The 60,652-nt window shown below is 31.3% G+C and overlaps 3 protein-coding genes across 3 annotated transcripts; 1 reads left to right on the forward strand and 2 right to left on the reverse strand.

The window, feature by feature from the left end:
• Positions 1-246: 246 nt before the first annotated feature.
• LOC126734333 (NKAP family protein CG6066) lies at positions 247-4,249 on the reverse strand. Its single transcript, XM_050437906.1, has 3 exons — positions 3,832-4,249; positions 3,614-3,781; positions 247-1,150 (listed from the first exon to the last, which is right to left on the reverse strand). Exons 1-3 carry the CDS (start codon positions 3,975-3,977, stop codon positions 511-513), a joined length of 954 nt encoding a protein of 317 aa, XP_050293863.1. The 5' UTR covers positions 3,978-4,249; the 3' UTR covers positions 247-510.
• Positions 4,250-4,817: 568 nt separating this feature from the next.
• Positions 4,818-11,277, forward strand: LOC126734334 (transmembrane protein 230). The gene is made up of 3 exons (XM_050437907.1): positions 4,818-4,970; positions 5,029-5,178; positions 10,780-11,277. Exons 1-3 carry the CDS (start codon positions 4,949-4,951, stop codon positions 10,977-10,979), a joined length of 372 nt encoding a protein of 123 aa, XP_050293864.1. The 5' UTR covers positions 4,818-4,948; the 3' UTR covers positions 10,980-11,277.
• A 5,051-nt stretch (positions 11,278-16,328) lies between these two features.
• Positions 16,329-52,700, reverse strand: LOC126733945 (negative elongation factor A). Its single transcript, XM_050437435.1, has 10 exons — positions 52,463-52,700; positions 46,315-46,438; positions 46,121-46,251; positions 45,885-46,062; positions 45,640-45,831; positions 45,401-45,571; positions 39,524-39,711; positions 39,316-39,445; positions 39,092-39,258; positions 16,329-23,087 (listed from the first exon to the last, which is right to left on the reverse strand). The coding sequence occupies exons 1-10, from the start codon at positions 52,670-52,672 to the stop codon at positions 22,767-22,769; spliced, it is 1,812 nt and encodes a 603-aa protein (XP_050293392.1). The 5' UTR covers positions 52,673-52,700; the 3' UTR covers positions 16,329-22,766.
• Positions 52,701-60,652: the final 7,952 nt, after the last annotated feature.

Consider the following 60,652-nt stretch of genomic DNA (forward strand, 5'->3'; position numbering starts at 1 on the left):
TTTATTCCAGGCGTTTGACGTCACTTTCCACCCATTTTCAAATTATTTTTTCATCTTATTCTAGTTATTTGACTAAATTATAGTTACATTTTTAGGTTTTATTTTAATTATCTTATGATTATTTTCCTTTTTGAGTTTAGAACTTTTTAAATAAGTAATGATTTCAAAAATAATATTTTATTTAGCAAATTAGGTTTAAAAAACATTTTTCTTTTTAAATAATTTAATAAAAGCAAAAAACAACAATTGTAAACTAAGATTTATTTACAAACCTTATATATGTATATATAAAGAATTTCATATGCATATTAAGTTTCATGAATCAAATATATACAAATGTGTAGGATGCTTTAAAAAAAATCCTGTAGAACTAGCACCATTCCAAAATACAATGATCAAAATATTCAAAATTTGTCCTCAAGCAACCCCCTTGAGCCCCCTCAACTTCCGATTAAAAATTACACACGAAAAGATTACTTTAAACTTCAAAGTAATCCAACTTACATGCACTTAATTATTTTTATCAGCTAATTTCTGCTTAATCATATCCTTAAACTGTCCCAAAATAAGATTTTCTCTCTTCTGTCTCTCTTCCTTACTAAACATAGCCAAAGCCCGCTTTTCATCGGCGGAATAAATTTGATTTTCCTTCCTAATACGGACGGCCTCCATTCTCCTGTGCCTCGATCCAGACATGACAAAACCGACACTTTCAAACGTGGCGATTTCGTCGGAAGTTAAACCGATTTCACCTCTTCTGGGAATCCTTTTGCCTTCAGCTACGTAGGCGGCCATCGCCGCCCCTTCACCTGGTAATAGGGCCTTGCCCATCTCTTTATGGGTCAATGTTGTGTGCGGCTTAAGGGTTGGACCTACAGCAGACTCATCTTCATCCGATGAATCTGAAGAGTTTCTTTTGCGTGTTTTAGAGGAGGCTGCTGGTTTTTCTATCCATTGTTCTTCTTCTTCTTCTCCTGATGATGAGGATGAGCTTTCTGAACTTGATGATACCTTCTTTTTCTTTTTCCTCTTGGACTTTTTGTGTTTCTTGTCTTTCTTATGTTTCTTTTCTTTCTTGTGCTTCTTTTTCTTTACTTTTTTCTGAATTTTTTTTGTGTCGTCTTTTGTTGATTCATTGCCTGACGATAGCCTAAAACATAAGTAATTTAATTTTGTTAATACACTATTACACTTCACATATAATTGCTAAAGTTTTTTTTTGTTTGATTTGAATTGCTGAGGCTTTTATTATGTGGCCATTGAGGCACATTGTTCATTAACAAATTATATTAAATCTGTGACAACTCACACTAAAAATATGCATTTCTATATATTTTTTAGCTTGTACTTAAACATTAAAAAAATCCTTGCTTTTGTTGATCCAAGTTTAAAAAAGGGTGACTTCCTTTAAAAAACTATCAAATCCAAAAAGTCTATGACAAAAAACGATTTTTATAGCAAAGAAAATGCACAGGGTTCTCACACCGCTTTATTTTGGCGAGACCTTACACTAGAAAAACGCAATTTATTTAAAAGTGCAAAAAGACTTTAAGATATGGGATACAATGATGTTTCGGTAAAAAACGGAAATATTTTGTGAGACTCTTTGATACTACTTCTATTATAAAAATAAAGAGTGAAATAGATATTGATAAACTTGATGATGAATAGATTAGAATTTTTAATTTGTTATTGCTAATTAAAATTTAAGCATGAGTCTGAATTCTATTCTGCATGATTATCAGGTTATTGATACAATAGATTATAGCAATTTCGATGATCTTATTTTCTTAAATGTTCCAATTGAAGTAAAAATTGTATACACTTTAATATACGTCATATTAGGAAAAACTATGACAATTTGGTAGCATTTCTTGATGCATGTCTTCTTAGTTTTGGAGTCATAATTTTATTTGAAACTACTATTGTAGGTTCCTTTTGTGTTGATGGATGTGACACATTTTACAATTGTACTTATTGATTGTACTGATTAAGTCTGAATGGCATCCAAAGTCTGACATAATTTATGTAAGAAATTCTACATGTTTTTAAGATTGTTTTTAGTGTAGATATTCAAGTTAATATGATTGCTATTTATAGATTGCCCTCATTAAGTGCTATAGAGTTTGTGGAGGACTTGCATGCTTTATTTGAAATATGATTTTTAAGATATCCACTGGAAAAATTGATGATATTAATGTGGATTTATATCAAAAGTTTAGTGATGTGACTTGTAGTTACCTAAATTGTTTCAATGGAATGGGATGTGTTAGTTTTCTAATGGAATTACTGGACATGTCCATAATAAACCAAAAATTAGCAGCATACATCAGTTATTTTAAATTCAGATCAGTATGACTGATCATAAAACTGAAATTGAGACAAATGAACACACTCACTTGAGAGATTTGAACATGAGAGTACAAAATGAAATAAAAAACATTAATTGGAATTTTATTTATAGTCAAGATCAACAGAATGTCAAAAAAATGTATAAAGGAACCAAAGTTCAAAAAATTCTGTATCTATATTATTCTAGTATTCTTCCTATAAGAAAGAGAAAAACTTAAATCACAAGAGAAATTATTACTTCAATTAAACAAATAGATAAACTTAAAAAATATCCTGATAAAAATATAAATTATATTGAAGATCATGAAAAATTTCATAGGTATAAAAATATTCTATCAAATTTAATAAGAAAATATAAATATGTTTATTTGGGGAAAAAATTAATAAAATTTAAGAATGAGATAAAAACATAAGTCATTCATTCAAGTCAACTTGTGACCAAACTGAAATTGCCAACACATTTATGGATTATGGAGGGGATCTGGCTGCAAAAAATAGTAGTAATAAATACCATTTTTCTAGTATATTTACTTCACAATCTCTATTTTTAAATTTATTATTACTAAATTCTTTACCAATAGCAACCTACTTGTGATCCAATGTTCAATATACAAGTATGTGTAATAAATTATCTAAAGAATAACTTGTCAGCTAGTGAAGACAACATCTCAGCCAAGAGCCAAGATATTAAAAAAACCTTTACTAAAGCCATTACAATACTTGTATTACAATACTTATACGATGCAATAATATATGTTACAGATTATATAGTAAGGAACTTCAACAATAAATCCAAAACCTGGAGTATTTTATGATTTTATTTATTGATTTGCCTGTGCACTTGACTCTTCATACCCCATTTTATTAAAAAAACTAGAAAAAATGTTGGAATCAGAGGTATTGTATCTGACCTGAGCAACAAAACCAATGTACCTTTGCAAGATATTAGGATTTACAAATATTTATGTTTTACCAAACAGAAGGAATATCAATGCATGAACATGATAGATGGAGTAGACTCTGTCAAATATCTAGGAGTCATTTTTGACAGGAATTTGTGATATGAATCGAGAAATCTATGGGGAATAAAATGATCAGTCATTGGAATCTGTTTTGATCTACGGATTGAGTGTCCAGGGTAGAGCATGTGCAAGTGTCATCAAGCCTCCTAGTATCACACAAGAATATATGATTAAGGTTGGATTAGTTGGATTGCAATAAAAGATGTACAATATTAATACTCATTATTAGACCAACTTACTCTTCTCTTAAAGGCGACTGGCCCCAAACTGTACTATCTCTCGTACCCAAAACTTCCCTTTCTTGCCTCCGATGTTCCATAAAATCCTCTTGTGGAACATTCTTTTTATTTCTATAATCCCCATTTCTCTTGTTTAGGTATCTGTCTTCTGAATGACTGTGGTGAGACCTAGAAATACTTTTTAATAAACAAATATTGGTCAGTAAAATTTTATATACCTGGAATGATTTCTATGACCAGAAGTTTCTGCATCATATTTAGGTACTCTTGAGCGAGATCTACTCCTTGACCTGTGAGATCTCGATGGTTTTCGAGAAACACTTCGGTAATGTGGTGATCTGGACCTGTTTCTGTGGGAGGTCATAATTTAAGTCATATGGTATATACAAATATCAGCAAAAAAGACAAATTGTTTAATTTTCTTATATTTAGTTACAATCAAAATCTTCAAAGAAGCCAAACATGAAGAAGTAAATAGTAAACAGCTGATTTTGAAAGATGGGCATTGACATTTGACAATAATGACGGTGACAGAATTTTAGTAAAGGGCCCTTTTCAGAATTCACCATTACTTCACCGGTTCAATTAACCGGTTAATCAAAAAAAAATTCACTAGATCTCAGGTTGCCGTTCGGTTCTTTACAAATTCGGTAACGCTTCTGTTGATTAACGATTTTTGTTGGCAGATTTAGTAATATAGATTTCTATTTAAGTTTATATTTTTTAATTTTTCAAAGCACACCAAACAAACTATGCTAGCATATTTTTCATGAGAAGATTGAAAGGTTGTCACTGTTTTGATGTTTAAGAAACTAAAAACCAAACAAAAACGAACCGACGTTTGTGGCTTTTATAGTCGGTAACTAAAAACAAACAAAATTTTAAAAAATTGAATTTAGTTTTATGTTATCATTCTATTCTCACTCGACCATCAAAATTAACTTAAAATATCCACAAAAAATAAAAATAAAAATTGAGCAACAACAAATTTACAAAAACTAAGGCGCAAAAAATACAAAACTAGGTTAGGAATCTTAAAAATCTATTTGACCGAGTTTCCACCTTAAAATCCCGGTTAATCCGATACCTGGTCGGTCGCAACCAGCTGATTTCACCGGTTAATTTTGAAACGCCTCGGTTACTGCCGGTGCAACCCGGTGTATCCACCGGTAAATTCTGAAAAGCGCCCTTTTCTTTCTATCATCAGGCAAAAGACAAGGATAACCTTATTATTGACACAAACGTTATAATCAGCTGATCCATATTGTGAGGTTATGTTTTTTATTTGTGTTTTCTGGTGTATATGAATTGGATATAGGCTCTTTACCAGTAAAAATGAGTTCAGATTCAATTTCTGGTAATATATTATGTTCCTCCTTAACCGCGCCCCTTTATTAAAAACACAAATCTTTTAGAATTTTTTGCCGAAATATCTCGCAGACGAGCCAAACAGCAGGAATACTGTAATCTTCCCTCATCAGATTGTGGGTTTGTGGGGGCTCAATTTCAGGTACCGGCTCAAAAAATACCTTGGAAGGCCATTGTCTTAGCGACAATGCTTTTAGGTATTTATACAAGTTTTGTAAATATATTTATTTACTTATTCAACATCTTACAACCACCTGAGGGTACTTCATGTAGGGATATCATCTAATTTTAAATCTACTTAATAACATAACACCTATAAATTATACAAGTCAACCAACTTTAGATAATTATTGTCTTTGAACAGATGACAGTTTACCACCAAAAATATCCAAACCATGCTGCAATGTTTAAGTATTACATGTTTTTTACATTAAAGTAAAGGTAAAATAATGCACAAGATAACACAAAAATCTCCCTGTATTCTTATTCTTAGATTAATATTATGAACTCTTATATTTATCATATTTATACCATTCTATGAAATAACAGTTGTCGGAGGCTCTAATTCCTTTCCCAACATAATAGATAGAGGTTTTAATAATTATATGTATTTCCAAAGGGACTGATTCTGTTTTTATTTTAATTTATCCGGTGATTTAAAGGATGGGGAAGAAATCACAACACACAATTTGTTCTGATAAATTCGACCCGTTTGATGAAATAATAATATCCGAAAAAAAAACACAGCTCTTACTTCGGCGGACACTCGGGCAAATACTTCTTAAACTAAATAAATTCTTAAAGTTTACATCCATAAACGTTTTAGGTCACTACTTATTTAATTTAGTGAAATAGGGCTTTAGAGATCGATAGGGATTATTTTACTTAAAGAGAGATTCTTTCACAAAAAGGGGAGATTTAGAGGCATACTTGTGCCAATTTAGCTGGTGAGACAGACCCAATCTTATTTTCGGTGTTTTTTTTTCTAAGACTTGCGGATCAAGTGGTGGAGTGGTCTCGAAACCGACCAATAGGATTAAACGTATGTCGTTTGTGAAGAGCCGCCAGGCCATACATATTAAATTCTAAGTATTATAATTTAGAGGAAAGGAGTAGTAATTTGTACAGGGTGATAGAATTTAAACAACAGTCATTATATCCACTATTATTAATGTTGAAGTAAATAAGAGACACACCCTGATTTAATCTTAATATTATACCTACTAGTTAACATTGCATTATAAGACATTAAGGAATAGACTTTATTTTCTTTCAATATCTTCTCAATATAATTTATATAAAATTTGCTTGAGGTGACCAAATTATAGAAGCACATTACTCATGATTAGATCTTATTAAAAAGTAGTATTGAGTTTGTATCAGATTTTATAAAAATGTTGTGTACCTTATAATAAATTTGCTTCATGCCTTGTTAAACAATATGAGTAAAATGTAAGTTAAACTTGAAATTACATTACAGATGTATCCCAAGACCCTTGACACTGTCACTACATTTAAGAATCTTACCATTCAAGCTATAATCATAAGAACCAGGATATAATTTATCTGTTATCACCCATAAAAATCTTGAAATTATCTGCAAAAAGAAGGCATTTTGAATGATTAACAGCATTAGGCAAATCATAAAGAAAAGGCTAAACAAGACACAGCCCAAATTAATTCCCTGCATAACACCGGAATGTTGCTACAAGTTCTTTTGAATATCAGCCTCCAATTTTAGCTACTTGCATTTGGTCTGATCGATAGATAGACTGGACTAATACTTTTGCATGGTTAGAGAATCATATAGAAGAAGTTTAATTTTTGCAACAACAACCTATGATCCCCATTATTGAAACCTTTGGTACAATTTGTGAAAATATGTCTTACTGTTACTAATTATCAATTGCTTGTGAAATTGGTATGTATATAGACACATAGATTGATAACTGTTAACTTATTACTAACAAAACCATGTTGCTTCTTACATAACATAGGTATAATATGGGTTTTTATTTTGTTACAAAGCAAAATTTTGAAGATTTTAGCCAATGAATTAGGAACACTTATAGACCTATAATTTTTTTCATCATCAATGGAACCAAGGGTTTAACCCATTTAATACCAAGGACGGAAATAAGAAAAAAAAGACAACTTTTTGCAAAAAGTATTGATTGATGTGAATAAAAGAACATATTTTTATAAAAAAAAATTGTTTTTTGTTAATTTTAGGAAAAAAAAGGTGGTGCATGAACGAACCACTGGTAGGTACAATTAAGTTATTTTTGGTGATATTTCACAAAACAACCTGTATGCAAATGAACATTACACTTTGTACCGATATATATTGTATGACTATGACATATTCTACATCTACGACGCAACTTCTGAGCATGAGAGACCATAAGGTGGCCTTGGTTATCGAAGCGCAATTCATCGATATTAGCACCAACGTTCCTTACAACTCTATTAGCGTCCGTTCTTAGAAAACGTAGAGCTATATATGACTTGAAATCTACTTGTGATATTTCATTTTCATTTACCAAGTTGTATATCTTCCATGCATTTACTACCAAACTATCCAATGCATTGCAAAATTTTGTCCACCACCATTTCTTTCCCAAAATTTGGAATCGGTAGTTTGCAATGCCATTGTCGTTTAGATCTACCCCACCTATAAACTTATTATATTGAGATATTGCATAAGGCTGTTGAATGAATGTTTCTATTCGTTGTTTTTTATTATAACGCTTTACTCTGGTGAGCGGTTCTATTTTATCAATATTACTTCTTACTGTAACAACTGAATTATCGTTCCAACGAATAAAAGAAATTTTTGAATTAGCATCGTAAGCAGCATCAAATTCGCCCCGCTCAGTTTTTTCCATTTTTTTATTATCCAATAAAGGACAACGACTTTTTCGATTGTAACGGATGGTGCCTGTTGCAAAAAAACCATTTTGTTTTAAGTAACCAAAAAGTTTGAAATCGAAAAAAAGTTGTCAAAAAAGATTCGATGTTTTTGTGGTTTTTCTACTACAGACAGTAAGCTCATAATAACATCACCACCCAAACCAAGCTCTGAGTGTTTTTTATTTTGAGCTCCAGCATACTTAAGGGAATAAAAAAGGTATCCATTAGATTAACAAAGGCACCATAATTTGAACCCAAAACGCACTGGCTTTCCTTTTATAAACATTTTGCAAAGATGTCGGCCAAAATATGGCACCATTTGTTCATCTATTGAAAGATTGAAAGCAACAATTCCAAACTGTAAATTTTTCTTATTGAGTAAATCTAAAAAAGGCCTAACTTTGGAAAATTTATCTTTCTTGTCCAATAAAGAATTATCTGATAAATGCAAATTTTGCTTTATTTGTTGAAATCTATTCCTGCTCATGCATTTTTTTATTAGATCAATTCCTTTATCCTCATCCATTGTCCAATAATATTGAATTCCAGGTAAAGAATGATATCCCGAAAATAAAAGAATGCCTATGAAATTTAAAAGTTCAGGTTTTGTTAAAATCATGGCGATTGTTATCATGAGCATACTTTACAGAAAAATTTAACAAAAGTTCTACGACATCGTCATCAAAAACAAATAAAATATCTCAAGGGGAGACTTTCCAAAAAGAAGGTTTTGTAAATTTTCCCTGCTGAAACTGAAATTCTGTAGATATAGGTTCATGGGTATACGTTATCTGACCTTTTTTCCACTTCGGTAAAATGGCTTTTATACTTGCAGAAGCGAGCAACTTTCTTCTTTTTGAAGCCAATGTTTCTTCATCCGAGAGATCCCACTCTTGTTCGTTTCTCATGCGTTTGCCCTCATTTTAGGTATCATTCCCATTCAACTCTGGCTGCTCTGAAACATGTAGCTCAAAAGTTCCAACTATGTCATTAGGCCTTTGACTATCTACCATGTTATTATCATCATCAATCTCCTCTTCGTCTGTCAATATATCACATCAGGTGGAACATAAACAGCATCAATAGTGTCTAAAAGTAAAAATAATATTTTTTGTAATGCTGATGTAACAATAATCGAGCTATTATATTTTTATTATAGGAAATAAAATAATTTATAATGTACCATACATCAAAGTTCCTAACAAACTTACCATTTTCCTGATTTTCTAAGCTCAGCACCACTTCGTTCGCCGAAGACGCCTTCTTCTAATTCACTTTGAGTTAAACATTTTCAGAAAGACATTTTTTTTAGCACAGTTATCACAAAAGATGTAAACTCTTGCACACTATAACGAATAATGATGAAACACATTTTTCATTTAGATATTGAAATTGGTCTAGGTAGGCGAAATTTAATAGTTTATTACACCAATAAAACCAGTGGTGCATTGATGAACCATTGAATACATTCCAAGAATTTTATAAAAACCCATTTTTGGTATTTCCATAAGTACACATTACGTTTTTATTATAAACGATATAATATTCGTAAAACACACAATAATTATTTTAAAAATGGCGATACAAAGTTATCAAAAAAATAACGATTTTTTATCAATATTTAAACATCTATATTTCTATGCTTTATCGACGTAAAACGTATTCCTCCGTATTCCAAATTTTTATTTCATTTTATATCGAACTCATACGTAACAAAAAACCTAAAAAAAAAAAATTGGGAATGTTTTACTAGTCCTAAAGTTAGTGGTTCACGAACGCACCACTGGTACAAAATGGGTTAACCAGAAAATCCACACATCCCTTAAAGATTTAGCAAGGAACATTGTCCCTACCAACACTTTTCTTTGGTTTTACTCTCTTCATTGAAAGGCCTTTCAATGTTCTAAGGTTTTACTTGTTGTCAGTAATCGTACCTAATTTAAACAACACCCTAACAATACCACCTCTTTACTGTGTCCTTAGAAGCAAGCAAAAACATACTTTTGATAGTTCAAGAGAACCTTGGTGTATTATAGTATTAAAATTGATATATTTTTCTTATTTTGGGGTAGCAATAATTTGTTGGCAAAAAATTTGTGTCACTTGCTTCAGTCTGAACTCAATAACAACCTCTTTAAGTACCTTAGAACACTTAGTCACAGATTTTTTTTTTTAAATTTGATGTTATTATTTTTATTAAACTGTGTTTTGAGATAGAAATATATAGTATGCCACCAAGAACTCCTTTTTTCTTAAAGTGTTTTAAAAATAACAGTTAGCATGAGTTATTTTAGACACACAAGTTATGATTCTTCAATGAATAAAAATAAAAATATTCATTAATGTCGCAGTTTATTGTGTACAGCTCTCTAAAATTGTCCTACATGAATCCCTGATTGTAGGCTTTATAGTGGAATACGATGTCATAAATGCTGCTTTACTGAATTAAATATTTTAGTCACTAAAACAGAAAAACGCTGGTATATATGTATATATGTAAACCTACATACCAGTATAGGAAACTCTCTCAAAAAAACTTCCCATTATAGTAAATAAGCCCTTACTTGAGTTCAGATTGTGAATGGCATTATAGCTTGGGGAAGAATGTAAAGTAGTTTAAGATACCTACACACTATACCAGAATTATACACTTAAAATATTCTATAAAAAAATTACCTGTGTCCAACACTCAACACAGAACCAATGTAGTTACCCTGATTCATCAAAAGGCCTAAAAATCTTTGACTTACCTAGCAACTAAATTCTTTAATTTGTTGTCGTCAATTAGCCCTTTAATGTTAAGTTTTTTTTGGATTTTCTTATATTAATCATTATCTTAAGTTTTTAATTAGATCTCAAAAATTGTAAAAACAATTTTTTTTTAGTTGGTGGAACCACCTTACTGGTCTTTGGCTCTCTCGCTATTGGAGGCAGAATTGAACTAGAATATCCAAACAGGATGTGGCCAATGATTATTTTAGGCATTATCATGTTTATACCCGGAGCTTACCATGTAAGGATTGCCTATTATGCTTATAAGGAGGTGCCTGGATTTTCCTTCGATGATATTCCAGAATTTGATTGAATACCTGTGAAAAGAAGCTTATGTGTAAATTTGTTACTGTGCCATTGTTATTGTGAAGACCAATTTAGGAATAATGCACTAGTTTAATCTGTGATAAGTCTATTACATGTATACTTTAAGAGTTAAAAAGCAAAATTGTTGATTGTTTTACTTTTGTGCCTAAATCTAGCAGCATTCCACTAGAGTGTAGTTTTTTATAGAAAATTCACTCTATTTCAGAGATTTATATAAAGTAGAACTTGTTTTAATGGAAAAAACCAGCTTGTTATGTGTGCCTTATAAAATATAACGTTTCCATCATAAACACCGTTGTATAATTTTCTAGTGAAAAAAACCTCTAATTAAAAAAATTAATAAACTATTGTGATATCAATACTTTTGTAATTTGTCTATAGTGTTTAGCTACTTTAATAGAAAAAAAAGTAAGCTCCAAGTAGCTATCTATGATTGTTCTTTCTTACCTCTAAATTGGCGATTTCTTTAGTATATCAAGAAAAAGGATCTTGCATTTGTTATTGATGTTTTGCTTACAACTAATAAATGGAGTATGACTGTTCACGAAGGTGTACTCAATATTATATCAATGTTGGTTCTACTAGCAGTTTATATACATACAAGGTGTCTACAATAAAAACCGCCAAACTTTAAGAGGTGATTAAACAAGTCATTTGCAACAAAAAAGTCGTATAACATTTTTTTGAAAAGTTGTTAGTTTTTCATGTATTTAACATTTTTTTATTTTATCAAATTTCTTTGTTTTTTTTTCATATAAACAAGAATATCTCCGTTATTCTTACCACCACATAAAATTTAGATATACCATCTGAAAGAAAATTAAATTTGCTATAAGATGGGTATACTTAAGATTTTGATTATTTTTTTATACCGGGTGTTATTAGGAGTTAAATGTAACATTAGGAAAATGTGCAAAATTAGTGGTATCTTCTTCGTTGTCGTTTTTTTTAAAATTTGGTAAATAGGGACATGTTTTTTTTCATCAAAAACTACTGCATTTAATATGCTTTCCAATGATATACTTACTTTTGGGTAGCTATTTGTTTTCACAGCAATATCATGGGCAAAAGAAAGAAAACTACAAAAATTGAAAATTTTCAAAGTTTATATTTCTTGATTAAAAGATCTTCTCTCTTGATTGATCCAAAATTAAAAAATCAAAATTTCATTAAACAAACCTAAAATTATAACAATTGTTCAAAATGTCTTCCCTCTTGTTCAATACATTTGATGAATCTTCTTCTGACACTATCAACAACCCGTTTTTGTCGCATTTCATTGTAACACACACTAATTCGATTAATTAGTTCGTCTCGAGTATTAATGTTAATACTATAAACATTAGATTTTAATGTGCCCCAGACATAAAAGTCAAGGGGCGTAAGGTCAGGGCTTCTGGGCGGCCATCTTACCGGACCGTATCTTCCGATCCATTTCTCCCCAAAGCATTGATTCATGGAATTTTGCACAATTCTGCTATTATGCCTGGGCATCCGTCCATTTGAAACCAAAGTTCCTGTCTAGCGGCTAAGGGGATTTCTTCTAGAAAGTCAACAAGGTCATTATTTAATAAATTTGAATACTCATTGAAATTGAGGCGATCAGGAAGTATTACAGGCCCGAAAAGGCGACCTCTCATTAACCCTATCCATACGTTGACCCCTTATCTCATGCTGAAAAAGTTAAATAACAGTCGCATGAGGGTTTTCTGTATGCCATATATGGTTATTTCTTAAATTCATTATTCCGGCTCTTATAAATGTTGCTTCATCTGTCCAAAATATTTGATCTCTTCCCCACTCTTGCAACTTATTCAAGTACCACCTACAGAATTGAAGCCGCACCTCACTATCCACTGGCAATAAATCCTGGACTTTTTTCAAATGAAACAGATACAAATTATTTTTTTAAGAAATCTATGTACAGTGGAATGGTGAATCCTTAATGCAGCACCATTGCTATTTAACTACTTTAAGTCAAAGTGAAAACTTAATGACAGTTCTTGTCAAATTGTAAATATCTATGCTTTTGTTTTAAAATCAAGTAATACATGGTTTGTGAATTTCCTTCTTTTGCGGAATCATTGCCATTTACAAAAAAAGGAAAACCTGCCTTTTTTCTTAAAGAATGAATATCGCGATATGTTATTAGTTTACGGCTTCTCTAATAGAAATTTGTGGAGTTGTTGTGTTAGGGAAGATAGATCTACAAGTACTCGCCGCATTGGTGCTCAAAAGATCAAGATATATAAAATTTGAAAATTTTCAATTTTTGTGGTTTTCTTTCTTTTTCCCATGATATTGCTGTGAAAACAAATAGCTATCACAAAAGTAAGTATATCATTGGAAAGCATATTAAATGCAGCAGTTTTTGCTGAAAAAAAATGTCCCTATTTACCAAATTTTAGAAAAACGACAACGAAGAAGATACCACTAATTTGACACATTTCCCAAATGTTACATTTAACTTCTGATAACACCCGGTATAAAAAAGTACTAAAAAACTTAAATATACCCATCTTACAGCAAATTTAATTCCTTTTCAGATGGTATATATAAATTTTATGTGGTGGTAAGAATAACGGAGATATTCTTGTTTATAATGAAAAAAACAAAGAAATTTGATAAAATCAAAAAATGTTAAATACCAGAAGAACTAACAACTTTTCGAACAAATGTTATACGACTTTTTTGTTGCAAATGACTTTTATAATCACCTCTTAAGTTTGGCGATTTTTATAGTAGACACCCTGTATAGAAAAAATAAAAAGCTAGATCCATGTCGATAAGTTATTGTGATATGGATGATGAAAGGTGGGTCACACTGTCATGAAGGAAATATATAATAATGTTTTTAGAATTTTTAATTTTATTGATCTTAAATTAATGAAAAGATTTTGCTAAGTTACGACTGCAGGTAGTGTTTCTTAAACCGATGAAAGTAAACAATTAAATTAAAAGTATTTCTTAATCTGATTTCTAACAGATCTGGCCACAATCGAAATCCTTCTTGTCTTTTTCACTCTTGCTATTAAAAATTGTGCTCTAATTTGTATCTGTGATAAGGTTATATCATAGAATAACCAGACAAACTTCTCTCGTTAGCCTATGGTTATATACAGATTTAGAACTTGAAATTCAATTATTCATAATTATCTTTTGTGTTTAAATCTAGCAGCATCTATTCCGCAGCTATAGTAAGCTTTCTTTACTGCAAGCATAAAAAATTCATTTCTCCTCACAAATTCCTCATCTGAAATGTGAAGTGGGATATGCTGAATTCTACTTCGTTTCTCTTATATTTCAACCTTTGCTCCTTACCACTGCGTTGGCAAATGGTGCAATTTGCTGATAAGTTATACTATTATTCTACCAAACTAGCATTTTTGGCAACAGCTACGTAATCGCGACTATAAAGAATACTTTAAAGTTGTGGTTACTAGTCGCGGAAACCGTTTAGGCACCGTTCTGTTACCACTTTTTTACCAAAATTGGGAATGATTTTGCTGTAGCAAATACGTAATTCTATCCTCCCGGGAACTTCTTTTTAACGTCCCATAGTGGTTTTCGGGATGTCATAAAATAGTAATTGTGCAGTGCTAGTTACTAAGAAGTTACTGAGACAATATTATGCAAACATTTTGATTCTCTTTCTTTGTCAACACAAATAATTTTATATGTCCGTCTTTATTCTAAGTGATGGCGTTGTATCGGGGTTAATCTACTTCATATTGTATTTAATATAGCTGATATTATCGCTTACCGGAGTGGAAAAATGTAAACGAAGCAAATTTTACTGTTAAACATAGGCAATATAGGACGAAAATAAAGAACGCCTCATTAAAATAATGACTTCTAGCAAAAAAATATACCAAGTCTAAATATTTAAATTTAATTTTTTAAAGAAGGTAGATAATTTTTTTCATTCCTCTTTACTCCTATGAATATAAGAAGTCTATTTAGACAATTTAATAAAAATTGCATAAAATGTAAAAGTATTCCGATTTTAGCAAATTCATAAAATCGTGCAATACCTTTTCACAAAATGGAATCAAATAATTTAAAAAAATATGGCGAATTGTTGTTAGAGTTACCAAGAAGTTTCTTTTGTTACTTCAAAGTAAAAATGACTTAGGAATAAGTAAATTATTTAAAAAAAATGCTACTATAAAGTATATTTTACTGCATAGTAGAAATAATTACTTAAAGGTAATTTGCTTTAATAGCCAAGGTGGTAAATATTACTTTAAAGAAGAAATAAGGGTAACTATTTCGGTCTTGTTACTGATAATATTACTTCAAAGTGTATTACTGCGTGGTAATATTTTGATGTTCCTATGTAGTCGCAAGAACTTGAAATTTAACTTTATAATCGCGCTTACTTAAAAGTTCCCATTTAATCGTCCCACCGACCAATATTTTCTACTTTATAGTAACGACGTTGTAAAGGTAATTAGGTCAGGTCGCTAAGCGGTATCAGCTACCATCAGAGTTACCGCAAAGTAATAATTACTATATAGTCAAGTATTAAGTTAATATTACGTATTTCTTACTACTATTTTTTACTTGGCCGTTATTTAAACTTATAAGATATTTTTTTTGTACCAGTTACCGATTTATTACTCGAATAAAGTAATATAGTCAAACAATGTTGTAGCCGTAACTAAAATTGCTAGTTGGGTATGGCATAATAAAGACCAAAAAATAATTATATCCATATGTAATGAATTGGTCTTTAATGTTAATAACACCGTCATTTTGGGTTTAAAGTTGCAAACCATATAGTAGGAATTGTCGATTTCTGAGCCTGTTTGGGGTTTATGCTCAAAAGGAAGGCTTAAAATCACTTTTATGAGTCAGAGAAAAACCTAATATCCCTGTGGTGTTGATCTGAGTTTCTTATAAACCTTCTTTTGTAATTCCCGTCAAATAAACAACCTACCTCTTCCAACTCCCACCTTTTAACTTACAAGAATCTTTGATACTTATTACAAACCCTCAAAAGTTTAGGAAGAAACTGAAAGAACTAATTACCAAGAGTTATTATGGCATTGCAGAATATGTTGATCTACTATAATTATTATCTGTTTTTAACTTTCTTTACACTTTGCTGCGAATTTTATTGTTTTGATTTTATATCTGTATAATCAAAAATGGATCCTTTTATGAGGAATCTCACAACATAAGTTTTTAAACTTAGCTACAAATGTATTTTTCTCAAGACATATAATTAAAATGCAACAATTTAAACAAAAAAAAACCCAAAAGCTTGGTGTGCCTCATAAAATTCCACCCTAAGCTTCATTTTATAAATTGCTAAAATAAAAACCCTTAATTAAAAATATTAAATATTTTTTATTTATATACATTAACAAATATACGAAAGTTCGATAACAACATCTTGCCGAAAATAAAAACGTTTGTACAAAAAAAAAAACTAATTAATTTCTGCTTATATATATATACATATAAATTCATGAGGCCTTAATTAAAATTAACTAAATCTCAATATACAATACGTGCTAGGCACGAAAAAACTATTACACACTCAAAAAGCATACTTTTGTATTTTTTTTTGTCAAAAGTTAGTCATCATTAATTTGTCTAAAATAAAAACTGCAAAATATTTACAAAAATCATCTAAAAATATAAATTGCTGTATCGGTATCAGTTGGACAATTCTGAACTGAAAGATTACTAGGGCGTTCATTGAGAGTTCAGAGTATTGGACCAACATGTCTTACTACCGATATTAACGTAATATTACTACATTTCTGAAACTCAATTACTGTATTATAAGAAAATTAAAATGTAACTGGATCAGTCTTATAAATATTTTAATGTTTAAACCTGACTTGAGTTTGAAGGATCATTTTTTTCCTATACATATTATATAGTAAACATACAGTAAACAATAGTCCTTACTGATTTTCTGACCATTGTTCATATCTATCGCAAACCAACAATCAGGAAAGTTACCTATGCAATATCCTTACCAGTGGTTTGAAGTAAATCCTAACAGGAAGCCTAACCTGTCTTTGACCCTGTTTATTGAGGATTTGTGATTGGCTAGGGGGTTTTACGACACTCAATTGGAAACAATTATACAAAGATAGAGGTTGCTAAAACATTTTTATACATTAGTCAACAGAGGATTGGCCGTCTTAGGGAGTTTCGATAGTTTCCAAAGATGAAGAGATGACCCTTATGAATAATGTCACTATAACAAAATTCGAATGTCCTGATGTGGAGGATGAGTGTGTGCTTTAAATTTATCATCTAATCCGAACTCGGAATATAAAACACAAATAACTAGGAGAATGTCGGAGCAACGCAAAAAGAATGTTATGGAAGTACCGACGATATCAAGGCAGAAAGGCACAAATGCCAAAAATCGGTTCTTAATATCAGGTTAAAGACACTTTTATGCCGCACCGAATGATCTTTTGATCCTGAACAAAAAATCCGTTTTGCTGTAATATCCGATTAAGTATTGGACAAGCGCCAAAGTTAAAATTAAAAATAAACGCCAATGGTCCTTAAGCCATACATACGCGGGTTCGTTTGTACTTCGTTTATCGACGATTTCTTTTGATTAGAGGTAAGTTTAAATTATTTTTTTTTAAAAAAAGCTTCACAGACTTGCAGACAGAACTGTAATATTAAATATTACTGCTTAATAATTCAAAACCCGTTTTGAAATTATGCCAATTTATATGTCATAAAGTAAATGTACCAACGTGACCTAGTATTCGGACAGATATCAATGTTTTCCTCATTGATAAGATATTTTGATGTTTTGCAAAAAAAAAAATTTACAGCAATGTCTATGTAAGTTATACCTCCAGCAGCGAAATTATAATAGAATAACGCATATAATTAGTAAACAGTTTTCGGCAAAGAGTGTAGAGCCCTTGGTGAAGGTATTATGGTACACTAAAAATTTTATTGTAAAATGTTTCTTTACATATATTTTAGTACTTATTTTAGTTTTATTTGTGCTATAAACTTCTTTTCTCATTTTAAAATGAGTTGTTCAGGCATTGGGGCAAGAAAAATCTCACAACTTCAAAAAATCGGACTCGTCCGAATATTGGTTAATAACATCCTGTGTTTATAATTCATTGCTTTTATAATTTTATAATATAATTGCACAAAAGTCTAGGAAAAAATTTGATTAGTTTTTGGACTAGAATCCGGACAGCGTTTTTTTATGATATACTGAATCCTCCGACAGTTATTGTCCGAGGATTCGGTCCTTTCAGTTCGAATTATTTTTAAAGCAATTTTGTTAAATTTTGAAGCTAACATTTTAAATAGCTTGGGTATTTTAATCAATTATTTATAGAAAAGATTTTGTTTTCAATACAAATTTAATTTTTGTAAAATTAAAAAAAAAATTATACTGACCATAAGTTCAGCGGTCCGGGGATTCGGTACCCTCTGTAGAATAAGTACATATATTTTCAGTATCTACTTACTCAGAATTGTTATAGTAATAGATCACTTTTTTCCAGATTTTTTTGATCCCCGCATACAGGGTTTTACATAATAACATGCTGATCCTTAAGAGTGTTAATCCCTAGGTTGTTTTTAAAAAGAAAAGTTTAAATAAAGCTATGCCCTAAACCCCTTAAATTTTGTTACAGGGTATTAACATTTTAAGAAAAAAAATCGTTTCTTCATCATAACTTTCATAATTTCCTAGATATGTTTATGAAATTTAGCAGACACCCTCTGAGTCTCAACACCCATTTTTTGATGTAGGAGATTTTGTTAAAAACTTTAATCAGTGGCGTCCGTACAAGAACAGTCCGTACGTAAAATAAAAACTATTTTTATAATTCCCATTCATTTTAGCGCAAATTAGATTTCTTGATTTTTTCGTTCGACATGCGATTACCGCGGAAAAATAATAAAAACATTTTTATGCGCGGTCAATTTATTAGTAAAAAAAATTTAATTTATTTATTTTATAAAAATATGTACATACATTATTTTACAATTAAGTTAAAAGAATAATAGGAGAACAAAAATAAAAATAGTTTTTTATTAGCTGTTGAAAGTGGCCACCACAACACTCATATAGTTTTTTGAACACTCTGTAGCTCCAAAGTTAAGGAGTTTAGACATAGCTTGATTTGAACTTTTCTTCTTAAAATCACCTAAGGATTAACACCCTTAAGGATCAGCATCTTATTCTGTAACACCCTGTATACATACAAGTATGTCCAAATACCAATCTTATTAAAGGCATGGTCTAATTAATGTTCTGGAAACCATTCAAAATAGAGTGTCAAATGGCAAGTAAAACATTTAATGTACCAAAATCCACTTTAAGTGACAAAAAGGCTGGTAAAACTTTAATAAATGTAAAGTTGGGACCAGATACGTACTTGACCAGGGAGGAAGAAAATCATTTAGTCAACTGGGTCCTTTATCCTTTATGTGGATTTCCTATTTCTAAATCATAATTAGCAAATAGTATCCAAAAATAAAATAATTCCTGTAAGTCTGCACCATAACTACACTAATATATTACAACCGTTAGACGTTGCGGTATTTCATTAAAAATTGAAAAGGAAAAGAACCAGTGAAGGATGGAACAAAATGATGCTAAACTGACAGATGTTTGAGATGTTTAGAAAGAAATCTTAAGAATCTTAATGATCGGCTTTCATATATCATAAGAAATGGATTTAGAAGTCGTGGACCTATAAAAATAAATCCTAAATTAATCAACTAAATAAAAGGTGATTTTAATTCTCTGTTATAGTTTGAACAATTTAATAAAGAAAAAATTGGTAAGTTTCAATCATCCGGAGTTCTGTGGCAAGGAAATCCTTAAGACAAAGCCGTATTTACCTTTTGGCAAAAGCTAAAAGAAGATGCAAATATTACTGGGGTTAATAATAATAATATTACACAAAAGTTGCAAGATATTGTTGAAAATAATATTCAAAGTATACATATCAACATCAATGATAATTTAAAAATTACAGAACAACTTCAGGAAATGTCTATTATCTCCAGTTCACGCATTACTGATTTCTCAATTTCTCCAAAATTAGATATGATTGCAGAAAATAATGAAGCAAAAAAAGAAGTATTAATTTATCGAATTCTGATAAAAGTAGAAATAGTACTCTGACAAATTTTAATACAATACTAATATGAATTGATATTACATAATAAGATGATATTGATATTACAATTTTTTCAAATAATAGCTTTTATGAAGAAAATCAAACAATAAATAAAGTTAAGAACAATGTAATTATAGAAACAGACATAAATATAACTCCTGGCTAAATTGATCACGAGAATAAGGGTTGCCGTATTTTATATACATGCATTGGAAAAGTTTCCTAATAAAATAAAAGATACCTAACTCGCCCAGTACCATTTTAACTATATTTAAAAACCTTATTCTGGAAAATGTCACCAGATGAAAAAGAAAATAAAACTAAAAAGAACAAAGAAAAAGTGCATTTAGTTGTACTATCAGATGATAAAGCTTTGAGAGACGAAAATGCGAAAAAAAAATTATCGAAAAAACAAAGGATTGACAAACAGGATAGAAATAAAGTTACTCAAGAAGTTATAAAAACATCCAATAGAAACAAATAAACAAAATCCAGATGTCAACAGCATATTTTCCAGACTCTGTCTTGAGATCAAACAAAAAGAAAATGAATACAAAGTCAAGGCAATTGAAGCCAGTTCTGCCAATTGGAAGTGGCCAGTCAAGGAATGTTTTGTATTACCAAAGAGAAGATGTAATTACAGTAAGAGTCAAAGATTTTAAACAAAAGAGGATTATATTTTATTTCAGAAGTAAAAGAATAGGTTTTAGCTATGATGCATATTAATATTTATTTTATCTGTGCTGCAATGAGCGCCTAAACATATTTTTTTTTAGTAGAATTTGATTTAGGTTTATAGATAGTAATAAATAGTAGATACATTTCTTTTAACCTTTAAATTTACTTGTTCTTTAATGCAGGCTGTTTTTTTAATATTGCGACAAAATTCAGAAGCGTGTTCCTAGGATAAAATCAGGGATAAAGATTCCTATGAGCATGTGTTCTACACGTCTTAGATTTTACACTACAGAGTGAAAAGTTGAAAGAAAAAAACTTACCTTTTTCGATAAATTTGGTTCATGTATACATGTATGTATTAGTATTATAAAGAATGTTTTACCGGAAAAACTTCAAAAAATGAAAATAGAGTTATAAAAGTCGAGTATTACTTTAGAATTAGAATAATCAGATTTAGGCGTTATGGCTATCCACAATAATGATTTTTATTTTTGTATGCGAAAACCGTGAATCCGGCGAAATTAGAGACGCTCTAAAAGAAATTAAGAATTTAAAAATATTTTTTGTTACAAGAAAAAATAATGACGTGCCCTTTTATTTAAAAAAAAATGTTCAGTTCAAAGCCCGCATGAACGCTATTGGCGAATATAAAAATTTAAATTGTGTATAGGAAAAACGCTATGGATGCTTTGAACCGGGTATCACTTTTCAAAAAAATATCTACTATCTAGTGTTTCTTTCAACTCTACCACCTGAGGAAACACCATAGCAAGTTTTTTGCTTGATTTCGTCCAAGGAATACGCCACTGAATTTTGTGGCAATATTAAAAAAACACCCTGTATAATAAAAGTGCAGTTAACTAAACTAAGGCCGTCGTCCCACCAAAGATACACGACAGCGACGCCACATCTCCGCGATGTCGCCAGCGTGTATCTTTCGTGTCGAACCCATGTTTTAAAATTATTTTGTTCCCACCAACGCTGCGCCGAAGACACATCCAAAAGCGTGTCGCCTTCGTGTTGCCGGGAGACTGGACCTGTCAGTTGCGAAGCAACATTCAAGCTGTGTGTGTTGGCGTTTTTTTTTTTTCATTTATCGAAGTTTTGTTTATTATGGCACAGCAAAATGCTGAACTGGATTTTAATGAATGTCTGTGCAGCTCCTTAGCAGCAACAAACATTTTTTTTTTAAATTTTTCTCAATAAAAGGATGCACACACCATTTTCTTTTTTTTGCCATTTTATTTTTTTTTCTATTCCGCAAATACCAATACATTGCAACCACATCCTCGTCTTCACTCAATGACATTTTGAACTAAACTGAACAACTAAACGTAGGAAACACGAAACGCGTATCTTTGGTGGGGCCACTGCATGTCGTCTGAATGTGTCCAGGCGAAATCGTATCGCCTTCGCGTCGCCGTCGCGTATCTTTGGTGGGACGACGGCCTAAATAAAAAATATATTACGTCCCTCTATTGGGTCAATTCGTATCCTATTAATGAGGTCCCGACATTTCTAGATATCCGACAGCTGGGACATTCGTGTGTTTTCAATATACTATTTTTTTTGCTTTCTGTTCAAAGCACTAAATTTTACTTCTATCAAGTTTTCGTAATCTTAAAGTTGCCCTCTCTTGACATCTGCAGAGAATGCTAAAGCTAAAATTTTTCCTTAACTGTCCGAAGATGGCTACATTTACCTTAATCATTGATATATTTCTTTGAATGGCAGCATGTCCCAAAGTTGACTTTTTATTATTTTCTTAAATATTTTTATTTACGAAAGGCAATTTTTATAAATATGTTAGAGAATCCAACATAAAGTGGCCAAATAAAACCCCAATCACGATCTTTTTTTTCTTCTTTACAATCGATCATATACTCACTCAGCGATCCTCACGCCTTACTCACATCCAAAACCACCGGCGGCACATTATTTAACTTTAATCATACGAGCGCGGTGGCCGCTTGCGTTTGTTGTAAATGTTCGATTTCCGTATTTATCTGTCGGTACTTCTTGATCCGTTTCCATTCGCCGTTATTGTAGTTCATCTGGAAGTGGGTTTCCACTAACATAGTGACGCAACTCTCGTCCGGTTGCATCACCGTTTCTTGGTCCTCTGACAGTTTGATTGTTACGATGTTGCCGAGATGTGGGCACGGATTATCACGTGAACCGGCCATAAAGCCGAGTATAAGGGCTTTTTCTGGTCGGGTGACTTTGTTTGCTGTGCGGAACATGTCTTGCGCTTCGAGCATTTGTTCACGCTGAAAAAAAAATTTGAAAAAGTTTATTAAAAGTAAATTTCCCAAGCGATCGGTTTTGAGAAGAACGCAAAACGTAAAGGATAATTGACTAAAATTTAACAAGGAAAATTCATTTATACCCTATAATTTTTTTAACTTATACCTTATACCCTATAATGTACCCCTACCATATATGGATCCTTACTATAGAGGCGTGCGTTAACAGTAGTCCATCAGATTAGTAAAAAAAATCTATCATCAGAAAAACCAGAGCGCGTTTTTATTTTGAAGGAAATCCTTTAAGAATTACGGGAAAAATATTATCTGACGATTTTATAATAATTATAATAATAATAACAAAGTTTATGTCATCAGTTTCAATGGAAACATCACAATTTTACGCAGAAGTTTAAAATATATCATATAATACTATTACAACTACCCATTTACATAAGTTATTCAGATAAATACACAAGAAACACAATACATACAAAGAATCATAACAATGATTAACTCCAAACAGCTAATTTAAAACAGGCGTGAGTTTAGTGTCTACGATATGTGGTTATAAAATTCATCAAGTGAATAAAAGGGATTTTCACACAATAATTGTTTAAGTCTAGATTAAAATACTTTGTCACTTAATAAATTGTTAAAAAAACTATCAGGTAAAGCATTATACACCCTATGGCAATTATAGTAGGGACATTTTTTAAACATTGCCGTTCAGTGTGAGGAAATTCTAAGACTATTGCATTGCCTTGTCGTCATTACATTATAGACATTTGAATTTTTTTGAAAGGACGTGAAATGATTTCTTGCTATCATATATATCAAATATTCAAAATGTACAAGCATGGCACTGTCAATATTTTAAGTCTTTAAAAGTGTGATCAACAAGATTCGGTATTTTTCAGTCCTAGCATGCATCTTATTACCCTTTTTTGGGCTAATATGACTTTATCTGAACCAGCTGAATTGTACCAAAATATTAAACTGTACTGAATAATTGATTGTACAGGGTGTCCCATTAAGAATGTTCCTCGGCTGTATCTCAGGCCCCAATAATCGTAGAGCGTTGAAAAAAAAAGTTAGTATAAAAGTGGTCCAAAAAAAATAGCTGGAAAATATTTTGAAGTTCAATGGTCAACCGCTAGAGGGCGTTCTAGCTACTGAAAAACTTTAAAGTCTATTTTTTCCAAAAAACCTTTAATAACTTGCATCCCAAAATATTATCGAAATAATCTACAAAGTATTCCTAACAAAAATGTTTTAACAACCATTTCTGTCAAATGTGAAATAAAGTGGTGGGGAGAGTTTCTATCTTAAATGAGAAAAATGGTAAGAAGTAGGCTTTGGCTGCACCGATTTTTTTAAAACAACTTTTATTTAAAAGCTCTTTTATTGCTTTATTTTTCTGCCAAAAAGTTATTATTGGAAAATTTTCCTAAAACCCGCTAGGGGGCGTCTACTTCTAACTTACGCTATTCGACTGATTATTTTAGGAAACTCAAATGCAACCATGTATGTTTTTTTACGGTATTAAGAGCGGAGAACAAAGCTTAATAATATAGTAAAAACCGCATTTTGATATCACGTCTCCAACTAAAGTTACAAAAAAAATGTGTTTATTAGAAAGTGAAAACATCAAATATGGTCGTTAAGTTCTATTTACCAGCCGGGTTAAAAAAACTGGTGTCTAAATTAATCTTTGTGTAGAGAAACAATCTTGGTATACCAGCTTTTTAGAAATTCCGGAAGGTGGCGTTTATTTATACACTTCTTTATAAAGGAGTTTCATCGGGAATAAATCTATTCAGTATGGGAAAACTATGTATAGGAACGTTTTAAATTTTTGGACAACGTAGCAACAAATAATACCACATGATGTGCTAAAATAAGTTAAAAGAATAATATTGAAAAAAATACAGCAACATATTAGTTGTGTTCATAAAGGAACTAAAAATTAAAGTTTATATAAGACTATCGGTTAGCAGTCGGTAAATCAAAATTTTTTATGAATGTTTTGAAAATGCTACTATAGCTGCAAGGCTGTATGCTCAACGTTTTCCTCAAAACCGGCGTCTGAGTAGAGGCATATTTCTTCGTTTGGCTCGTTGTTTTCGGACAACAGGTAGTGTAGTCCATCCAACCTACCATAGACAAGGTCGCAGGAGAACGGAAGAAAACATAATAAATTGTTTGGCCTATGTAGAATTTGATGCGCACTTAAGCATCAGAACTATTTCAGGCGATTTAGGCATACCTCGTTCTGTAGTTCACAGAATTTTGCAGGAACACAGGTATAATACAATTTTTCAAAACGAAGTGCCTAGATACTTACTTAATTTAATTTTTTTTTGCATATAGATTTCATCCATTCCATATAGTACTCCACCAGACATTGAATCTAGAAGACTATGACAGAAGACTAGATTATTGTCATTGGATGGAGAATATGTTGCTCGAAAATCCAAATTTTCTCAACGAAATTTTATGGACAGACGAAGCAACGTTCAATAGTGACGGAGGAGTTAACAGACATAATATGCACTATTGGTCTGAAACTAACCCTCGTTGGATGCGCGAGATCCAGCATCAGGGAAGGTGGACTGTTAATGTCTGGTGCGGTGTAATAGGATCTCAGGTTATAGGTCCATTTTTATTTGATGAGAGCCTAACTGGAGAACGATATCTTGGATTTTTAAGAAATTAGCTCCCAGCATTATTAGAAGAGGTGCCTCTGGTTATAAGAGCCAACATGTTTTTACAACATGACGGATGCCCGGCTCAATTCGCGGTACAAGTGCGAACGTTTCTTAATCAGCGGTACCCTGATCGGTGTATTGGCAGAGGTAGCTTTTTCCCTTGGCCGGCAAGGTAATTTTATCGTTATAGAAACATTATTAAATTACATTGCATATACTTGCAGATCGCCAGATTTAACCTGCCTTAACTTTTATTTATGGGGTAGAATAAAAGCCATTGTATTTTCTTCGATTCCTACCAATAGAGAAAATATGAAACAGCGAATAAGGGGCGCTATTCGGAGTTTACCAGCCGCAGAAATGAGGCAGCCGTGGAATCAACCCGACGAAGAGTTCAAAATTTTATAGAACAAGACGGCATTTGATTAGTGTAGGAATTAAAATAATATTATTTTTTATTCCATTTAATAAAAAAATTTTTCTTTTATTCCAAGTGCCAAAACTATCAAAATATTTTTGTCGTGTTACAATGACGCGTCGACGTTGATAAATATTTAAAAAGTTCTTATGCATAGTTTTCCTAGTTTTCCCATAAACATTGATCTATTACCGGATTTATTACCAATGAAACTTCCTGTATAAAGAAATGTATAAATAAACGCCACCTTCCGGAATTTCTAAAAAGCTGGTATACCGAGATTGTTTCTCTACACAAAGATTCATTTAGACACCAGTATTTTTTAACCCGGCTGGTAAATAGAACTTAACGACCATATTTGATGTTTTCACTTTTTAATGAATACATTTTTTTTGTAACTTTAGTTAGAGACGTGATATCAAAATGCGGTTTTTACCAAATTATTAAGCTTTGTTCTCCGCTCTTAATACCGTAAAAAAACGCACATGGTTGCATTTGAGTTTCTTAAAATAATCAGTCGAATAGCGTAAGTTAGAAGTAGACGCCCCCTAGCGTTGTTTGTTGTTTAAAAAAAAAGTTGTTTTAAAAAAATCGGTGCAGCCAAAGCCTACTTCTTACCATTTTTCTAATTTAAGATAGAAACTCTCCCCACCACTTTATTTGACATTTGACAGAAATGGTTGTCGAAACATTTTTGTCAGGAATACTTTGTAAATTATTTCGATAATATTTTAGGATGCAAGTTATTAAAGGTTTTTTAAGTAGCTAAAACGCCCTCTAGCGGTTGACCAATGAACTTCAAAATATTTTTTTCAGCTATTTTTTTGGGCCACTTTTATACTATTTTTTTTTCAACGCTCTACGATTATTGGGGCCTGAGATACAGCCGAGGAACATTCTTAATGGGTCACCCTGTACATATGCATAATAGTACGATAATAAAGACTCCAAACACAACTGGTCTCTCAAATACCTTATTATATAACAAGCTCTGTGAATTTTCCCGGTTAAGGCTTCAATTTCCCCTCTCCAGAAAAGTTCCCGATCAATTAACACTCCCAGAAACTTACTCTCTGGAACCTGAGGGATACTCTTACCCTCTAAGGATGCATTAAGCGACCTATCATGATGACTGCATGAAACAATATTTGTTTTCGACATATTAAGTTTCAGCCTATTCTGGCGACACCATCTTGACATTTTGGTTATGGCAATGCTTGTTTTCTTTGCCAGTATGGATTCATTTTCGACAATAAGAATACCGAAAAACTGAATTAGAGGTTATTACTTCACTTAACTCATTTACAAACACCAGAAATAAAATAGGCCCCAATACAGATCCCTGAGGAACACCTAAGGAAATATCGAATACTAGCGAAAAAGTAACTCCCCGAATGTTTCTGTTTTTATTAGGAACACATATGGCCTGCCCTCTATTACTTAAATAAGACCTGATGAGGTTATTAGTTGCAATCCTGTTTATCGCCTTTGTTTTTATAGATCGGAATAGCTTTGGCTTTTTTCAACGTATCAGGAAACACCGCTGGCTCGAAACATGCATTCAAGATTTGAGCCAATGACATATTATGTCAATTGACATATTATGTCAGAAACTATTTTCAATGTGGTTGCCGGTATTTCATCAATTCCCGTTGAATATTTAGGTGAAGACGCATTATAATAACTTCAACTTCTTCGCGTGTACAAGGACTTAGATACATAGTGTCTTGTATACTTTTATCTAATTTCATAGGGAAAACATCAGAATGAATGTTCTTGGGTTGATGATCTATAATTTTGCTCAATACTTTGCTGGTATTCACTTGCCCAAAGTAATTTCCAAATATTTCAGCCACTAACTTGAGATTTTCAAGAATTTTATTTTTGTGTGATAGAGTAGGAGGTTCTTTACTCCTACTAGACCGCAATCCTTTGTAATTATGAGACCCCACATACTTTTAGACTTATTTTGAGAATTCTGGATTACCTATATTGTCATCAAGTGCTTTACGATAATTATTTAAAAAATGTTGGTATTATTTTTTTTTTCCCATTTGTATTTATCCAAAATAATCTGGGAATCTGTTCTTTTATAAAGATCATAACAATCTCTTGTACTTTGTGACCACATTTCGGGAGTCACCCAATAAGCCCTTCTAGAACCCAGGTGCTGCTTTTTTAATGGAAAACTGGCATCAAATTACCGAAAGAAAATCTGGAAAAGATGTCACATCCTACTGGCATCCGGGCACTTATAAACTTTTGACCAAATTTTCATGGAGCAATGTAGCTAAAACCATAAAAATAGCGTTGAGCGTACAGCTACTGAGAACTACTAAGTTCATAACCATGTTTACTTACAGAAACACGAGATGACGAAGAAATTTACCGTAAATTAAGTGCAAACCAATTTTGTAGAGGAATCCAGTAAGGATGAAGATTAAGATACTTATTTTTAATATTTTTCTATCTAGTTTTTATCAATAAATAATGGAATTATCCAAATAACTGTATATTGTTTAATTACATCCAGTAATAATTTTTTTTTCTCTAATTGTCAGATTATCGTTTAGGACGACCATGATATCAAGTTGAACCGTCTATATAAAAATCTGACGCGCTCGATTATTTCAAGGTCGCATTTTTTTTTATATCTTCAAAAATCAGTCATGACCTTAGGCCCCGTCCAAATCGTCAGACATTTGAATAAGACATTTTTTTGATTTCACTTATCGTCCCCTCTAAATATCTGACACACTCGAATAACTGTTTTTCTTTTCTTCTTCTTACCTCTTTTTACAACGTTCACTACTCGATCAATATCTCTCGGTTATCAGAAAGACATAGACGCCCTCGAATAATTCCATGTAACTGTTTTTTTTTAAATTTTTGAAGATTTGTAATGCTCACCTCCCCACTAAAATGGCAAACTTAACATAAACTTTTTTCGTTTTAGGACCTAATCTTCTCAATCCAATAGGTCCCCATGACGCTTTAGTAACTGCAAATTCAGCATCCAAGGCTCCCTTACTATTAGGTTTGTCATTTTGAAAATTGGTTAATACAATGAAAAAACTTTTATAAGAATCTATATTTGGGCGTTAGCCAAACTTAAAAATTATGTTATAATTAAGTTGTTGAGTTGACATTTAAAACTTTATTTGAATAAACTAAAAGGTGCAAGTGGACCTTTTTTGCATATTTTTATTTTAAATTAAAGCAATAATTATTTCAGGTAATAAGCCGTTAAAATTAATTCTTATTTGGTAACAGATTAGTAGTTCTTCGATTCAAAAATATACTTAATATGCAGGAGAGCCATAAAATGAAAAACAATATTAGTATAACTGGCCTAATTAAAGACACCACGTAAAAAGAAACTAGGACAGAGAAGGGGCTTAAATTATGTAAGTTTCTAAATGCTTCTGCCACGAAAGTTGAATTCGAAATGATTAAGCATTATGAAAGGGTATTAAATCACTCATCAAGGTTTTGAGTTGGGACTAAAAAATAACATTTTAAAGGCTAGAGCACTAGCTCTAAGAGTGTTGGCATATATCAGAATCAAATAACCTGATCTTCCTCGAAGAGAAATTAACGCACGAGACTTATAGCTAAACAGCTTGTAAGGAATGTTGGTTATAAGTTTATGTGGCAGAGAGATGGTACCGTTTTAGCTGAAAGGAATGATGGTGAGAGATACATTTTAATAGGGAATGAAAATTTTCTGAGCTTATTTAATTTTTATTGTTATTTTACTTTTAAATTTTTGATCGTTAAGAGCAAGAAAAAATTTAGTTTTGGGGCACATAAATATAAGATCATTGGTTCGAAAGTTTAATAATATTAAGGCGTATTTAAAACACAATGATTATAATATTTTAGATTTAGCCTGGCTAACTCATATGATAAGGTATATTATTAAATAAATCTGTTAGATGTGATCGTAAATTCGAAAGAAGTAGTGGCATTCTTTTATGCATTAAATAATCACTATCATTTAAGATAATATCACATGTAAGAAATGAGTATTCTAAACAGATTTGGATAGAATTTAGGATTCAAAATATAAAAACACTCTTAGATATTTTTTACAGAAAGACAGATGAGTTTGAGAATAACATTCCTAGGCACTTACTTCTATGTGATACCATGTTATGCTTAGAGAACCTTAATAACAGATTTAGTATACTGCCAACTATTTTTATCAGTGTTACATGAATATAATGTGAGTCAAGTAATTGCAGCACTAACTAGAGTCGGGATATCTAATGCTTCGATTATTGATTGGGTTCAAATACTAATTTTATTTTATATAGTGGTTTAGTCAAACATTTAGTCATTAAATGCGAAATCCGAATCAATTTTTTAAGGTTGGTTTTGCTGTCAATTATAGTAGTTTTAGTAAGGGTGCATTATATAGAGATTTTTAGCAATTCCTTTTTATGAAGTTTTTTATGCTTCTGACGTCAAAAAAAAACTTAATTATTTAATAACTTCTTAATATCATTAAAGATTAAAAATAAATTATAAATTAAAATTAAGCAAATTTGCATGGCCATGAAAAAAATTATTGGAAAATCCTTAAAGAAGTGAATGTTTACTCCAGGGCTACGAATCACATTTCATCGGATATTGGTAGTCCCGACGAAATAAATTATAAATTCATAAAATAGGAGGCTATTGGAACTGATGAAATCGGACTGTTTATGCTAAAAAACTGACTTCCTGATATTATTTCCATAATTTTACATCTAGTTGCATAGAAACCGCTACACTACCTACTGCGTGGAAAAGTTTTTCCATTTCTTTACCGGTTCTTGAAATTTCCCAGCCTTCTGAACTCAAAGATTTCAGGCCGATAAGCATTCTTCCTACTTTGTCCCAGATTGTTAAAAGAGGTTTAAAAAACGAGATACGTGTATTCACTGACCGTCAATAATCTTGCCTGATACACAGTCTGGGTTTCGTAAGAATCATACTGGTCCAACCTTCTAAAGGTAACTGATGGTATCATTCAAGCGTCTGATAAAAGCGACCTTACAGCCTTAATACTGCTCGACTATTCGAATGCATTCGACAAGTTAAATCCTCAATTATTGTTGGCTATCTTAAATTATATGGGATTTAGTAATCAGGTGTGTTGTTTAATAAAAAGCTACTTGTTGGATCTGTACTCGGCCAACTTTCTACACTCTATACTTCTGGACCTAACCGATATGAACTTTGTTTCTTAGCACTTTTATGCCAACGATACGCAAATTTATTAATCATTTAGTTAAAAAAATATTGACGTCAATGTCAAGCTTTCAGAGAATCTTAAATCTCTGGCAGAAGCCTCTAAAAAGCACTGTTTAAGTTTGAATTCTCAAAAATGTCAAATGCTACTATTTGGTCCAATGATAGCTAGAGAGAAAACAACTTGATTGCTCAATAAGTGCTAAAAATCTTGGGAGTAACTCTGGATATTAATGTTGTTGTTGTATCATGAAATTATTTTTAATAAATGCCTGAGCTATCTGTACCAAAACCTTCAGTTTAGACATGAAGCACATAATTTGGACTTATGGCATAAATGTGTGATCACCCCTCCCTTACATAAAACTACTCTTTTTGAAAGGATTATTCAGTTACCAGGTCTTAGGAGCTAATAAGATTGTCTATTTATTGTATCTCATCAGTTACTGAAATACATTGTCAACCTCTCATCAAGTCATTATTATTATAAATACTATTAGTTTCATATTTTACAATGTTAGAAATACTATAGAAAAGCGTACCAGTTCGAGACGTTGCTGGATTCTCAAAACACCTAATTCTGAGTATGTGATGTTACCAGTGTAACACTGTTACTGTGTTAAATTTTCTAAAATTCATACTTACATAATAAAAATTAAAAATTATTTGCTAGGTTTAAAGTACCGGCGTTGATTGAATATTTGGGAAGATACGCAACCTTATGGGCTAAAACGTGACCGCAAATATGCGTGAAAAATAGATGGCGATTCTCTCCAGTATGCGCGAAAATAATTTCGTCCGTCGCTTCTCATTAGTAATCGGCGGATCATCCCTGAGTCGTGTGGGAGAGTTTTTGCACAGGTTCGTGTTTGCCGTATTGAAATTTGGTAGTTGTTAAAAAATTTTCTTGGATATCATAATCACAAATAGATAGATATATGTAAATGTGTTTAGTTTGTGAGACAATGGCTCCTTTAGGCAAAATTAATCAGTGTGCGTATCGTGGGTGCAATAATGTAAGAAAATGTAAAAACAATGTTCTCAGTTTTTTAAGATAGAAATATTTTTAATTAATAAAAGCTTTGCTAAATCAAATAATGTATCTTCTCTAATAAACCCATCAAAGAATTTTTCAAATTTATGTCAAAATAAAATAAAATCCTTTAATGAACTTTATTATACTCTAAAAGTAAATAATAATATATGCAAGTCAATTAATAAAATATTACGAGATAAAATAAATATAAATAAACCAAACCTATGTCCACAGCATATTGATAAATTTTTGCATTTATTAATTAAGACTTTGATTTATAATAACCTAAAATGGGAATCTCAAAATCTATTAGAAAATCTTTAAAAAAATCTAATTATAAACCTCACAGAAAATTATCTATTTTATCTACAAAAATCAATCCGAACTCTTAAAGATATTGTCTATTCATGTCTATGAGAGCCATTTTCTCTTTTTCTTTTTTTTTACTTTAAGAAAATTTTAAATCAATATATTATGTTTATGGTCTTTAGTGTTTTAAGTATTTTCAATAATTGTTTTCATGATGAAATTCATTCATGAAAAAGATAAAAATAAAGCCTTAAAAGCCTTTAAAGTTATTGAGAAACTGGTTATAGTACGAATGGTAGCTTTCCTAATTAAAAAAAATAACATATTAAATGAATGTCGAGTAATGTTTTCATTCCTGGAGAGATTATATTTGAGCTTCTAGAAGGTCACTTTGCTGCAGCGGTATTCTGCGACTTCTCTAAAGACTTTGACAGTGTCAACCATGGAATGCTCGGTAAGCCTTCTAGATATGGGTTTAGGGGAGTTGCTCTAGAATGGTTAAAATTTTGTTTCGTTAGACAGAAAAAAGTTTGTTTGGCCAAATGGCAGTTTGTCTGAACTTTGTGTAGTAAGCAGGGTTCGTTTCTCGGTCCTATTTTATTTCTATTGTATATAAATGACCTGGCGTCTCTCCAGATAAGAGGATTCTTCACTATTTTTGCAGATGACACCACTATCTTATGGGCAGACAATAATAAAAGCACATTAACAAAAACAATTTCTAAAGATTTATTAATGATTAAACAGTGGTTTGATGCTAATTTGTTGTCTTTAAATATAGATAAGACTTAATTGTTAAGTTTTTATGTTCAGAGCAGTTCATGATTCACAACAAAGAATTGGAAGTGAATAATTTTAACAGATTCTTGGAATTGTTATCGATCATAAACCTAAGTTTAATGGAGATATGTCAGGAGGCAAAAACTGGCTAGACGATGTTATGCTGTTAGAGTGGTTTTAAATGAACTGAGATTGATATCTGCAAAAGCGGTCTATTTTTTTTTTGTTGAAAGTTGGAACTTACTTTCATACAAAAATACCTACAGTATGGAAGAACATTTTGGAGTTGCATTAGTAAACGGCTTTTTGACTCGATGTTTGTTTTTAAAAAACGAGCCATTAAATATATGTGTCATAAATCTCCACAGGACATGCAGACCCCTATTTAAAGATACTTTCCTTGTGTTGCTTGTTTATTGTTGAGTCTGCTTGCCTAATATATAAAAAATATAAATTGTATCTTCAAAATAATGGCTCCTTAAAACATTATAATATCAGAAAAGAATACAATATTCTAATGCCAATCCCGAAAAGTGAACTAAGAATTCTCTTATTTACTTGAGCATAAAAATTTTTAATCATTTTCCAAATGTCATAAAAGTCTCTAGAAGTTCTCCTCGCTTTAAAAAGTCCTTAACGAAACTTCTTAATAGCAAGTATTTTTATAGCATTAGAATTTTTTGAAGATAGTTAGGAATAGGCCAATAGTATATAATTAGTTTTTAGTAGAGATGTAAAGGTTAGAATTTGTGATGTTGAACCCACTATAGTGTATTGTTTTTAAATTATGTGTTAGTAATATGTCAATTAATGTGCCTATTTTATATCATAGAAGTACCATGTCAACAAGTAGGTACCATTACCTCGTTGAAAAAGTAATTAAAAGGGTTATTCAAAACTGCAAATGGCCAACATGGCGTCGACAAGAAGAAACAAAGTTGATTATGACTCTCTAAAGAAGGAACGTCGTATTTAAAAGTTAAAGATATTAACTTGTAAATGAGAGAAAGTGTTTACAACAATGTATAAATGATTTTATTTTATATTTTCAAATAACGCCAGAAAAAAATAAAAAACCATTTTGCCAAATTTCACCTTTTTCCTAAATATAAGTATTTGGCATTTTTCCAATTCTTAGATTGCACTTATTCAATCATTGCATTTATATTGCGCAACTTTCCCCTAATTAAACCATTTACTGCTCATCCTTACTTTGGACATCCTGTATAATCGCGATGAGACCCTTCATACTGTTAAACAAAATATTTATTTTTTTTCTTATTAACTTTTTCTAGTTTTAAGAATTAGTAATTAAGTGTTTGCCTGTATTGCAAATTAAAATGTGGCCTATTTTCTATATTTTATAGTGTTGTTACACCCTTACTCAAAACCTTTTAAATTTTGCGATTTTATTTTTATATTAATTTCAGTTAAAGGTATCTATTTTTCAATATTTTTGTCCAAAATATGTGTACTTCACAGATCTCACTACACTACACAGTTATTGAGATATTGGCTGGTTTCACAAACCCGTATTGTCAAAAATACATTACAGGCTACTTTTTGCAAAAAATTATTGATTCTAAAAAACTATAGTACCGTATATAGATATTAAATCTTTAATTATTGAATTTACTCTTTATATTTACGTGAACCCTACCTATATCATCACCTTTATTTAATATTTTTGTTAATTGTCTAATTACTAAATAAAAGCTTATTGAATTTTTATTTTGTTTTTATTTATTTATTTTTGTCTCAAAAAAGGATTTTGGTAAGTAATTATTTGTTTATAAAATTTAAGTTGTAAGAGATAGCACCTTCCAATACATTACTTGACCACCACATTTATCTAGTTATTTATGCGAGATCACAGCGCATTTAAATATCGGCAATAACAAAATAAATAAAAGCGCTGTTATCATCATCGCCCTTGTCTTAAAAAAATAACAAAACGGCCGAGCGCCCAAAGATTCCCGTGTCGTTAAACTGCAAATGGTCAATATAGCGCCGACAAAGAAAAACAAAACAAGTTGATGATGGCTCTTTAAAGACAGAACGTCGTATTTTAAATTTAAAGGTGTCATCGTATAGGCCAGGAAAAGTGGTCACAATAATTTATTCATTTAATAAATACTTTTGTCATATATTTTGAAATAACGCCAGAAAAAAAAATAAAATGATTTTGCCAAATTTCAGTTTTTTGCAAAATTTAGGAAGTATTTAGATTTTATTATAAAAGGACACTATATTGCTTAACTTTCCTCTAATTATACCACCTCTATTGACGTCCTGTATAACCGTGATGCGGGGTCTTTAAACAAAATGTTTTTTTTTTGTTACTAGGTATCTTTTTATAGTTTTAAGTATAGTTGTAACAACTGGTAATTGAGAATTTTCCTGTGTCGCTTAATACTTAAAATGTGACCTATTTTCTATTTTTATTAACATCCTAACTCACAACCCCTTACTTTACAGATCTCACTACGCTGCACAATTTTTCAGATATTGAATCACATAACAAAATGGGGGACTTTTTACAAAAAATTATTGATCAAGAAGTTATATTACCATCGGTATTAAGTCTTATGAATTATTTCAATTATTCTTTATAATATTTACGTGAAACCTATGTACTTATATCTTAAAATTTGTTCCACATATTTTTTGTATATTAGTTTTTAGTTAATAAAGTGCAACGGGCTTTTTATTTGAAAACTTGACCCTCTTGAACACAAAATGGAGGAAACATAATGTTTGTTGGAATTATAACTTGTATTAAACTTTGTTGGTAATTTTGTAAAAATAGCTTTTTATATATATTTTTGTATTAATTTTTGTCTCAAAAACATATTTTGGTAAGTAATTATTTGTTTTTAAAATTTAACTTTTAAGAAATCAATATGCCTCCATCCTTAAGTATATCACTTATCACTTGACCACCACATAAATGACACCGTGCTGTATGTTCAAAAAAAATAATAAAAACATGGTTGGCAGCATCATCCCATATCTTAAAAAAATATCCAACACGGCCGCGTAACCGGAGATTTCAGCGTCGTGTCGTTAAAAACCTGACTCAAAGAAGCCAAAAGCCAAGTCCACGCAGCTAAGATAAATCGTTCCTAGATTTGACGCTTCGTGGCAGCATCACACGGTGCACGAAACTGAACGGCAATCCGATAGTCGACTGAGTACACTTTTTAACACAGGATTGCGTATCTTCCCAAATATTCAATCAACGGTACCGGTAAAGATCTGAGACTTATATACTTTATATATATTAAACAAGTAAATATTCACAACGTTGCTGTAGTTATGTAGTTATGTCCTTATAAAAAAGCTAATGTTTATCGCAACTAGTAAAGAATTAGTCTCCGGACAAAATTTCTTTCTTCAACAGTCAGTTTAAACCTATACTACAATTCTGTGTGGTTCTGAATATGTTATTCCAACATTTAAGAATTTAAAAAATATTATAGGAAACAGCAAGAAGCAACCATAAAATCTAAAAACTCCACATTTCTCTATTAAGTACTTTAAAATTTAGAAGAAGATTATCTTAATCTATTAGACTATTACTGCAATATTTAAAAACGTTTATAATAACCCTCTTGGAAGGCTGTTATAAGGTTAGATTTAAAAAATGTTGATCCAAATTAACAAAAAAAAAAAAATAAAGATACTCCAACTATTTCATTATTTTATATTTTGTCTTTATTTATTTTCTTCTATATAAGATGTTACTCCGTTAAATTGTTTCAGTCTTAGTATAAATATACTAACGTTCCGAGATTCTTTTATATCCTGTGGTAACATTTTATATTGTTTAAAAACTTGAAAAAATGGATTTTAAAGGCCTTTATTTTTTTTTATTTATAGTTTTAGATTTAATAATTTATCCAGTTTAAACACCTTTAATATATTATATAAACTGTGTTCATGTAAATTATATTACATGTAAATTATATAATCTGTGTGTTGAATTCAAATAAAATCTTTAAGCTCTTGTTCTGTAATGCATGTATTCTTTTCAAATTCTGTTTTTTCACAAGTACCCAATAATCGAAGTATCTAAAGTGGCTCAAAGATATGCTCTAAATATACACATTTGGGTTTTGTAATTTATATAGCTTGTACATCTATATATAGCTCCTATCATTGGATTCTTTTTATTATTAATACAACGTGAAAAAAAGTTCTTTCCAATTAAGGTTTATATTTAATATTAGAACGATATATAGGAGGCACAGGTAATTTAAAATTATATTTTTAATTTTAAGTACTGATTCTTAAATAATTGAATTTTTTGGTTTAAATATTAGGTAATTTATTTTATTTATATTAATCTTAAAATTATTACGTAACAACCAGTTCGAGTATTCTAAAAGACCTTAATTTATTTAAAAGAGGGAAGTGGCTGTGTTGCTCGAAGGACAATACAAATTAATCAAACCAGATGGATTCAGAGGAATTTTATTTTAAAAAGCTTAGCAGAGCGCTTTCGGCGTATGAGCCATCATCAGTGCTAACTGAAATAAGTTGGGTGTTATATGCGTAAAAAACATTATAGTTAAAGGTGATCGAATGGAATGTACTCACTTGTCAGTTAAGCCCAGAAGGTTACCATAGTGGGAACACATTTGATATTATTAAAATTATGCATAACATTTAGACACACTTAAGACTATACAGAACACTAAATAGGACGAACAGTACTGATGACTATTGATGGGTGATTATGATGATGGCTCATATGCCGAAAGCGCTCTGCTAAGCTTTTAAAATAAAATTGCTCTGTATACATCTGGTTTGATTAATTTGTATTGCTTAATTTATTTGTTTTCTAATAGTTTTTCATTGTAACCATAGCATAGAATTGCGCTTTTAACGCTGCCACTCTTAACCTAACTACATATAGGGAGTATAGCAGGGGTCCAAGCACAGATCCCTGTGGTGCTCCACAAATTGTAAATAATTCCTTAAATGCCAAAATTTTTTAAGCAATATATCAAAATTAACCAAATCAATTGCCTTCTTTAAATCTATAAATACATCAGTTCCTCTGCTATCTAGCTCAACACCAATTTAAAAAAAAAATCTTTTTTTAAAATTAAATCTACTGTTGGGTTTAACGCGCTACTTTACTTAATAAACCCATATTGAATATAATAAACATATTTACCTATAAATTGAAAAATAATGCTCTCTTCTTGGACTTTATATGAGATTTTAAGACTTCAATTGCATCGAAAATATCCATTAAATTCATTTTTAGACCATTATTCACTGAACTTAAATAATTATTCCCAAAACAAGTTAAAAAAAATAGCAAACATATGCCTTATTTTATTTAGCAGTAATATTTGATTGATTTTTCTCTTGAAAACATTTAATATTTGATCAATAGGTAATTAGCATTTCATACTTATGTATTAAATCAGAATATTTGGCATATTTTCTATAGTTTATAGTTTTCATGCTAGATATTTCCAAATATCTTAATCCACACTGAAAAATTGGAAATACTTCTTACCGTAAGAGCAAGTCCCCTCTTCTGCAAATGATTAGCCGGCTGGGGCTGTAGCCTTATATGCGTAACAGTCTGTTGCGATTGCTGCTGCTGTGGTTGTGCAGCCCTTTGGGTAACCACCACCGGCGTTCCCGCGATGATCTGTTGAGGCTGTAGACTGCTCGTTTGGTCTAAAACACAAACAATTACGAAACAATTCTAAAACAAGCAAAAACAATTTATTTTACCGGTAGTAATAATAGTTCTTTGACCATTTGGAGCCGTCGCGAGCAACGGAGGCACTGGCCTTAAGGTCTGAGTGGTAATGTATTGCGGGGTGACCAACTGAGGTGCCACTGCTTGCTGGGTTTGTTGAGGCTAAAATAAAAAATTGAAAATTTACAGCCCTGAGGGCGATAAAAAAATCGAAATTTCGAAATATTGCAGAAAACTGACCTGTTGGGCCGGTTGCAGCTGTATATGTTGCACCGGTGCAGCGGTCGATTGTAACTGCGGTGTCGGGGGCGTAATCGAGGCGGCCTGGGGCGTCGGCGGCGTCAATTGTGTCACCACGGGCGTCGCCTTCGCGACACTTGGGGTCGCTGGCGTCGCCGGCGGAGAGTTGATATTTGATGGCGTCGTTGCTAAAAACAAATAATAAAATTTTATTTACAATGTATACTAAACTTATTCATAAATAAAAGAATGACTATTACAGAAATCAAATTAATGTTAATAGGAATGATATAAAAGCCCTCTATAAAATAATAAAAGATGCAACCTATGAGAGTGAGGAACATACTGCTAAAATAAACATAAAAAAATGTTACTGGTCTTATTTTTGATAATTTGTATGACATGCCTCATTTTTGTAGTAGTCATTATATACGGTGTTCAGTTAAGGGTTACTATCTATATCTCAAGAACCCTTAACCTTTGGCTATTGGAAAGCTGAGTAAATTTTACGTGACTTCGTTTTAAGCCAAATTTTCATTCGATCAATAATAAGGGTCGAAGAAACAAATAAATGTTGTCATGTCTTTAAAATCGCTATATCTTGTACACTTCTTAACCAATTTTAATGACCATGGTGTCATATGAAAAATAATTTTCATCTCTTTTAATGGATTTTTGCAGTAACATAAGTTAGTTTTCAAAAAAGAAATTAGATGGAACTATTCACTGTTAGGTTTTTCCTGAAATGTTTCTAAAATTTCAAATGGACGGGAACGATTGATCTTACAAATTATAAAATCTCCATTTTGGCGAATATCACATATCGATATCTTTATTCGTTTGTTGTTGCCAAATAACTGTTAATAATAAACGCAAAAACGTTACAAGAAAGAGGCATTCAATTTGTTCACGCTGAAAAAAAAAATGTGAAAAAGTTTATTAAAAGTAAATTTCCCAAGCCATCGGTTTTGAGAAGAACGCAAAACGTAAAGGTAATTGACTAAAATTCAACAAGAAAAATTTAATTAACTTTCTTCCTCGAAGAAAGTTAATTAAAAATACACATTACGTGTGTATTTTGAGTGCTTATTGATAGTAAGCTTTGCAGTACCCTAATCGGACGCATCAGTCCAACCAACTTCGACTCAAATAAGGTTCGAGACGAATGAGACGTATATCATAAACGTTTTATCATATATAAATGTTGACCCTCATGCTAGTATTCGCGAAATTTCCACGAATTTGGTTCCAACTTTCAGTTGGTTTCATTCATAAAATTTTGATGGATTTTAACATGCATCGCTACCATATTGTTTTGCACCAGGCTTTACTGGACGCAGATTTCGTCAACCGCTTAAATTATTATCATTCCTTATCATGTTAAAAAGCGATTCTTGATTGAGAAGAACGGTCGTCGTTTGTTGGATGAAGTACTTTGGACAGGTGAAGCCTCATTTACCAGTAATAATACAGTAAACCTGCGAGCGAACTCTCCTAACTCGATAGAAAGAAAATTTCTTTCTATTATAGAAAAAAAGTCTAAACTCTACTCTCAATCGCAACTGGCTTCGATCGGGTAGAGTTCGGGTTGCCGTCGGCAACCTTCGGAATAGAAATATAGAAAGAGGTTGTATGGTCTTGCTATTACTTTCGTGTCTTTTTAGTACATTGAAAAAGAGATGTATTTATCTTTGTTGTGGGGATGTTTCTGTAGCAGATTTGAAAATCAACGAATTCTCATATTAGACCATTAAGCCCCATTGTGCAAGGACCAACGTTTTTAAGAAGTGATAAAGGGAATAGGGTCGGCTTGAAAGTTATTCTAAATGAAACTTACTAATTAAATAAAGAATAGTATTTTATTAGAAAATGTTAAACCATAAAAGTCCACAAAAAAATTACTTACTTAAATCACTTGGTTACAACAGATAATTAGGGTTTTATTGCGGTTAAAAGATCAACGGTATATCTTTGAGTGAACTATAATTTGTTAACTACTTTTTTCAGGTTTAAAACGATCATTAAGTTTATAAGGCCATATAGTTTATCCACGCTTATTTACGCCCCGAAATTGGGAAATTCCCAGTGATTCCACAGAAGGGAATAAAATGGGTTTTATTACTCTTCACAAATTTTGAAAATATTATATATATAACCCTTTTATCCTTAATTCAATCGTTTGTTCTTTCTCTTCCATTTCTAAGGCAAAATTAATAATATTATTATCTTAAATCTATATTTTAAGACAAATATTAAAATAAAAATTTAATAGTAAATATATTTAAATAAAAAAAAAGAAAATATATTAAGCTATTATAAATACACACTAGGAAAGATATAAGATAAAATTAGGAGGATCCATCATAAAATTCGCCGTCTTATTGATACCTAAAATTACTTCAAAAATCTATAAGAAAACTTTTCCCTTATCGGCATCCCTTATGGATATAGAATGAAAACAGAAACAATAACAAAGCATACTTATTACTTAAAAGATCGATAATGTCGAATGACATTTCAGTAATTGACATTGGGGGCTGTGAAAAATCCCATTAGCTATAAAAATAGGCTAATGTTTGTAGATTGGGTAGTATAAGAATGTCTAAAGCCGAACGATGCCGAGTGACACAGAGAAAAGGTTAGCGAGTGCTAATCGCGCATAGAAAGATATTTTCTTTCTATATTTTTTCTTGTCTATTTCTATGTTTATTGAGTTAGAGAGTGCTGCTTCTGCACAACATCCATTACTGGTGTGATAATAATCCTTACTGTAAGCATGAAGTTGACCATCAACATCGTTGCACACTGAATATATGGTGCACTTGTTGAAGGAAAGATCGGCCCTTTTATTTTTTATAGAACTCTAAATGGTGAATTATACCTTCAATTTTTCACCCTCATGACAAGAAATTTATGATTTTAATACGATGGGTGTCCTGCCCATTTGGCGAACCAGGTGCGTCACTACCTTGACCTGCAGTTCCCTTTCAGGTGGATTGGAAGAGGAAGTTTATTTCCTTGCCCTTCCAGGTCTTCAGACTTAACTTGTCTCGTTTTTTATTTATAGGGAAGAATAAAAGATCCCGTTTTCGAAACACGACCAACAACATGAAAAAATATAACCGGGAGAACGGCTATAAAGAGCATATCCGCGGCGAAAATTAAAACTGCTGTCTCGTCAACACAACAAATGCTGTACCGGTGTTTTCAGAATGATAGAAAACATTTTGAAAGTGCGTAATTTGTCTGAAAATTTTCTTCTTGCTGTGTTACCTATTGTAGATTATATTTCATATGATACCTTGTTCATTAAAATTGGTTAAGAAGTGTAAAAGACATTTAAAGCAATTTAAATATGACAACATTTGTTAACCTCAACCTTATTATTGATCTAATAAAAATTTGGATAAAACCGATTTCATTAAAAATTTTATCAGCTTTTCAATGGCATTATCAAACTTAAATCTTAATGTAGTAATATTGGTGAAATTTTAAATTTGTATTTTTATTGTATGCAAAGTTAAACATATTTTTAGACTATTTCTCGTTGCCATTTTGGGTATGAATTTTTTTTCCTAATTGGCTAGGGTCAAGGAGTCTTGAGATATAAGTATCGCTCAATAATGTTAGTGTTATCAGTAATTTTGGAAAGATTCTGGAAAAATGCATCAAGAACAGATTAATACAGTTTTTAAATCATAATAAAATTATGTCAAAGAATCAATGGTTTCTACACTTTAATAACTGAAGTAGTCAATAACTTGAATTTAAATAAATCAAAGGCATCAAACCCTGGGGCGTATATTTAATACCAATTTTAAACCTTTGCAAGTGTACCTTATATTAACTTTTTAAGTTTTTTCTGTGTCTGGCTTTTTTTCAGAACTATTTCCTTTTAGTACCCCTGATGATGGACACCACTGTGTCCGAAACATGTAGGGAATTTTAAATAACTAAATGTTTAATAAATAATTGGAGTGAGACTGCAGGATTTTCATTTTACCCTAACCTACAACTCCACTGCAAGTATGGACTATTTCTTTACTATTATTCAAAAACTATTTTCGGAAAGGCTACAAATAGTTAGACTAAATAGAATTGAATTGCATTGTTTTGGGTTCAATACTTTTCATAATATGATTATATATTTATTTGATATATGAGATCAAACCTATTACAAAAAAATTATATAACAAAAATAAAAAATTGGACATTATTACTTAGTAACTTAACTAACCATGAATATTTTAGAAATACCCCAGGATCATCATTCTCCCAAAAGGCATCCGCAATGTTAAAATCACCAAAAATATAAAAATTATACTGAGCATATTGTTGTTTGTGAACGTTTATATTAATTCATTGTTGAAGTTGAGAACTAAGGGCTTAGTCATTTCTTATGCTGATGATACTGCAGATCAGAGGAGTCTTGGGAGAAAGTTAAAAATTAAGTTTAAATTTGACAAAAACCATGTATGTTTTGTTAAAACTAAACCATGTACCTTTTCCCTAACTAAGCCTATATAACTTCATTGATATTGGAACACATAGTATCAAAGAAGCAGCACATATTTTAAAATCATAATTTTCAAATATTTGGAAATCATAAGTGATCATATATAATTGATTGAACATCTGTGGCAACTTCATATTGATTGTGTGTCAAAGAAAATACGCATTTTAATACAGAAATTTTATCTGTTTATGGGCTTTTTAATTAGGAGCAATTTGGTTAGTTTATAAATCACTAGTTGAATCTGACATATGGTATTTTGGTTTAGAAAGGACTCTACAATAATGCTTTATACCAGGTAAATATAATTCAAAAATACATTCTTAAATTTATATATAAACAATATAGATTGTACCCAACAGAACTTCTTTTCAATGTAAATCTTGGAATCTTGGAAGGTCCATGTATGTGTTTAACATTTGTAATTACATACATGAACCTAGAAATACTTTCTATATGACTAGGACACACAATCACAACACAAGAGTCTAACAGATGAGACAGATTTCACTTCCCCTTAGTAATAGTACTTTGAATTTTAAGTATATTAATTATATTGGTCCAAAATCATATTATGTATAATATGTATATCAATTAGATGCTACAAAAATATAAATCAATTTAACAAGCAAATAGTTTTTGAAAAATAGAATCAGGATGAAAAATTATTCACTCACAATTAATTGTTAAAAATGGATCTTTTTTGAATGTATATTATTTTATTTAGTTAGTCTTGTTATGGATGCTTATTTATGGATCCATAAAATAATACTAACATAGTTTTCTAATAAAAATATTAGAGAACTTTTGAATATATGGGACATACAGATGTTCAAAACATCTAAATGCTTAGTGAGATTTTATCGAATGTTTAGGTTATTTTTAACAAATAATTATTAAACATCTTCTAGATTTTGATATTATATAAATAAATATACCAATATTCAAATTAATAAATTTAAATAAAAAAGCAACTCCTTTTAGATAATCCTTTATATTGCTATAATGATTTTTTCTGCTTAAATCTTTCAACAAGATTTATAAGCATGTTTGGTCCATATGTATTTAGTTTGTAGTATCATATAAAAAAATCTCATCCATTCTTCTCAGAGACCAACAAGGTTTCTTTGTTTTCATCATGTTTGTAGTATTAGAGTATTTTTTTTGTAATTTTTTATCTTGGCTTTAATAAGTATTGTTGTGATTTTTTAATAAGTATATGTTCTGTTTGATTTAATAATGATTTTAAAAGTACTATTTTATACCTAGATTAAGCTTAAGATTGACGCATACTATGTTCATTGTTGAACCTTAGTAATATAGAATTTGAAAAATAAATAAATGAAAACTATTTAGAATTTTACCTGTGGGAGTGACAGTGGGTTGAGGTGTGGCCGGCGCATAAGCGGGCGTGGCATTTCCCAAGCCCGCCGCATAATCCGGAGTGCTTGCAGGCTCTTTTTTGACCAATGGCGGGCTTTGTAGACCAGGTTGGTTCTCTTGAAGGGCTTTTTTTGCTTGGTTTTCTTCCATTTCTACAATAAAAAGTCCAATTTTTGTAACACATATTTAGACACTATTTAGGGGACTTGAATAATCATACCTTGCTGCTTTTTCCTTTTTTTCGCAGCAGCATATCCTAAAGGCTGATCTGCAATATCCAACAACTTTACACCACCCTCTTTTCTACCAGAGGGAATTCTTGTCAGTGGAGGCCTATTGGTCATGCTGGTGCTAAGGGTATTAGATCTGAACCCTGAAGTTGGTACCCTGCTGGGTATGCCTTTTAAGGGTGCTAAAATAATTCCATTATAGGAAATAAAAGCAATTTGGCTTCAAAACTCTTACTGGTATCAGTCATTTTTCTGGGCATGCCCCTCGATCTAACAGGAATAACGGGGGCGCTCGCTTTTTTTAAGTTGGAAGCTGCATCTGATGACTTTTGGAGTAAATCGGCCCTAAGAAGGAAGGATTTTGGCTTTTTCTTTATTGTAAAGTGTTTTATTGGTTCTGGCCTGTGACCAACCTAAAATCACATCAAAAAAATTACCAACCAGTATACAAAAATAATAATTTTGATTTACCACTGATACTAAAGCATTTTTATTTAAATAATGACACTCCATTGGTAAAATTGTGTGTTCATTTTGCTTCCAAACATGTTTTTTAAGGTCATTTATTAAATCACTGAAAATCTGTCTGACTTCTTCAGCATCTGTTGCATAAAAAAAGTGTAATATTAATACAGTTATCTTTCGAATAATGTTATTATACAAACCTGTAATGTCTATATTTAGTGAACCACTTGACGGGTATGTTTTTAAGGCATCTGCAATCATTCCTACCCACAATTCAGAATCTTGGAGGGCCACATCAAGTATTTGCTCTAGCTCCGATTTCCACTTAAAAAAAGTATGCAGTAATTATATATTCCACTTCAATTTAAGGAGGAAAATACATTTAAAAAATCTATAATAACTTTTAATTAAAATATTTTAAAAAAAGATACAATTTTGGAATTATTGTCAGCTTGACACCCATTTTTTTTTGCTAGTATTGACAGTTACTCTAGAGTTGCAATCTACTGCAAAGATGAAACCTAATTTGTTAATAACTATAGTTTGAGTATTGTCTAGCAAAAATTTCATTTACTACAACCAATTTATATGTTGTGTGTATATATCGACCACCTTTATCAAATGTGCAAAATTTCTTTGAGTTTATGTATGACTTTCTGGTTGATTTGTTCTCTAAAAGCAGAAATGATAAAGGTGCCTCATAATATATTGTTTGTGGAGAATTCAGCATTAATTTTGATGCTTACTTGTGCTTACTACATAATGCTGGTGCCAATTATAGCATAAATAGTCTGTCTCTTGGTCTCAAATCCTGTATAAAGGATTATTCCAGGATTCCAAAAGGATCATCACAATTATAGACAATATTTTTAATTCATTTGATAGATTTACTTCAGTCACAAAACAAAGGCTTTGACTATAGAGAGCAACTTATCTGACCATTGCATGCAATATGTTACTTTACCTCTCAAGCTATTAGTTTTTTTTTTTAAAAAGGAGGCCAATATATTACATTTTTAAAATTTCTTATAGCATGAATCTTGGAATGATTAATTGTCCAATGAGGAAGATAGTGCTGATAATTGTTTCTATGAATCTGGCAATGAGATTGTAAAGCAAGGCAAAAATCTGTGTTTTCTGTTTATGTGTTGCAAAAAATCAAATAGTGAACAAATGTGGGCAAACTATAAACTAAAATTAAAACAACATATGAAACTAATTATTAATAGCACCCAGCGCTTCTTCGCAGATAGTAAATAATTAATTGAGTTCTTTTAGACAGCAGTTATATCCAGTTTTTTTTTTAAATAATAATAATTATATTCAAATTCAAATAGTTTATTGTCCAACAAGAAAATTTCCAATTACAAGACAATCAAAACAATTAAAATTAAAACAGTACAAGTTATAAGCACCTCAATATATCATTCAAATTAAGAGAGGAACACATCCTTTTTTTAAAAACATATTCAGTGCTGCTAAAGATGTCGACATTTATAGCATTCATCTGATTATACCATGTACAAGCACGGCACAGTGGAGCTTTGCTGGACAGATTTGTTAAGTTAAGAGAGGGATAAAATATATGGTGCCTCCTTGTATTGGCAGGAGGAACAAATAGAGGTAGCCTCTCTAAGAGCTCAAAACAATCAATTTTATTATTGCAAAGTTTATATAAAAATATCTGACTAGAGAGAATAGTATTTTGCTTTAGTGACAAATAGTTGAATCTATTCAGCAGGTACTCCTGTTCCACACCTCTTACTGGATATACTCCATCCAACTTAACAGAAAGTAACTTTAAGAATCTGCGCTGTACATACTCCAGTCTGTTAACATGAACATCATAGATGGGGAACCACAACATAGAGCCATACATTAATTTAGACTTTACCAATGAATTGTACAATACAGTCAAGCTGGATATATTCTTAAATTGAGAAGTGGACCTTACTATAAACCCGAGGGATTATAGTAAGTCCAAATCCTTCACTGAAGAACAGTCTAGCAACTGAGAACCACTCAATATATATGGGTATAAAATCTCTTCATGAAGAATGGAAATTGTCATTTTTTTACATTTGTCACAGTTTAGGGGTAGTTTATTTCTTTCACACCATTCAAAGACCCCATTCATGTCCTCTTGCAGCTTCAGGCAGTCCAGCATAGTACGAATGATACGAAACAACTTCAGATCATCAGCGAATAAAAGACAGAAACTCTCCATAAAATCAACTAAATCATTAATAAATAGATCGAACAGCATTGGGGCGAGGTTACTGCCTTGGGGCGCACCACTCGAAGCCACGTAATACTTAGACCCAAAACCATTAAATTCAACATACTGAAGCCTGCCAGTCAGATATGAGATGAAGAACTCCACCAGACAAGGATGAAATCCAGCCAAAGCCAGCAAACCATGATCCAGCCGATCAAACGCCTTCGAAATGTCTGTGTACAGTACATCCAACTGGCTTTTCTGATTTATAGCTAGATATGCTGTTTCCAAGAAACAAGCCATATTAGTGACAGTAGATCTTTTCTGAAAGATCTACTGTCGAGTACTGTCGAGTACTGCCTACTGTCGAGATCTAGCCTCGAGATTTCGGTCCTTATGATACACTAAATAGTTATTTTCAAAAAGTTCCCGATCCCGTACACCATCCTGAATCCAAGTCTCAGATACACATATAAGTTGATAATCACCACCGGACACTGACTTGTAGAATTCGTGTGTTTCGCTATTAAGTCCCCGAACATTCTGGTAAATTGCAGAGATATCCCCATTGGACAAGGCTATTGGTTTTTTTGTTTACGATTGTTATCCAAGGACACAATCTTCTGGGATCCGTTGGAGTAGACAATTCTCAGACTTGACTCACCATCCTCCGTACGCCTCTGAAGTTCTGCCCTCAAATTTCGATTCTCCTGTTGTTGCCTCGGTGTTTTATCCATACTTAGAGACAGATGTTTCAAATTAGTACTTTTTTTTGAGTCTGACTGATTATATTGTTGATTACAATGTTGCAGCTGAACAATTTAACCACTATTTTGTTGAAAATACAGGGTAAGTGACCCAATGATCAGTCAATTTCTGTTTCCCATTGTAATGCAGTAGCTTGTGGTAACTTGACATTTCTTCAACCAGTTAATGAGCTTGAGGTCCATGAGTTTTTGCGGTTAATATCATGCAAGTGGTGATAATGATATTCCTTGTTCCTTGTTATAAGCCTTTATAATAGGATGTCTTTCTTTAATTAAAGTATCTGAATATATATCTCCTCTCCTCGCGAACCTCATAAATGCATCATTTTAAGAAGGATGCAACTGAAAGTGTCTATTGTCCTACCTATACATGAAAAGGATGATATCAATATGATTGAAAATTACAGGCCAATTTTTAATTGGACCTCTTTTTCTAAAATATTTGGAAAAACATTTTATAACAGGCTTAGTAGATTCCTAAACAAAAAATTAAATTATTCCATTTAAACACTTAGAGACTTTTCAAGGTAATGCACCCAATATTATGTCCAACATTATCTTTTTGTTCTTACTATTTTTATTAGCAGTATGTACTGTGTAGATGTTATCAAATTTTAATTTTGTTCGTTTTGTGACGTTGCTATTGTCTATTTAAATTAGATCTTGAAAGCAATATAGATATTATTATTATTATTATTATTATTATTATTATTATTATCAGAAAAGGCTGCTCCACTGCAGATGCTATTGTATCCCTTGTAAAATCTGTGATTCAAAGATTAGATGACAAATCTGTTATGTTGGGAGTCTTCTTTTATTATTCATGATCATTTGATTTGGAAAATCATTCTATTTTATTAAAAAAACGGGATAATAATTGAGGTATTGCACTGGAATGAATCCGATTTTGCAGATATTGTTTGAGGGGGTTAGGACCCACAGAAGTGTATTAGGACTCTTATTATTTCTTGTCCCTGTGGCTAATGTGTTCCAGTCTGTTTCAATAAGCCTAAATATTTTATAATCTGATGATACAAATTCTATTGTATCAAGTAGTTCTTCTAAAAAATTTAATTTGTGCTGGTAGAAGTGCCTCACAGCTATCCCCTCAAAAATATTTTAAATACATAATTATATACCTGCTCTCTTTATAACTATTACCAAGTCACATCATATGTATAAAAGTTCCTATATTATAGCATAAAAAATAGATCATTGCCACCAACTGAACTCAAAAGAACTGAAAACTCAAAATCCTTTAAAGTGAAATTGGTAAATTTGCTTTGCAAAAACCCAATTTTTTAATTAAATGAATTTTTTCTCTATCATATGATGAAGTAAGAAAAAGTTCACTTTTTGATATCATCTAATATTTATAACATGTTTTACTGGTGTGTCTTGTGTGTATTTTTTTGTGTATAGGTTTAAGCATTTTAATCTGTATGTAATTAATTTGTAAATTTATATTTTAGGGTGACTTATTTTCCACCTTATGTATATTAGTTCATATATCTATTTCTTTGTTTTTATAGACAAAAACATGTTAGTTTGTGAATTAATAAATAAATAACATTTTCTGGCACACCTGTCCAATATCCGGTACAGGTCTAGTTAGAGATTAACATACACACTCGACACAGCAGTTTCATGTTGCTTCTACATCAACTAACCCAAACTCTTAAAAGAGCTGTCGAACAACTTAAAAAAAAAAGCTATACAACTCCTTGTTACCTATTGTACACCCTACCAATATTTAGAAGTAATATAAAAAGCTCTGAAGAATTTTATTCACATTTATCCTCAAAGTCCTAGTTTCTTTATTATATAATATAGTCCTTATAATAATAAGCCTTTATTTCCAACAAGCAACTTGCCCAATAACAGGAAACAGTTGCAAAACAATGAAAAATATAGTTAAAAAAAACACCCACAAACAAACCTTAAAGAATGAAAAGAAAAGAAAAAGAGTAAAGTAAAGTCACATTCTCAAAAGTTATCCAAAAAATTAGAACAAATAACTATTAATATGATATAAAAACCCAGTTATAAAAGTTTAACAAGATAATCAAATATTCAACAAAATTAAATTAAGTTAACTGCAATATACCTACTAACTATAACTACACATGGGCCCTAATCCCAAGAGTAATGATCCACCAAAATATCGATAATCACATGAACCGGAGAGAAATTTATATCGCACATGTGACAGATCCGATTAAATACAGCGCATATTGTATATAGTGGCGATTTCAACAGGATGTTAGTATGAGGCCTTGGCAGAAAGAATGTTAGGGGATGTCTAGCATTAATCCTAGGCACCATGCAACGTACACCAGAAAGAAGTACAGGACTATCAATGAATCCATTCAGTAACCCATGCAGGAATTTTACAGAGAAGATCATTCTTCTGAGATGTAATGGATGTAGATTGAAGCGTTTCCAATAGTTGCCGATGATCAAACCCTCTTACCGGATATATGCCATCCTGCCTGAAGGCCAAAAACTTAGCAAATCTACTCTGAACAGATTCAAGGAGACCAACATGATTCTGATAGAGCGGGTTCCATATAATGCAGCCAAACTCCAGTTTTGATCTCACAAAGCAACAGAAAAGCAGTTTTAATGTAGATTCCAAAGTAAAACTCTGAGAACTTCTAATTATGAACCCAAGCCTTCTCAGGGCTGACTTGACTATGTTATTGAAGTGTGGAACATATGTAAATTCAGAGTCAAAGGTTATACCAAGATCAGTAATTTGCTCTAATCTACTCAAAATAGTATCATTAATAAAGTAATTAAAATTTAAGGGTGCCTTATGCTGCTTAGGTATAGATATCCATTTCTGTGGTTGGTGTCATGATCCAGAGTTTTTGGACAGTATTTCTGGCAGACTGGAGAGGAAGGAAAGTGTCCCTAGAGTAACTGAGAGCCCCAAAATTATATGGGGGTACCAAAGAGGACATTAACTGATAAATACATTGTATTTTTTTAAATTTATTGAGAGTCAACTAGTGTTAGTTCTTCGCAGAAGTTCCTGCCTTCCTGATGCTAAGTCTGTGACCTCTTTCATATTTATAGTTCAGTGACAACTTTAAATAAATATAAAATAAGAATGATTTATTGATAAAATCAGTTTGTTCAGAACTTTTTAATTGGAAAAAAGGGAGGACAGCTTGGCACAACACTTCTAAATATACTGTTAGGACAAAACGAGATTGGTAAAGATCAAATGGTTAACACAACAAAAGCGGCATTCCAGGCTTTAAATAAAGTACAAAAGATTTCCAGGCTCATCACTTATATAACGTTTACAAACAGAGAAAGCATTTTTTTTTTAAACACCTTGAAAAACAAACATACCTCTTCCAAGTTTCTGCGCGGGATGTGGAAGAAACTGAGCAAAAGTTTTAATTTCACTTGGGTTTGAAGGTCCGGGAAACATTCTTTAATGTTCCTTAATACCTCGACGTTTAATTGGGAACAAATCGAGCCTCCGGTCCAGGAATCGTTTGATGTTCCGAGTTTATTGTGAAGCCACAAGGAGGTATCACTGTCACGCACATTCGCCATCTTGGGGTACACTGACGTTTTGATGACGTTTCGCGACTCACGTTTTGGCGTTTTGTTTTTGTTTAGCTAGTGTTGCCAATGGAAAAATCTTAATATTCCTAAAAAAAAGTTTCAATATCTAATTTAATTTATAAAGGTAAATTTTTATAATAAGATTCTTACGATACTTATAACACGAATGTTTGTACTTTGTACGGTACTGGAAAAGAATTACGAAATCACGAATATTTTTTTAAATTTAATAATCTGACTGTTGGTAGTCTTGATATTTGACAGATAGTATCCTATGCAACCCAATACACATTTATTGTGACATTTAGTTTGTTTACGCGCGTTAATTTAAAAAATAATTTTGTTTTTTTCATTAGGAAAACAATAGACTAAATTCTTACAGGTATAAATTATACAGGGGAGGTACTCGAATTCGGAAAAGAGTATTTCCTATTAAATTTTATTCTCGGAATCAAAAGTTGGTAGTCTTGATATTTGACAGATAGTATAGGATGCAACCCAATACACATTTATTGTGACATTTAGTTTGTTTACGCGCGTTAATTTAAAAAAATAATTTTGTTTTTATCATTATGAAAACAATAGACTAAATTCTTATAGGTATACATTATACAGGGAAGGTACTCGAATTTGGAAAAGAGTATTTCCTATTAAATTGTATTCTCGGAATCAAAGAAAAAAGATATTCTGTTAACTGCGTTTTAATAAATTATGTAGGTACCTATTTTTTTTAAATGTTATTCTATTATATACTTTTCGATAGACAATCTCTACTCTACATATCAAATGTAGTTAACCAAATATACTCTGGTAACAAGGATATTAATTATGATTATGAACATTTGACCGCAAACATATTGTTTATTTAATAGAAAATTTTTAACTTGTAGTATATTACAAAATAATGCACTTTTGATATCAATTTTATGTTTTGTTGTAACTTACCCCATAGAATAAGTTAAATATATGCAACCCAATATGCACTTCTGGCGGCAACATATAACTAGTATGTTTATATGGGGGCTTAAATACGAATATACATTTCTTAATTGTTTAGTTATTTCATTAATAATAATGTTTTAATGACTAATTTTTTATGAATAATTTTGTTTGGGGACATTCTTACTGAGCTATTCGCAATAAGGACAGATAATTTTAAATTTAGACATCCCAATGTTGCAAAATATTTTAGTATGTTTACACGGGTGTTTCACTACGAACATGATTATTTCATAGATATTTTTTATTAAAAAAAAAACTTTAAATAAGGATAAGGAAGTCATTCGTAAAAGTACTATTCTCTGGTCAAAGCAAAAGATATTGATAGGAAATGATGGTCAACTAAATACATACTGCTTGCAAACAGATATTGTGTATGTTTGCAGGGGTTTGATTGCACTACGAAAATATTCCTTCCTTTTAATCATATTTTCACTTACAGCAAAGATAGTGAGCCTTTGAGTACAACAACAATTAATAAATGCAATATTATGTTTCTTATTGAAATTTTCCTGTTCGAAAGTGATCTGATCCTTCTTGGGTTATAATTTGTTTCGCCGTAATACAGTAGGCGAAAGCGCAGGAGTAGTGTTTTATGATCGAAATAATCTTCAGAGTCAGCCTTTTATTATTTTTTATTTTGATATAAGTACTGATTTACATCATTTGTTTATAAAGGTTACTGTAAAATCACTAAACCTAGCAATTGATGCCATATATGTATAGACTTCGAGATGGAAATTTAAATAGTTTTATATTAGATTGGAATAGTGTGTTTTCCTACGTTTATCCTTCTTTTGATGAAATTTTGTGCCTGGAAAATTTTAGCTTATTAACCTAATTTTTTAGATCCTGGTAATCTCGTTAATGCATGTTTGCAGTCGTATAATCTGAGTCAATAAGTAATTAATAAATGTGCCGACTAGAATTACTCAAAATACAAGCAAACTTGCGGATCCTATATTGATAACTTGTTCCGATTTAGTTACTTCCTCGATCAGGTACTTTTAGCCACAGAACACAAATATAGAGAAATGCGTGTTGCCTAATGAACAGACAGAAATTCTGTTGACAGCTTTATTGACGTTGTTGACAAAGACGGGGGCAACCATCTTGGGTGGCGTGTGGCGGGAAATTTAAGCCTGATCTATTGCCTAATATTTAAATGTCAAGTAATTTGCAGTTGCATTACAAAGTTGATGCGTTAACTGACGATTGATGAGATATATTAAAATAGAATTTTATTTTATTTTAAAAAAAACAATATGCTTATCAGTTTAGAAATACCCACATTTAATTAAAATCGTTAATTTTAAATGTTGAGAAAAAATTAAAAGATTGCATCTCAGACATCCCTCATCACTTTAATCAAGAATTAACACATTAACTAAAATATTATTTAATTTAAATTTGGTTCTCAAGATATTGCTTATTTAAGATATTTAGCTATAAATACTTACCAAGAATTATAAATTGGCACGATAGATATGGGACCAAATTTTAGATTAAAAAAAAACAAAACTAAATTGTCTTTTAAATGTTTTATTTTAAGATGAATTAAAATAAATTTAACAAAGGGTTTCAACATGCATAAAAAAAGTTACAGTATATTCTAAATTAAATACTGCAAACTGAAAGTATGGTATTAATAAGACCTTTTATGTAAAAAATAGAATTGTTGCAGGTATAAAGCCTATTTTAACTAAAAATCCTAATTTCTGGATTTTCAGAAAAAATTACCTGCTTTTTTTTGTTTCCATAAGTGTATAAAACATTATAAGAAATATGTAACAAACATACCTAAATAAACAATTAAACATATATATTTTTTAACCATCCATACAATTGCAACAAAATAATATATATCCACAAATTATGGAAAACAAAATATAAGCTCTTATAAGACATAAACTGAACCTATCTCTTGAAATAAATCTGGCTTCTCATTGTAAATAAGTTAATTAATAATGACTAGATATAACACAAATACATATTTACAAGTTAATATGCATGTTTTTTTTCCACTTTCTTTTTTTAGTACAAGCAAATAAAAACAAAATATGACTTTTGATTTTTGGTTCGGTTTACAATCATCTCATCTTTACCCGGTTTACAATCGGGTAAAGATGTCACAAGTCAGTGGGGTTGTCTCCAGTAAGTATGGAACATGAAACATAAAAAAACAGATTAAGACAGTGTATTGTGTATACAGTATTATATTCTAATCCGGTTAAAATTAAATCTCCTAAAAGTATTTCATCCTAATGATCCAAAATACATAAGTTTTTATTATTATTAGTAAGTATTGATTATCACATTAGTTATGATTACAATTAAGGTTCTAAATAATACTTTAAAGGATTTGATATTAGTCTATAATTTTACTTTAAGCTACTAACATGATTTTAATTATGGGTCAGTAAATAAAATAGGACTGTAAAAAGCATAGCATTTACTATCAAAATGTCTCAGGTAATTTAGGTATTTTAAAAAATAAGATAATACATACTAAAATCTTAGCTAAAAAGTTAAAAAACAAAATTATGTTGATTGTGTATCATGAGAATTAAATGTCAAAATTTTTCTGTTTTCTAGAATGACCAACAGCCGACCCCGTGGGCAAAGTGTTCACGATGCGATCGTGTGGTTCGAATCCTGGCATAAGCATGGTTGTTTGTGTTTGTCTTATAAAAACAAAACACTCGTATCAAAACACTTCGAAACCCACGTTAAACTGTAGGTCCATAATAAAACAACAAGATTGGGCGGCCGTCGAAATACGACGCGAGTCCATTGTAATTGAGGAAGAAGAAGAATTGAGGAATGACCAACACTTAAAGATTGTTGTTGTGGTTTTAAAGTTGGCTTTTGATTTTATTCTTTAAATATTTACAAACCAACCAAAACTTTTTCTCTAAATTGACTAAATGACCATGGCTATCCATAAATGTGCGTAACTTCAGGTGGATTAAGTCGATTAGGGAAATCAGTTTTTGAGAAGTATATCATCATCATTTTCGTTAAATTAAACAAATAGGTGTTGTGTTTCTACTCCATGTGAATATCATTTTTACTCAAGAACCAGAAAAATGTTTGGAGCAAACTCAATATTTGGTGACATTTTAAGTCGGACTTACATGACAGACAAAGATTTTTGTAAGGATGGATTCAATTGAAATTTAAAAAATCTATGATTTCTTTGACTGTCTGGGCAAATTGAAATTTTATATTATTTAAAAAAGATTTAGTCTCCTGCTCTATGTAGTTGATGACTCGATGTTGGCCCGTTTGTAAAATAATTTATCAACCCAGGGCTCAAAAAAACTACAAAAAGCTATAAAATTACTTAAAAACTTTAAATTGGAAGAAAATCATGAGGCTTGGCTTGTTTTCCACCCAAAGAGAACTAAAAAGTCAAATACAACAGTTAAAATGTCATTAAAGTCACTATTGTTATATTCGATGTACGTCAAAAATTAGACAATCAGAATCAATCGGCCATCTTGGGTGGCAGACTATTCCGCTTCGCCACATTCAACCTTCATACCGGTACTTTTAGCTATTTTTTTACCAATCATTTCAAATCACAAGTTGTAAGTAAAACATTTTAATTTATTTAATTTTATTCAGGATTTAGAAAAAATTGATTGGAATATTTTCTAAGGGAAAATGATATTAATAAAAAAGTAGATTTATTAAATTGCTTTACTATTTCCACATTTGATTCAAATTGAAATTGATTATTGAGCTAAGAAATCAAATCTAAAAACAAACAAAACTTTGATTTCTCAAGAAGCACACATACGTACTAAGGATGTATTTTGTATATACTCCACAGATAATGTACATAATACGCAGTACCTAGGTTAAAAGACGTATTACGTACTATGGACGTATATAGAACATCCACTTTCCGCAGGATTCTATTCTAGTCATATGTACGTACTTGTAGGAAATTTACGTACCCGGGATGTTTACGCGACTCCATTTCTTGTGTAGTAAAATGTATTCAAGAAAAAAAAACTCATTTATAAAAACTGAAAATACATTGATTATAAAACGAAAAAATATAAAACAAAACATGTATATGTCTAAAAAACAATGCAAAAAAAACGTTTAAGAAAACATCATTTGTTCTTCGCAACCATTGTGAAATACAGTCTTCAATTTTCTTCACGCTTCGAATCCCTGCTGGTAGTTATATTTTAAACTTATAGAAATATTTTTAAAATTATATTTTAAAATAAGTTATCAGTTAAATAATTGATTACTGCTAAAATGAATAAATATGCTATTACCATGAATTGGGCTAGATCATAGTAGATTGTTCCTATCACTGAGTGAACAGTATAAAACTAAATTCAAATGTAATATGAAAATTTTATTATAAGCCAAATACTTTGATAAATCCAAAATTCACAGGAGTGTGACCTTTATTACAAAGGAACAACCGATGCCTAGAGCCTAGAGCGCAAAACTACTACTCACTAGTTTTGTGGTCAAATCCCGCATCAAATTTGAATTCAATAAAACGCGGGAAAATCGAATTTTAAGATGGGCCCACTAAAACTACTAAATGTCACAACCTGGGGGTACTCCACTCGATCAAAACAGATAGTTATCAATACTTTTTCACTTACATTTCCTCTTTAGATTTTATATGTTACAAAAAAATATAAAAAGAATTTGCACAAAAAGAAACAAATTTCTCATATACAAATCTATTTCAATCAAGAGAACACCACCTGACGCGCAATTTAATGGCATTTCCTAAATTGGGCAAATATGTACAGAAGATAACCTGCAAATTTAACTTTTAAAACCAAAAGAATTAAGAAAATCTTCGTACCATTAAACAACTTTTTCTACTTCAAAAAATGTTCTCGGGTAATATTGATACACATATGTCATATACAAAAAATAATATTTCGTCAGTATTAATGTCTATTTCAATTACAGGTATAAAAATAAAATACAACTCTATGAATTTATATAATGGAAAATAATAATACAAGATTTCAAGTATTCTAATACAATATACAGGGTGTTTCAAAATTCACTACATATATTTTAAGGGCGCATTCCTGAGGTCAAAATAAGACTTTTTTTTCCTATAAACATGGGTCCTAAAATGCACCCCCTTCAAGCTACAGCCATCGCAAGAAGTGTAAAAAAAATCGATTTTTTAAAACTGTGTCTAGTTTGCATTAGTCAGTTTTGCATCAAATTTAACGAAATTTGGAATACCCCCGTTTCTATTTACTTTTTATCTTAGAAAAGGCGTAAAACTAATTTTAAGGGGTAAACTGAGAGGGTGCACACTTTTGACACATTTTAAAAAAAATTAAGCTACACCAGAATATGGGTCAAACAAAAATCTAATATTTAAGTCTCTTGCATTTTTTTGATAATACGAATAGTTTTTGAGAAAATCACCGATTAATAAAAGACTTCCAATAACGTAATAATTAAAATTTAAACAGATAATAATTAAGTAGTAGGCTGTGACTATTTGTTTTAGGACATTTTTTAAGCGGCACGACATTTAACAATAAATAGGTAGACTGATTTTGCTATTGTTGAAACTTTGTTATTGAGGTTTTTTCAATAAATTGATGAACAATTATTTACATTAAAAAATGACGGTTTATAAAAATGCAAAAATTGGTTAAAAAATTATTTAACATTTATTAGCATAATAATTAATTATTTTTTAAATAAATAATAAACTTCTGAGAAACAAATATTTTTTTTTTAAAAAAGTGCTCGAAATGCGCACCCCCCGCTGCAATACAAGCCTCCATTCGTCTTCTCATAGATTGTCTTACTCGCTCTAAAATTCCGGGGGTATTTCTTATTGTTTCAAAGGCATCAATAATTCTTTGCCTTAGGATCTCGAGGGAAGGCACTTGACCAGGATTATAGACGAGGCTTTTTACATATCCCCAGAAAAAAAAATCCAGAGGATTGCAATCCGGGGAGCGTGGAGGCCAGGTATTGGGCCTGCTCTACCAATCCATCTCTCAGGAAACTCAAAGTTTAAATAGTCACGCACTGTTATACGGAAATGAGGGGGGCCACCGTCATGCTTAAACCACATGTTCGCTCGCACATTTAAGGGTACATTGTCTAGTAAACCATTTAAATGGTGCTGTAGAAAGTCTAAATAAGTGTCGCTTACTAAAATTCTAGGAAAAAAGAGAGGACCAATTAACTCATCTCCCACTAAACCTGCCCATACATTAAGGCTAAAGTGCATCCTGGTGGTGCTGCCTAATTTCGTGCGGATTCTCTGCTGCCCAAACATGCACATTGTGAAAATTCAACACCCCTTCCCGCGAAAAATGAGCTTCGTCTGTGAATAGAATACTTGATAAAAAATTATTATCTCTCGCGCATCTCTGAAGTAACCACCTTGCAAACTGTAAGCGCCTTGGGAAATCTTGAGGTAGCAAAGCTTGAACTCTTTGAATATGGTATGGATACAAGCTATTTTCGTGCAAAACCCGCCAGACAGTTGCATGAGAAACATCCAAATTCCGAGCTATTTGTCGGGTGCTTAGATCAGGATCGTCGTCGATGGCATTCAAAATTTGCTTCTCTGTCACTGGGTTTCGTGCTTGTTGCGGTCTGCCTGCATTGTTCCTGGGGGTCCGAAAACTACCGTATTCCCTAAGATGCCGATGTGACTCTGAAAATGTTCGTACATTCGGGAGTCGGCGATTAGGAAACCTTAACTGATACAATCTTTGAGCTTCATACGCGTTATCATCAGCAAGACCATAAGCAAAATGGATGTCTGCAAGATGTTCGAATGAATAATGTTCATTTTCCATTTTAGCAATGTTAGCGTTTAGAAATAAAACATGGGAATAAAAACTACACTTTAAATCTAAAACGGGAAGTAAACTACTGGAATTAAACAAAGTCAACAATGACAGTAAATTTATTTTACACCAAATGTCAAGC

Source organism: Anthonomus grandis, chromosome 3 (assembly GCF_022605725.1).
Source record: "Anthonomus grandis grandis chromosome 3, icAntGran1.3, whole genome shotgun sequence".
NCBI classification, from domain to species: Eukaryota; Metazoa; Arthropoda; class Insecta; order Coleoptera; family Curculionidae; genus Anthonomus; species Anthonomus grandis.

Excerpts from the sequence above, each read along its gene's own strand:
- LOC126734333 (XM_050437906.1), bottom strand. The coding sequence starts at position 3,977 with ATGACCTCCCACAGAAACAGGTCCAGATCACCACATTACCGAAGTGTT. Across the intron at positions 3,782-3,831 it reads GGTCATAGAAATCATTCCAG|GTCTCACCACAGTCATTCAG; the intron begins GTATATAAAATT and ends AAGTATTTCTAG. Across the intron at positions 1,151-3,613 it reads CAGTCGCCTTTAAGAGAAGA|GCTATCGTCAGGCAATGAAT; the intron begins GTAAGTTGGTCT and ends CTTATGTTTTAG.
- LOC126734334 (XM_050437907.1), top strand. The coding sequence starts at position 4,949 with ATGAGTTCAGATTCAATTTCTG. Across the intron at positions 4,971-5,028 it reads GAGTTCAGATTCAATTTCTG|AATTTTTTGCCGAAATATCT; the intron begins GTAATATATTAT and ends CAAATCTTTTAG. Across the intron at positions 5,179-10,779 it reads CTTAGCGACAATGCTTTTAG|TTGGTGGAACCACCTTACTG; the intron begins GTATTTATACAA and ends ATTTTTTTTTAG.
- LOC126733945 (XM_050437435.1), bottom strand. The coding sequence starts at position 52,672 with ATGGCGAATGTGCGTGACAGTGATACCTCCTTGTGGCTTCACAATAAA. Across the intron at positions 46,439-52,462 it reads CGCGCAGAAACTTGGAAGAG|TGGAAATCGGAGCTAGAGCA; the intron begins GTATGTTTGTTT and ends ACTTTTTTTAAG. Across the intron at positions 39,446-39,523 it reads AGCTGCAACCGGCCCAACAG|CCTCAACAAACCCAGCAAGC; the intron begins GTCAGTTTTCTG and ends TTTTTATTTTAG.